The 72089-nt window shown below is 42.0% G+C and overlaps 1 protein-coding gene, 1 long non-coding RNA gene and 1 pseudogene across 2 annotated transcripts; all 3 read left to right on the top strand.

Moving 5' to 3' along the window:
• The window catches only part of LOC101438669 (high affinity immunoglobulin alpha and immunoglobulin mu Fc receptor-like), a 5775-nt pseudogene extending 3616 nt beyond the window's left edge, over window positions 1–2159 (top strand).
• A 27364-nt stretch (window positions 2160–29523) lies between these two features.
• Window positions 29524–38113, top strand: LOC139436241 (uncharacterized). Its single transcript, XR_011645331.1, has 4 exons — window positions 29524–29641; window positions 30543–30640; window positions 33011–33232; window positions 37585–38113. It is a non-coding gene; the product is annotated as an uncharacterized lncRNA (long non-coding RNA).
• A 3670-nt stretch (window positions 38114–41783) lies between these two features.
• On the top strand, window positions 41784–48663 carry LOC101425457 (apolipoprotein R-like). The gene is made up of 4 exons (XM_004470068.5): window positions 41784–42030; window positions 46056–46226; window positions 47011–47186; window positions 47825–48663. The coding sequence occupies exons 1-4, from the start codon at window positions 41946–41948 to the stop codon at window positions 48023–48025; spliced, it is 633 nt and encodes a 210-aa protein (XP_004470125.1). The 5' UTR covers window positions 41784–41945; the 3' UTR covers window positions 48026–48663.
• The last annotated feature ends 23426 nt before the right edge of the window (window positions 48664–72089 follow it).

A 72089-nucleotide genomic window follows, 5' to 3' on the forward strand; every position in this document is an offset into this window, starting at 1 on the left:
CCAGGCATGTGGACCTTGGGAATCACCAGCACAGAGACAGCATCCACCGAGGGAAGCCCTGATGGAGACCAGGCAGGAGCTGCTGGAGACGGTGGTCCCCAAGCAACGTCAAGCCAGGCCTTGGCAGCAGGACCCCAGAGGCCCCTTGCCAAGGGCTCCTCCAAGGAGAGGTCAGCGCCCAGCTCCCGGCCCTTGGTTGGGCCATGTCTGTCTCATTCCCTGGCACGCCATCCAATAGGCTGATCTCCACGCCCCTTCCCTCTGCTTCCTCCTTTCCCTTTGTGCCCACAAGACAGTAAAGGACCAAGGATGTAAAATTCAGGGTCCTTGCCGTGAGAATGCTACCTCGGTATTTCCACACAGTTTTCAAGCAAAATTGAAATGAAAGGCAGATATTTGGGCAGAACCTTCAGGACTTACTTGTGAAAGATGAGGAGCAGAGGGTCCGGAAAGGGCAAGTGACTTGCTAAAGCCACAAGGAAGGATTGTGGCAGGGCCAAGCTCCACCCTGAGTTTCCTGAGGCCCCTTGGTCCTCTTTCCTGCTCTGGTATAGAGTAGGCTCCACACACAGGGGGTGTGGGGAAAGGACCCAGCTCTTGGGAACTGGAGACGGGGAAACAGGAGCCCGATTCCCAGCTCCACTATGACCAGCCATGGGGGCGAGGGCAGCTCCTGCTAATTCTCACCACTTGTGGTAATTGCACTCTATAAAGTCACCTCGAACACTGAACTGGTGGATACCGAGGCATTGCTCCTGAGGAAAATAGTGTTAGGTTCCTGAGAGCCTCCAGTCAGTTTTCATCAACTGGTTAATACATAGCCTTGTTTAATGTTTCTTTCTGCTTAAAGACACCTTATTTAATATAAGGTTGATTCATCCACTTTGAACTCGCAGCCAACAGCACTACAACTCATGCCTGAATGAGGCGTATCTAACATGCACTTACATGAGTAAGACACATCATACTCAAGACCATTTAAACAGCAAAATCACCCAAAAACGGCACAAAAATGCAAAAAACATGGCACTAAATATACTGCAAAGAGGGTGCTTGTTTGCATTCTGAATACTGAGTAGGAAGGCAGGGCGTCGCCTCACCCGACCTCAGCCAGGAGCGTTCACTTCGGGCAACCCAAATTTTTTGCCATTCTGCACACACCTGTGAATGGCTAAAATGCAGCAAGTATTGATTGTAGCGTGATGGAAAGTTTTAGCAAGGACGCTGATTTGCAGTTTCAGAATTTGTAAGAAATGAGACAACTGCAATTCGTTTTGCCTGAGCTTCTCCCCTATAAAATGAGGGGCTCGGGCTGAATGGTCTTTAGTCCCCCATGCAGCTCCAATCTCCTTCTCCTGTGCTCTCCCCCTCCCGCCCACTCCAGTTCTTCTCCAGAAGAGTCAAGCCTTGCTGGGATCCTGACCCCAGTCTCTACAGTGCTGGTGTCTTTTGTGCTTGTGCCTCTTGTTCTCTTGCAAAGGAAGCTCCAGAGCAGGAGGACCTGTGAGTTGAATTTACGTAGCCCCAAGGCTGGGGAGCGAAGTGGTGGGTGGGGACAGAGTGGGTGCTAGGCCTTGGGGATATAGAAGGGCTAAGGTCTACTGAGCCATTCGCCTCTCAGGACCTTAGCTTTATCAGCAAAATGGGGGAAATCGTCTCTGTCCTTATTCTCAGTGGTATCCCAGAGCCTTAGGAGAGACTCTTCCGAGGATGGCAAGACAAGTGCCAACGCCATAGGGGTATGGAACACAGGAGCAACCCCAGCAGCACACAGTAGGTGTGCAGGGCCCTGACATGGGGCCTATCTCTGTCTTAGCACCCTTGGCATGGCCCAGCCAGAGCCAGCTTAGATCAATGTGTGCAGGTTTCAGCCTTCCTCAGGTCAGTGCTCCGTGGGGGTTAGACCTGGTGAGGAAAGGGAAGGGGGAGATCTGAGGGCCAGCAGAGGAGCCTAAGGTTCTCAGACCAGGGCCCTGAGGCCTGGGCTGTCCCCATTGATCTGAGGGCCCCACTGCTCATCTTCTGTGCTCGAAAGTTCCTGAAGGCATGTGGTGAGTGGAGGTGGCTCCCAGGACACAAAACCAGTGCTCTCTGCACCTGGTACCCTCCCTGTGTCTGTGCAGCTCAGGAGGAAACAAGGGCACCAGGGGTGGTCCTGACCCAGATGACACATCTCCTGGAGCTGAGCCTCCGACCAGACCAGCCATCCCACATGGAGAGGAAGATGGTCCGTGGTGACTCTCCTACCCATGCCAGCCTGGCTGTCCCGGCAAGGGACCCAGGACCCCGAGGAGTGGAAGGCTAAGCTGCTCAGTCACCGTGGAAGGCAGAAGCAGGACCGGACACCTCCATGAACCGCCCCCGCCCTGCCCTTGCTCTTCTCAGCTCCTTCCTCCACCTGGATGAAGGGAAGCTGGTGGAGCTGGGGCTCCGTCTGAGCAAGGGAAGGCTGCCAGGCTGACGGCAGGGGCGGGGGGCATATTAGGTAATCATCCTCGGGCCTAGAGACAGTGTGACAGTGTGACTCAAGGAAGTCCTCAAGAAAGGATGCACTAAGCACTGGAAAAGGTGAAAAGTAGGAAGTTACATTCATCTAACTAAATAGGATCGTAGCATTTTAGACTAGTTAATCCTTAAAGACTAGTCTAAAATGTACTCATCAAATGCAATCAAGTACCACACTAATGAAAGAAGTTGTCAATGTGTGAGGAGTGGGGGTAGGGGGAGTAGGGTATATGGGAACCTCTTATATAATTTTTTAAAAAGATTTATTTTTTAAATTTATTTCTCTCCCCTTCTCCCCCTCCCCCAGTTGTCTGCTCTCTGTGTCCATTCGCTGCATGATCTTCTGTGACCGCTTCTATCCTTATCAGCAGCACCAGGAATCTGTGTTTCTTTTTGTTGCGTCATCTTGCTGTGTCAGCTCTCCGTGTGGGCGGCGCCATTCCTGGGCAGGCTGCACTTTCTTTTGTGCTGGGTGGCTTTCCTTACGGGGTGCACTCCCTGCGCTAGGGGCTCCCCTACGCGGGGAACACCCCTGCGTGGCACGGCACTCCTTGCGCGCATCAGCACTGCGCATGGCCAGCTCCACACGGGTCAAGGAGGCCCGGGGTTTGAACCGCGGACCTCCCATATGGTAGACGGACGCCCTAACCACTGGGCCAAGTCCACTTCCTTTATATTTTTCAATGTAACATTTTGTGTGATCCTTCTACCTTTTGAAAAATAATAACAATAAAATAAAAATAAATAAAAGATTAGTCTAAAACCCTTGGTCTAGAGGCGAGGTCCCTGAGGCCCAGCTGAGGAGAAGCCCCTCAACCCAGTGAATAATGGTGCCCTTTCCACTGCCCCAGAAAAGCAGCAAATCCACACAGAGCTCTTTGTCAAAACTTAATGATTCTGCAGCGGATCCTATCTCCAAACAATTTGTATGCACCTATCTCAATGAATTGCCCAACAGTCTACGAGAGAGATAAGACAGGCATTGTTATCCCATTCAAGCAATGAGATCACAGGCCCCGAGTGGTGTGTCAGTCAGCCAAGGCCACGCAGGTAATTAGCGGCAGGGATGGGCTGAGAACCCAGCCTGGGTATGTTTGCTCCTCCTAACCAGGCTTCACCAGGGCTTCCGCGGAATGCCAGACTCTCAGGAGGTGTGCTCAGGAGGTGTGCTGAGGAAAAGACGGTTTGGCATATCAAAGAGGATTAGAAAGTACTGGGCGAAACCACAAAGAGGCTTCCACGCAGGATTCCTCATAGCCCCTGTCCACTAAGGCGCACTGCGAATAGCCAGGAGGTGGGGATGGTGCATGAGTTTCCCAAGCATGCAGCTCTGTGACGTCTGGGTGGCGCGATCTCACAGGACTGGAGGTCCCCGGGTCACTGCTTCTTTGAAAATGTTGATGCACTAAACCAGGGGTTAGCAAACGTTTTCTGTGATGGGCCAGATTGTAAGTATTGTAGACTTTGCAGGCCTCAGGGTCTCTGTCAGTACTCTGCTGTGGTAGCACAAAAGCAACCACAGACAACAAGTAAAGGCAAGAGTGTGGCTGGGCTCCAACCAGACTGTAGTTGGAGAAACAGGCGGCAGCCTGGATTTGACCCTGGAGCCGTATTTGCCAACCCCTGCACTAAACATAAAACGGTACAACACTCTCCTGCCCCTGCCCGCACCTGAAGGGACAGACGCCACTTCCACAAAAGCTTTCCCGACCATCCCAGCTCTCAGGGACCCCTTCTTCCTCGGAACGCCTCTAATGCTTGCTGCTTGGATTTAGCAGTTAGAACGTCCTGTCTGGCCACCTCGTGTCTGGGGAGAGAGGGAAGAGAGGGGGAGGATCACGCCAGCAAGGGAAGTGGCCGAACGGCTGGAATGAGGAGCAGCTTCCAGAAGTCAGGGTGTTTGGGAAAACTGAGGTCCACCAGCAGGAGGAGCCAGGACAATTTCAAAGAGCCAGAGCAGAGCCAAAATCCGAGTCTCAGGGCCAAGGGTTTGGAGCAGCGCAGATAAGCTCTGCGTTAAACCTCTGCCAGGAAGGAAGTGGGGCAGTGCTAAATGTTTGCAGCTCTCCTTTATGATCTAACTGATGCGTGGAAATGGGCAGGAGTGAGTTGACTTAAGGCACCAGAGGCCAAAGAAATAAAATAGGCAAACTCTACCACTTGGTATTGTCAGTGATTATTTTTTCATCTTATTTCCCCAGTGAGCCCAGTGCTCGCACCACTGGGATGAGGGGCAGGGAAACATTCATCGCTAGACCAGAACCAGGAGCATCCATGGGGACTTCTAACCCAGGATCCAAGGGAGCCACTGACTTTCACATGAGCTTTCTAATTGTCGGGAAACGGCACGGCCCTCCAGATCTCAGTTCCATGCCCCTTCTCCTTTTTAGTCTCCTGCTACTTAAGTATTTCTACACAGAGACACCATCCTAGGTGTTTTCCCGTTCAGTATCTCATTTGACACACCATTTCTATAGGTTATAGTCCCATTTTACCGATGAGAAAAACAAATTCCAGAGAAATTAACTAGTTATACTACTAGGGAAAGGGCAAGCTGGGAATTGAATGCAAAGCGGCCCGCCTCCAGGCTTCTGCCCTTGATCACAATGCCACGCTGCCTTCCTCCTTGTCTGAATTTATAAACTGGTTATTTCATCAGCCTCTTCTTGTTTAAGATTTTAAAGGCTGACTTCTTCTCCTCTTTCAGGCTTGTGCACGTATTTTATGACATCAGGATGCTCATGAGCAACTGGTGTGGAGTTTACACAGTTTCTTTCATTAATAAACATTAAAAGGATGAATCAGGATGGGGATGGGTACTGACAGGCGGAGGGTGAGTCACAAAGTTACAGCCATTATCAGAGGTCAAGGCATCTAAGAGAGAGGCATGCCAAAAATAAAGTTCAGCTACAAGGTTTTTCATCTGGATATCAAACAGGAAGGTGTTTGATATACATATAACATTTCAATAGAAATGTCCATATATACAAAGGCCAGATCAGTTTGGAGTAATCATTACAATGGCAAGTCCTTAGTCAGAATAACCAGATGTGGGATATTTCTGGCTTCTTCATGCTGGAAGGTGTCAAAATTATAGGGTAAAGGAATGAAGCTGGTTGTCACTCTTGTTTGGGTTCAAGAACTTATCTGGCATAGGAATAATTCAGAGATTTTCTGAAAAATAAACTTAGTAAGTAACTTGATAACCTGGCTGAACTCTGCATAAGAGTAACCTCCAAAATGACCTCCCAAGATTTCTACTGGAAATCTCTAAGCTGTTAAAACTTCATTCTGCTCTATTTCTTTCCCCCTTTTGGTCTAATCCCATGTTGCCAGGGAGGTTGATCCCTGGGAGCTGTCAAGTCCTGTGTTACTGTTGTGGGATTTTGTCTAGGTTCCTGGCTAAGCTACAAAAGAAGAATTTCAAGAGCAAGCCAGGTTAGTCAGGCCAGTAATTAATTATGGAATGGAGAGAAGAGAAATGGGAGAAAATAACAGATTAAGGGTCCCAAGGTAGAGGGGAAGGGCCTGAAAAGTGATAAAGAGGGTTGATTTACAGACTACAATTCCCCATGACAGATTACAAATGCCCAGGTTTACTTGTGTGCTGTTCTAGGCAGGGGGGATGAAGGCAAGAACAGGGGGTTGTTTAGCTTGGGAGCTAGCTTTTTTTTTAAAGATTTATTTTATTCTATTTATCACCTCCTTGCTGCCTACACTTGCTATCTGCTCTCTGTGTCCATTCGCTGCACATTCTTCTGTGTCTGCTTGTCTTCCCTTCTCATTTAGGATGTCCTGGGAACTGATCCTGGGACCTCCAATGTGGGAGAGAGGCACTCACTCGCTTGAGTCACCTCGCTCCCTGGTTTCCTTTGTCTCTCATTGTTTTTCCTCTGTCTTTTTTTTTTTTTGCATCATCTTGTTGCATCAGCTTGCCCCACGGGCCAGCAATCTGTGGTGCCGGCCAGCTCGCCTTCACCAGGAGGCCCTGCGTACCGAATTTGGGACCCCCGTGGTAGATTGGAGCTCAATCGCTTAAGCTGCACACACTTCCCTGGTCCTTGCCTTTTAACCATTAATTATTCTGCCGTTTTGCTAATGACGGGAAAGAGTCCCAGCTGTTTGCTGTTTTTATTGATTACCCTGTCCCTCAATCCCCCAGAAGGACCCAAATGTAAGGCCCCCTGGAGAACACCCAGGGCTTCTCCTTGATCCCAGAGGAAATCTTATCCTGAATGGGAGTAGCAGCCATCTTGGAGGTACCAATGGCCCTGTGTTTAATGGCAGCATTTTTTTTCTGCCAGATTCCAGATCCATCTATTGATTCCTAATCTAGCCTGCCTCATTACCAGGAAATTCCTAGAAGTCAAATCCTACATTGCCAGGGAAACTATCCCTGGAAGTCCTGTCCAGGGAAGAAGTTAGTGAGAGTTTGGCTTGGAGAGGCAGGCCAATTTGAGTAACAAAGAGGTTCTCTTGAGTGACTCTTAGGCATTAATTGCAGTTAGGTTTAGCTTCCTCATTACAGAAATAAGTTTCATGAGTGCAAGCCTGGAGAAGTCTCAACTTACTAGCGTGTTTCCTTTTCATGGAAACACTTTTACCTTTTACCTTGCAGAGTTCTACCATTTCAATAAACTGGGAACTCCTATTATTTGAGAGAATAGTAGGAATTTCCCAAGACAAGAAGTTTAATATTTCTACATTTTTTCCCTAGTCCCTAGGGACTTTGCAAATGCCTTTCTATCTTATTCCTAAAATACTTTGAAATGCATCAGGATATAATCACAATTCTATACAGAATAACATATCCTCATTCGTTATTTAGTTTCCATGTTAGCTATGATGTTTAAATAAACTAACTAGAAAGGTTAAATTAGATAGTGCTTCACAGAATACCTAAAGAACTTTCTTGACAAAATAAATTTTTCTTTCTGGTCCCTGTAGTACTTAAAATTTTGAATACTGATAATATTACCTTTTTCCTTGTATCCCAATTCTCCTTAGTCTTTAGATTAGTCTCATTTGTCTTTTAACTGAAATCTGGTTCTTTCCAGCTTCTTTAATAGGGGTGGTCTTTTAGAATTAATGATGCTTTTTCAGCACTTTAATTGCTGGTTAACTTTAGTTCTGAGTTCCAGGTGTCATATAAGACCTTAAAAATATTCTAGGGGGAAGCGGCTGTGGCTCAATTAGGTGGGCTCCTGTCTACCATATGAGAGGCCCTGGATTTGTGTCCCGGGGCCTCCTTGTGAAGGCAGGCTCACTCACACCCTGCAGAGCACCACCCGGCCCACAGGCACCATGGAGAGCTGACTCAGCAAGGTAACGCAACAACAGAAAAAAGGGAGACAAGCAGAAACACAGAAGAGCGTGCAGAAATGGACACAGAGAGCAGTGGGGAGGGGAAATAAATAAATACAGACACAGAAGAATGCACAGCAAATGGACACAGAGAGCAGACAGCATGCAAAAAGCCACAAGGGGGGATCAAAAAAAAATATATATATATATATATTCTAGGGTGCTATTAGGTTATACACAAAGAATAAAGCACCTTGGGACTTAGAAATGACAATTGGAGAACAGAGCTGCAAGAGCTAACAATCTAGGCCTTAATTTCCCTATTTGATAGCTGGAAAATATGCTTATTAAAATTTCTTCACTTAAGCTGTTTGAAAATTCTAAAACTAATTGAGCTGGTTTTCTATTAATCTAATTTTAGAGGTTTACTCTTTGCATTTAGTTCCCTGAAGGACATTATCCAGACCTTCTCAGTTTTGCTTATAGGAATAAGATAATACCTAAAAGCAAAACAGAAAGAATGATATAAACATACATAAACAATAAATGTATAGTAATAAGTGTGAACTTACAAAACAAACATATATAACATCATACAGGACTCTCATAACTCACCCTACCACCAATACCTTACACTATTGTAAAACTTTCTAAATTAATGATTAAAGATCATTGTCAAAATATTACTACTAAACAAAGTAGTTTCCACCAACCCTCCCTATTATTATTATCTTTATGTCATTTATATATGGACATACATAAACAATTAAGTGTATAATAAAAGTTGTGAACTTACAAAGCAAACATGCATAGCATCATACAGGGGTCCCATAATCAACCCTCCACCAACACCTTGCATTGTCATGAGACATTTGTTGCAAATTATGAAAGAATATTGTCAAAATCTTACTACTAATTATAGTCCTTATCTTACATTTGGTGTGTTTTTCCCCCAACGCACCTTGTTATTATTTTTTAAATATATTTTTTATGATAGAAGTTGTAAACTTATAAAACAATCATGTATATATGCAGAATTCCCAAGTAACACCCTTCTAGCAACACACCACTGATAAGATATCATCTGATTATTACCATGTCCATAGTATACTTTTGGCTCACATTTTCCATAATGCCTCATTAGCAACACAGTATATCTTTGGCATAGATGCAAGACTATTATATTATTACTGCTAACCACAGTTCACATGTCATTCCAGTTGAATTTTTCCCATGCGTTCCCAATAACCTTCAGTAGTGATATACATTTGCTCTAGCTCACAAAGGACACTCTTGCATCTGTACCATCAACCATGATTCTCATCCACCTCTTGGTTTACTGTGCTATTCAGTTCATAGATTATTCTTTAACATTCTGTCAATTGGCATTTACAATCCTAGACTACCATTTTCAGCCACATCCCTATTTATAAGCTAGCTATTGTGATTTTAACCATCCATTCTATACACTTCCACACTTTTAAAGTAAAGCTAATTAAAATTTCTACATACATTAAACATCATCTCAGTCCTTCTCTTATCTCCATTAAGAATCCATCACCTACCACCAGGTTTTAAATACATTTTCCTACAATTTCTTCTAGAAGTTTTGTGGTTATTGCTTTTAGTTTTGGGTTTTTGATCCATTTAGAGTTAATTTTTGGATAAGGTGTGAGATAGAGGTCCTCTTTCCTTCTTTTGGCTATAGATATCCAATTCTTTCAGCACCATTTTACTGAATGGACTGTTCTGCCCAAGCTGTGTGAGTTTGGCAGGCTAGTCAAAAACCACTTGACCATACATGTGAGGGTCTGTTTCTGAGTCATCGATTTGGTTCCAGTGATCTATGTATCTGTCTTTATGCCAGTACCATGCTGTTTTTACCATTATAGCTTGGTACTATGATTTAAAGTCCAGAGATGGAGGGTCTGCTTTTCCTTTTATGATGTTTCTGGCTATTCAGGACCACTTACTCTTCCAAATAAATTTGATAATTGTGTTTTCAAATTTTTTTAAAATGCTGGTGGAATTTTTATCAGGGTTGCATTGAATCTATATATCGATTTGAGTAGAATTGACATCTTAATGAAATTTAGTCTTCTAATCCATGAGCATGGAATATTTTTCCAGTTACTTTGGACTTCTTTAATTTCTTTTAATTTTGGGTTGCAGTTTTCTGAATATAAGTGCTTTACATCATTGGTTAAGTTTATTCCTGACTACTTGAGTTTTATGTGTTATATTTTATTTTCACCACTCTTTTGACAGAAATGAAGATATAATCTTCCAGGCCTCTCTCTCCTGTCTTTTCTTTTCAGGCTCTAGCACACCCTTTACTATTTCCTGAATATCTGGTCTCTTGCTTAGAAATTTTCTCAGTTTCTGTTTATCTGTGAATATTCTAATTTTGCCCTCATTTTTAAAAGACAGTCTTTCTGGATATAAAATACTTGGCTGGAAGTTTTTCTCTTGTCGTATCTTAACTATATCAGACCACTGTCTTCTTACCATGGTTTCTGGTGAGAAATCAGCACTTAATCTTATTGGGTATCCCTTATATGTTATGCATTGCTTTACTCTTGCTGTTCTCAGAATTCTCTCTTTGTCTTTGGCATTTGATGTTCTGATTTGTATATGTCTTGGAGTTGGTATATTCAGATTTTTTTGGATGGGAGTGCATAGTGCTTCTTGGACATGGATATCTATGTCCTTCAATAGGGTTGGGAAATTTTCTAACATTATTTCTTTGAATATTTCTTCTGCATCTTTTCCCTTCTCTTCTCCTTCTGGGATACCCATGGCACATATGTTTGCATAACTCTGGCCATTGTTTGGTTCCCTGACACCTTGTTCAATTTTTTCCATTCTTTTCTTCATCTGTTCTTTTGTATGTTCACTTTCAGAGGCCATTTCTTCAAGCTTACCAGTCTTTTCTTCTGCCACCCCAAATCTGCTATTATATGATTCCAATGTTTTTTTAAATTTTGTTTATTGTGCCTTTCATTCCCATAAGATGTGCTATTTTTCTATGCATGCTTTCAAATTCTTCTTTGTGTTCATCCAGTGTCTTCTTAATATCCTTAATCTCTTTATCCATCTTATTGAATTTATTAAGGAGATCATTTGAACATCTATGATTAGTTGTCTCAACTCCTTTATGTCATCTGGAGACTTATCTTGTTCCTTTAACTGGGCCATAGCTTCCTGTTTCTTGGTGTGGATTGTAATTTTTGGTTGGTGTCTTGGCATCTGGCTTTCTAGAGTATTTATTCTGGGTGCAGTTTTTCTCTTCAGTTTAGGGCTTCCTGCCCTTTCTCCCTTGCTGGTTGTGCAGTAGGAGCCAAGGATGTAATTGGTGCTATAACTGTGGATGCTCAAATTGCCTTCATTGCCCCAGGGATGGATGAAACTTCTCCCAACTTTCTCCTTTTCGAGAGGTAGGGACAGAGTCACAGTTGTGTGGAACAAATTGTGCAGGCCTAGACTATAGTTGCCCAGGGAGACTGATGAAACTTCATGCCCCTTTTCCCCCTGCCTGGGGCAAGGATGGAGCTGCAGGTGTGGGCAGCTATCTATGCAGTGCAGGTTCAAGATGACCTCAGTTGCCCCAGCAGACTCTTATTCAGTTTGTGTCAGCCAAAGATACCCTCAGTTACCTGGATAGACTGGTGCTGCCTCCTCCCTGCCAGAGGTGGGACTGAAGCCTAGACTAGGATTGCAGGCTGATCCAGGTGAAAGAAACCATCACTTTGATATTTGGTCAGCCTGGTTTCCCCTAAGGCTGGGGGTGGAGTCAAAATGGCGGCCACCAGCCTCTTTCCGACTTGGACAAATTCACATCCCAGCTGTTCCTAGGGTTATTCCTAGCCATCCAAGTCTACAAATCAGTAGCTGAAATCGGCAGCCAATCATCTCTTCATCCCCTGTTTTTGGGAAATGGAGCTTCCCATTCTGGTCACAGAACAGCTCCTGGAGTGGCTTGTACCACCAGAGTAGGGCATTCACCAGCCTCTGCAGCTTGGCTGGCAATTTCCCAGAGAGATTGGCGCAGGACCCTGCAGCTTCCTCCCTGTCTGAGGTGGCAGTGGGTCTTAGGCTAGACCTGCAATCTGACCTGGATGGAAAGAAGCCAGTCCCCACCAGCACTGGGATTTTCCATCCGCTCTGCTTCCCCTTGTGCCAGGTTCAGAGTTAAGATGGCGACTCCCAGCCTCTTTCTGACTTGGACAAGCTCAAACTTAAGCTGTTCTCAGGATTTTACTTTAGCCCGTTGAATTTTACTCATCAGTAGCTGAAGTTGGTGCCCAACCGTCTCTTCCTCCCCCATTTTTGGGAAGTGGAGCTTTCAATTCCAGCCATGGAACAGCTCCTGAGGGGGCTTCTGCCTCCGGTGGAGGATGGGCACCGGCCTCGGGGCATGGAGCCTCTACTTATAAGTCTTCTCTGCAGATGGGCAGCCTCCTTCTTCCACTCCTTCAAGGATGTTGCAGGATGCCCTTCTGGCCCACTGAAGCCCCCAAACAGGTGCTTCAGCCAGTTCCAGAGAGCTCTGGGTGTTTACCAACTGCCCTGTAACAGGAGCTGACTCCACGAGCTCCTTATTCTGCCACCATCTTGCTGTCTATCTAGTGCCTCACTTTTTACAAGGTGAAAAAACAATTCTTCTGTAACAGTTTGAAATTAAAGATATCCTCAAGGGTTTTATTAGAATATTAAAAGCTGTCAGGTCTAAACATTAAACAGGCCTCTATTTAAGAAGATGTCTTATTCCCATAAGTGGAACTGAGAAGTTCTGGTTAATGTCAAGTGCAAGATGCTAACAAGCTACTGAGGGAAGATTAATGGGCAGCCAGCTCCACTACTTCTAGGAAGGGGTATTAGAGATTTGATACCCACTTATATGGGAAAATTCTTACTACACAATTTTCCAACTATCATTAAATTACAGCCATCAACAGGTGAAATTTACTCTCACAAGCCCTCTGAAACCTTTTGTATCCATTCAGATCTTCTCCTGCATATTTCTGCCCTGATGAAAACCAGTCATTTTAATTTAGAACAAAAACATGTACTCCTACTCCAGCTTATTAAATTTTAGTCACCATTTACTATGAATTCACCTCCGCAAACCTTTTACTTCTTTCCATATCCGATTTAAGTCTCATCTTACATCCCTCAGTCTGTTCTGTGAAAACTAGTCATTTCACTTTAGGACAAATTTATGTTCTTTTTTTAACTTGATTTCTTGAAACACAAACTTACCATTTTCATCATCTTAAAGATCTAATAAATATCATGCTAATTTATTTTATTAGTATCTGTATAAACCTATGGAAATTACACCCAAGTTGAATAAAATTGAAACAATTATAGTTTATGGAAGAAATATCTTTTCTCTTCTTCCACAGGAGGCTAAAACCTCTTTTTCATACTATTCTAAAATTGTGAACAACTTCAAAAGCATACTGACCACAGGCTCTGGACTATATTATAATTGTTTAATTTGTTTCAATCATAATTTAGGAAAATCTTCCCATGGCTTTCAAGGACTTTACTTACTGAAATTTGACAATTGGATTATTAATTACTCTCATCCCAAGTCTGTTAAAGTTTTAATTTGGGAATTACAGGACAAACTATGCAACCCAAGGTTTATTCTGTAACATTTCCACTGTCCCTTTCATTCTTAATTTCCAGGCCTAGCAGGCAGAGTTCTGAACTAAACTCACATCGCCCCATCTTGTAACACATACGCCTTCCGCCAACAGCTCTCTCAAGGAGACACTCTGGGGACAGGGGTCAAGGAGCCTAGGAAAAAAAACTTTTTTACCCCTCCTTCCAGTTGTTTCTATATTCATATTTCTCTATGACCTTTTTCATCCTGTTTGGCTTTTCTGATTTGGGCTCCAGGAGTATTCATTTACGTATATAAGCACTTATTTATTTTTTAGCAATTTGAATAGAGCTCTTTTAAGAATTTTTCATTTGCTAATTTGATATTGCAATCTGTAGGTCTGTCAATTTGGTATTGAACAAACAGACACAAATAGACAGAAACACAAACAGAGACACAGCTCACGAATTTGCCTCATGAATCTCACTCTTTTGGTATGGCTAACTTCTTTTTCCATCATTCCATGACTTTGGTTTCTTTTATAGCTTACAAGATCTCCTCTGGGACCAGTGTTGCCTGTAATATGAAAGCTTGTACTTGGGAACACTTTTATATATATAAAAATTGGAGAAAAAGTTATCTGAGTATTGTTTGGTTAAAAGGTTGTTTAGCAAGGAAGATGTATTTAGGAAGCTATGCTTTAAATATTTGATTTTAATTCAGTAGTAAGTCTCCTCTCCTCACCGCAGGCCCTTTCATTTCAGGTTTCTGTCTATTAACTGCCCAGCCCTCCTTGGGGCTTTCTAATGTCTTAAGAATGTCTCCAACCCTTCAGGAGTGGACAACCTTTCTCACTAGAGTTTCAAGTAGCACCTGGCTTCTCTCAAATTGGCCTTTAAGGAAAGCTGAGGGACTTTTCCTTAGTTTCTGCACTACTTTACTTAGATTTCAACTGCACCTTGGAACAATTAAGCTTTTTATCCTGGAGGTGTTCCCTCAGGAACAGAGTTTTTGTGGGCTCAGCCGCTGATTTTAGAGAGCCGTCCTGGCCAAATTGAGGTACAGAATTCTTCCTACAGAACCAAACCCGGGGAGGAGATGTGGCCCAGTGGTTAGGGCGTCCGTCTACCACATGGGAGGTCCACGGTTCAAACCCCGGGCCTCCTTGACCCATGTGGAGCTGGCCCATGCGCAGTGCTGATGCGCGCAAGGAGTGCCCTGCCACGCAGGGGTGTCCCCCGTGTAGGGAAGCCCCACGCACAAGGAGTGCGCCCGTAAGGAGAGCTGCCCAGTGCGAAAGAAAGTGCAGCCTGCCCAAGAATGGCGCCACACACACAGAGCTGGCATAGCAAGATGACGCAACAAAAAGAAACACAGATTCCCGGTGCCGCTGATAAGGATAGAAGCAGTCACAGAAGAAAATGCAGCGAATGGACACAGAGAGCAGACAACTGGGGGAGAAGGGGAGAGGAATAAATAAAAAATAAATCTTTTAAAAAAAGAACAAACCCCAGCCATTCTCTTCCTGATTCTAAGTTATATTGAGGCCAAACTTTGCTGCAGGAAAAAACATATTTCCTGCTTTTCATAGGCCTGAGGCTAAAGTTTTCCAGGTTTTCAAAATTCAGCTTAAGGGGCTACATTTAGGAGTGCTAGCAAAATTAGAATTTCACATTTTAAAGAATTTCAGTAACCAGTTTACCAATTAGAAATACCAGAGCAATATAAATGCAGTTAAACTCCAAATTAACAGGTTAGACAAGAACTGAATATTCATTATACCTAGGTAACACAACTATATTCTGACACTTAACACTTCCTATATTCTGTATTACTTTGCAGAAGTATACTTAACCAACGGATTTAAGCTTCAGGAGTATAGTTAACCTACAAACCTATGGTGGGGATTTGCACCCCAAACAGAATGGCGACCCCAAAAAACAGGAAAAGGTGGAGACGCCAGAACAAGGGAAATCTTTTTGGAAGAAGTTTAAGGGGACTCAGACTGTTGAACTAGTCTCCCGATTCAATTCTACCTTGGTGACCCACTCACCCAGGCATGGGGTGGGAACTGTTTCTCTCTTTGAACTTTTAAAGCACCTTTAAGGCCTGGAGTGCCCCTGAGGCAGGAGAAACCCAATTGTCAAGTTTTTACACCAAAAGCATCTCTCAGTCACAGAGAGCTCTGTCACTGTGCTTACCTCTCTCACTGGGGCTCCAGAACCTTGGGCAGTCAGACTCCTTCAAGGACCTCTTTGTCCTTAGTCCTTAGTTCCTGCTGGGTTGCCAAATTGCCAAAGTGGTTCTTTTTTTTTTTTAAAGATTTATTTATTTATTTAATCTCCACCCCCCCCACCCCCCCCCACCCCCCCGTTGTCTGTTCTCTGTGTCTGTTTGCTAAGTCTTGTTTCTTTGTCTGCTTCTGTTGTCCTCAGCTGCACGGGAAGTGTGGGCGGCACCATTCCTGGGCAGGCTGCACTTTCTTTTGTGCTGGGCGGCTCTCCTTAGGGGCGCACTACTTGTGCGTGGGGCTCCCCTACGCGGGGGACACCCCTGCGTGGCGCGGCACTCCTTGCGCGCATCAGCACTGCGCATGGGCCAGCTCCACACGGGTCAAGGAGGCCCGGGGCTTGAACCGTGGACCTCCCATGTGGTAGACGGACGCCCTAACCACTGGGCCAAGTCCATTTCCCCAAAGTGGGTTCTTTTCTCCCAATGCATCTTTAAAGCCAATTCCTGAGACACCAGGCTTTCAAAGAGAGAAAGAGTTTATTTGGTTGCGTAAGCAAGGAGCACAGTAGGCCTCATGGCCCAAAACTGCCTCTCCAATTTGCAGAATTTCTAATGTTTTATGACATCAGGATGCTAATGAGGAATTGGGGTGGAGTTTGCACAGGTTCTTTCGTTAATAACATTAAGGGGATGAACCAGGATGGGTGTGGGTACCAACTAGAGGTGAGTTACAAAGTTATAACCATTTCCAGAGATCAAGGCATTCAGGAGAGGGGGAGACCAAAAACAAAGTTCAGCAGCAAGGTTTTCCATATAGATACCAAACAGGGAGGTGGAGTGGTCACCCTTTCAACAGAAATGTCCATGTACAAAGGTCAGATCAGTTTGGAGTAATCATTACAATGGCAAGTTCTTAGTGGGAAATGGCCACATACAAAGGGTGAAGTCAGTCTACCAGTTTCAGTAACTTCAGATATTAACCCTCTGGGCTAATTTAAAAAACATCTATATAATATCTCAATAATCATAATTATTTGTTATTTCTTAAATTTCAGTTATTCTACCAAAGTCTCCATTGTACATTAAGTGATGGGGCTTGGCTTACAGGCACTGTCCTCTGAGGCCAGGCTGCTTCCTACACTGTCAACAGGAAGATGAACTCTCCCCCACTGCCTGCTCTTCAAGAGGTCGCTGAATCCAGGTGGGCAGCAGAGAGGTGGCAACCACAGAAAAGGAGCCTGTGCCTCACTTAAGAAGGTGTGTGGAAATCATCGCAAGTACCAAGGTACTGAGCTAGCAGGCCACTGTTTGCCTCCTGGGCCCATTCAGTACAGGCACACACTCACTAGTCAGCACCTGGACTCCAGGGTTCTGCTTGTTCCAGCCTCTGGCCATGTCCTCACTCATCCCTGACTTGCTGCTCCCAGCTAGATCTACCCTCTGAGTGTGGCAGGTCAACCAAAGGCCACTTCTGCCCCTGATATTACAACATCCTGGCTCCCCAGACCTGGGTAGGAGAGGAGGAAGAGAGCCAGGACTACCATGGCCAAAAGCCTCTTCCCACTGCCCTCCAGTCTTTCTGAAGATGTTGCATCTTATTTCAGACAAGGAATTAGAAGGGGCATCAAGCTTCTTTAGGGCCTGGGATGGGAAAGGCAGGCTGGTTAGTAAATGTAAGTGGTTTAAACTATATTTTTTAGCTCTCTTCTCCAAACCTCATGCACATACTAGGGGACAGACAACTAAAAAGTACAGTATGCATCACCAGAAGGATGCAGGCATCCATTCTACAGTTGGGAATGCTGAGGTGCAGATGGGTACAGGCTGCAGGGATCACAGGGGGTGCTCTTCCAATGGCCGCCTACAGGCAAGCCTTGGGCTGAGGGCCAGGCTCAGACCAGGAACAAGGAAGCAGCAAGTCTTCAGGGGACCCCAAAGGCTTATGAGAGGGCTGGGCCCTGTCACCTGACCCTCCACCTGTTGACTTTGGATGTTTACTCCAAAAATCTTCCTCCTTCTTTTCTAGGAAGTGACCAAGGTGTAGAGGTAGGAGGGGACAGGAGGGTTATTTGGTAGCCTTAGAAAACGTTTGCTCACTCGTTCCTGCCTCTCAGAACCTGAGAATAAAAGCTCTTTGGGCCTGAGGACTAAACCCAAAGGCAAATAGAAAGAGAGGCTCTTTCACACTCAGCTTCACCATTCCCTGCTCCCTGCAACTACCTCTGCAGGGCAAGATGCGGCCAGCCTCAGGGGGCTCCCACCAGTCCCTGCCTTCTCTCCTGCACCAGCCAAAAATGATAAAGGGAACAGATGCCTCCCTCTCTCCCAGATGTCCCTGAGGAAATCTTGTTTCCACTCTGGTTAGGTGTTAACTGAGCTAGGTAACCAGGTGAGGGTTTGGGACATTCAGGCAGGAAGGTGGTGGTAAGGGAATAGGATGTGACAGTGAGTTCATGGAGAAAAAGAAAGGTCTGAGGCATACATTTGGCTGGTAATTCCCATTCTCCATCACTATGAAAGGACTAGAACCACTAATCTGGCAACAGCCCTCTCCTTGTTCAAACCTCGCGCGCGCGCGCACACACACACACACACACACCACCCAGCTTGTCATCACTTCACTTTTCCCCCAGTAAGACTGCTCTTGGCATGGATGTGACACTGCCAAATGATTCCATGACCCAAGCTCCTTAGGAAGGACGCTGGGGAGTCCCTATAGAGATACCCAATAGCTAGGCAAATCTGGAGTCTTTATAATTAACCCACTTTCCAACCCCCTTTCCCTGCCTCCCAAGAGGGAGACTCATCTGGGGAAAGACTTAGGCCTCTGAATATAAGTCCAGGCTCAGAAACTCCTCAAAAGCTTGCCTGAGGCCAGCCAATGAAATGTTCTGGTCCCAACTCTCTTAGTGGGATTCCAAGCAGAGACCACACGGGGGACCCCATTGCCCACCCACCAGCACTTAGCTGGACATCAAAGGCAGTAGTCTCCATCCCATGCCCTTCTCCCCTAGCCCAAAAGGCAGAACCAAAACAGACCAGAAAGAGCAAGTTCTGTGCTCCTGCCGTGGGTGACAATGAAGGTCAGGAAATACTATACCATTATCTACTGATGGTTGTGGTGGGATATTTGTGGCATGGATAATCCCAAACAGCCAATATACTTAAAAAGGTTAGAGGCCAACATGGCATTGGAGTAGGCAAGCAGGGCTCAGCTCTCTCACAAAAACAATGGAGAAAGGGCCAAAATATGTCTGAGGGTCTTACTTTGGGGGTCAACTCCTAGAAGGGAGAGGAACAGAGAGAAAAAGAACCCAAAATGACAACTGTGAGTTACTAAACCCTTGCACTGACTGAGAAGTGCACCCATCCCCCACCTTCAGCCTGGATAAAACCTGTGGCACACTGCATCTGATCAGAGGTTGACAAACACCTTTCCCCCTGGGAAGAGGGAGGGTGCATCAGAGAGCAGAGAGTGGATTTGGCCAGCAGAACCCCCTTTGAATCTCAGCTGTGACCAGAGCAGAAGCACAGCAAGTAGAAGTTGAAAACTTCTGTGAAAAAGTTTGCTGATGAGAGCCATGTGCTGGCTGGCTGGGAAACTGCCAAGAGAAAAATTGTTTTTAGGTCTCTTAAGCTGAAACTTTGGGAAAAAGTCATTGGCCCAATTTTGATAACTTAAATCTAGGCAATTTTAAAGACCCAGGTTAAGTTGAACCAAAAATCAAAGAAGAGCTGTGAAAAAACCCACTAGTCAAGAGAGAGAAATTGACTGTTAGAGTAAATTCACCAATGTATTCAAATGCCTAGATACCAGTAAAAAATTCTAAACCATACTAGGAGAAAAGAAGAGATGGCCCAGCCAAATGAACAACCATGTATCCTGACAAGATACAGGATTTAAGATGACCAATCAATGATAATCAAATGATTATCCTAAATCAATTCAAAGAGTTAAAGGAAAATATGACTAAAGAGATAAAGGATATAAAGAAGACACTGAGCATAAGTAATAATTTGAAAACCTGCAAAGAAAAGTAACAGAGCTTATGGGAATGAAAGACACAATGGATGAGATTAAAAATATATTAAAGGCATATAGTAGCAGATTTGAATTGCTCAAAGACAGAATAAGTGGTGTCAAAAAAAAAAAGAGCATCTGAACTTGAAAAGATGGGAGAACAGAAAGACAAAGAATGGAAAAATGGGACAGGGTCTCAGAGAATTGAATGACAATGCAAAATACCCAAACATAAATGCTATTGGTTTCTGAGAAGGGGAAGAGATTTGAAAAGGGGCAGAAAAAAAAATTGGAGGAAATAATGACTAAAAGCTTCACAGTGCTTTTTTTTTAAAGATTTATTTTATTTATTCTCCCCCCGCCCCCAATTCCCCGTGTTGTCTGCTTTCTGTGTCCATTCACTGTGTATTCTTCTGTGTCTGCTTGTATTCTCATTAGGTGGCTCTAGGAACCAATCCTGGTAACTTCTGGAGTGGGAGAGAGGTGATTACTCTTTTGTGCCACCTCAACTCCTTGCTCTGCTATGTCTTATTTTTCTCTCTTCTATGTCTCTTGTTGTGTCATCTTGCTGAGCCAGCTCTCCACATTGGCCAATACTCCTGCATGAGTGGCTTTCCCGCACTGGGTGGCATTCTCATGCAGGGTAGCAACCCTGCACAGCATGACATTTCCACATGGGCTGGCACTCTGCGTTGGCCAGCTGACCACATGGGCCAGCTCGCCCTCACCAGGAGGCCCTGGGCATCAAACCCTGGACCTCCTATATAGTAGATGGGAACCCAATTGGTTGAGCCACATCCATTTTCCCCCAATACTTTTGAAAGATATAATTACCAATATATAAGGACAACACACCCCAAACAGAGTAAGTATGAATAGACCTAGTCTGAGACACATACTATTCAGAATGACAAATACCAGAGATAAAGAGTAGATTCTGAAAACAGCAAGAGAAAAGCAAAACATTACAAACAAGGGAAACTCAATAAGATTAAGTGCCGCCCTCTCATCAGAAACTGGTAAGAAGAAAATGGTATGATGTATTTAAGGTACTGTAAGGGAAAAAGTGCCAACCAAGAATTCTGTATCCAGCAGACCTGTCCTTCAAAAATTTGGGTGAGTTTCTGTGAGTTTCACAGACAAACAAAACCTGAAAGAATATATTACCAAAAGACCAGAATTACAGGAGATATTAAAGGGAATGCTACATCCTGAAAGGAAAAAATAAGGATGAAAGACTTAGAGAAGAGTGTAGAAATGAAGATTATTTGGAAGAATAAATTAAAGGGTAAAAAGATAGGCAAAAGTAAGTTTGACAACAGAAAGGCAATGAATAAAATGGATGAACTAAGCAATAGCTTCACAGTAATAACTTTGAATGTTCAGGTTTGAACTCTCCAAACAAAATACAGAGACTGATAGAGTGGTTAAAAAAATATGAGCCATCTATATGTTGCCTATAAGAGACTCACCACAGACATAAGAAAACAACCAGGTTGAAAGTGAAAGTTCGGGAAAAGGTATTCCATGCAAATAGAAACAAGAAAAGATCTGAGGTAGTGATATTAATACCAGAAACAAATCAAGTTTGAATGCAAAATTGTTACAAGGGATGAAAAAAAGTAATTACATATTAGTAAAAGAGACAATTTACCAAGAAGAAATATCTATAATAAATATTTGTACACCTAATCTGGGTGCCTCAAGATAGATGAGGCACAAAGTGGCAAAACTGAAGGGAGGAATAGACATCTCTATAATAATAGTTGGAGACATCAATTCACCTTTCTTAATACTGGATAGAACATACAAACTGCAAATAAATAAATAAACAGGGAGCTTGAATAATATGATAAATGAACTAGACTTAACAGACATTTATACAGCATTATATACCCCATAGCTGCAGACTATACATTCTTTTCAAGTGCTCATGGCTCCTTCTCCAGGATAGACTATAAGTTGGTCATAAGACAGGTCTCAATAAATGTAAATAGATTGAAATTATATGAAATACTTTCTCTGATCATTACAGAATGAAGCTAAAAATCAATAAAGGATGGAAAAAGGGAAAATTCATAAGTATATGGAGATTAAATAACACACTCTTGATCAGTGATTCAGAGAAGAAATTGCAAGGGAATCCAGTAAATATCTGAAGATTAATGAAAATGAGGACACAACATATCAAAACCAGTGGTACACCACAAAGGTAGTGGTTCAGTGGAAAATTTATAGCCCTTAATACTTACATTAAAAAAGAAAAAAGAGCTAAAAATGAATACATATATGCACACCTAGAGGAACTATAAAAAGAACAGCAAACTAATCCCAAGCCAAGCCAAAGGAAAGAAATAGTAAAGATCAGAGCAGAGATAAATGAACTTGAGAACAAAAAGAGAAAGAGAGAGAATCAACAAAACCAAAAGTTGGTTCTTTCAGAAGATCAGTAAAATTGATAAACCCTTAGTTAGACTGACAAACTAAAAAAGAGAAAAGATGCAAATAAATAAAATCAGAAGTGAGATGAGTGACATTACTACACACCCCTCAGAAATAAGAGAAATCAAAAGAGGATAATATGAACAACTCTATGCCAAAAAACCTAGACAACTTAGACAAAATGGACAAGTTCCTAGAAACAAATGAACTACCCATACTAACCCTAGAAGAAATAGAAGACATCAACAAATCAATCACAAGTAGAGACTGAATGAGTCATCAAAAGCCTCCCACAGGTGAAAAGCCCAGGACCAAATGACTTCATAGGTGAATTCTATCAATCATTCAAAGAATTAATACCAATCCTAATTAAGCTCTTCCAAAATATTAAACAGGAAAGAATTCTGCCAAACTCATTCTATGAAGCTAATATTACCCTAATACCAAAACCAGATAATCATGAAAAATGATAATTATAGGCCAATATCTCTCATGAATATAGATGTAGAAATCCTCAACAAAATACTTGCAAACCAGAACCAAAAGCACGTTAAAATAATATACACTATGATCAAGTGGGTTTTATCCCAAGTATGGAAGTGTTTTTCAACACAAGAAAAGCAATTCGTGTAATAAACCACATTGTGAAATTGAAGAATAAAAATTGCATGGTCTTCTTGATTGATGCAGAAAAGGCACTTGACAAAATACAGCAGGCTTTCTTGATAAAAACACTCCAAATATAGGAATAGAAAGAAGCTTTCTCAATGTGGTAAAGAGCATATATGAAAACACTACAGCTAGCTTTGTACTCAATGGTGAAAGACTGAAAGCTTTCCCACTGAGATCAGGAACAAGACAAGGCTGCCCTCTGTTACCACTGTTATTCCATATTGTGCTAGAAGTTCTAGCTAGAGCAATTAGACTAGATAAAGAAATAAAAGATACCCAAATAGAAAAGGAGAAAGTAAAACTTTTATTGTTCACTGAAATGATATGATCCTATATCTAGAAAATCCTGAAAAACCGACAACAAAACTACTAGAACTAATAGACAAGTTCAGCAAAGTGACAAGTTACACAATTAATAAGCAAAAATCAATAGCATTTTCATAGATTATTGATGAGCAATCTGAGGAGGAAATCAGAAAAAAATTCCATTTATAATATCAACTAAAAGAACCAAATTTAGGAATAAACTTAACCAAGGACTTAAAGGACATGTATTCAGAAAACTACAGAACATTGCTCAAAGAAACCAAAGAAGACTTAAATAAATGGATGTTAAGAGGTCAATTCTACCAAAACTCATTTACAGATTCAACAAAAACCCAATAAAAATTCCTATCAGCCTTTTTTACAGAAATGGAAAGGCCAATCATCAAATTTATTTGGAAGTGTAAGGGCCCCAAAGTGCCAAAAGTGTTTAAAAAATAGAATTAAGTTGGAAGACTCTAACTTCCTGAATTTAAAGCATATTACTTAGCTGTAGTGGTAAAAACAGCATGGTACAGGTATAAAGTTATACAAATTGACCAATGGAACTGAGTCAAGAACTCAGAAATGGACTCTCAGCATCTATAGTGAACTGGTTTTTGACAAGGCTATCAAAACCACCCAGCTGGGCCAAAACAGTCTATTCAACAAATGGTAATGGAAAAACTGGATTTCTATATCCAAAAGAAAGAAAAAGGATCCCTATCTCAAACCTTATACAAAAATCAACTCCAAATGGATTAAGGAACTAAATGAAAAAGCTGGAATCATAAAACTCCTAGAAGAAAATGTAGGAAACCTCTTCAAGTTCTTGTGGTAGGCAATAGTTTCTTAAACCTTGTACCCAACCATAAGCAGCAAAAGAAAAAAAAAATAGATAAATGAGACTTCTTCAGAAATTAAACTTTTTTCCTTCAAAAAACTTTGTCAAGAAAGTAAAAAGGCAGCCTACTCAATGGGAGAAAATATTTGGAAACCACTTACCTGATAAGGGTTTGATATCCATGTTATGTAAAGAGAGCATACAACTCAATAATAAAAGAAAGTTTAAAAATGGCAAAAGATTTGAATAGACATTCCTCCAAAGAAGAAATACAAATGGCCAAAAAGCACATGAAAAAATGCTCAACTGCAGTAGCTATTAGGGAAATGTACATCAAAACTACAATGAGATACCATTTCACACCTGACAGTATCGCCATTATTAAAAAAACAGAAAACTATGAGTGCTGTAAAGGATGTGGAGAAACAGGAACACTCCTTCACTGTTGAGGGGAATGTAGAATGTGCAGCCTCTGTTGAAAACAGTTTGGTAGTACCTTAAGAAGCTGAATATAGGGTGGCAGACTTGGCCCAGTGGTTAGGGCGTCCGCCTACCACATGGGAGGTCCACAGTTCAAACCCCGGGCCTCCATGACCCGTGTGGAGTTGGCCCATGCGCAGTGCTGATGCGCGGAAGGAGTGCCCTGCCACGCAGGGGTGTGCCCTGCCACGCAGGGGTGTTCCCTGCGTAGGGGAGCCCCACACACAAGGAGTGTGCCCCGTAAGGAGAGCCGCCCAGCGTGAAAGAAAGTGCAGCCTGCCCAAGAATGGTGCTGCACACACAGAGAGCTGACACAACAAGATGACGCAACAAAAAGAAACACAGATTCCCGTGCTGCTGACAACAACAGAAGCGGACAAAGAAGATGCAGCAAATAGACACAGAGAACAGACAACTGGGGTGGGGGGAAGGGGAGAGAAATAACTTAAAAAAAAAAAGAGAAAAAAAAGCTGAATATAGAACTGCCATATGATCCAACAATCCCGTTACTAGCAATATATTTAGATGAACTGAAAGCAATGGTGCAAAATGACATTTTCACACTAATGTTCATAACACCCCAAGTGTCCATCAACCAATGAATGGATAAACAAAATGTGGTATATACACACAATGGAATACTATTCAGCAGTAGGAAGAAATGAAATTGGGAAGCATATGACAACATGGATTAGCCTAGACGATATTATGTTGAGGGAAATAAGCCAGACACAAAAGGACAAATATTGCATGTTCTTACTAATATGAACTAAAAATGAGTAAACTCACAGACTTAGACTTCAGGGTATAAGTTACTATGAAATAAAAGTTGAGTTGAGAATGGAAACTGATGCTTAATGTATTTAGCATTATTATAAGGTTAATTGTAAACATGTGGAAATGAATAGAGTGGATGGTAACACATTATGATGAGTATAACACTGCTGAGTTATAAATGGGATTGTTGCTGAAAGGGGTAGTCTGTGGATGTAAATTTGAAAGGAAACCAGGGAGTAATTTAGGGAATGTACGACGTAGTGATATTGGTGGTAGATAAAGATTGTGGTTAATAGTAAAAAACATAAGAATGATCTTCTTTTACAAAGTGCTACAAATATAATGATACATGCAAAAATTACAACTAATGTAAATTATGGGTGATAGTTAAGAGTAATATCGGAATATTTTGTAGTAATGGCAAAAAGATATTTTTTCCAATACTAAGGGACAATAACCAGGGAGTAGAAGGAGTTGTGGAATTTTTCCTTTTGGAGTAATGAAATGTTCTAAAATTGACTGAAGTGATGACAGCACTACTCTGTGATGAATTTGAGAGCCACTGAGTATACACATTGAATAGACTGTACAAAGCATGGGACTGTACAACAAAGGGTATCCTGTGGTGGATAATGGACTGTGGTTAACAGGACAAATATGAGAACATTTTTTCTCCTGAAAAATAACAAATATATAATATTAATATGTATTAATAATTGGGTAGGTTGGGGGAAAAATACAACAAACGTAAGTTACGGACTATACTTAGTAGTAATATTTTGAGGATGCTCTTTCATAGTTTGTAGCAAATGTTTCACAAAAATGCAAGATGTTGGCAGTGGGGAGATGTACGGGAGCCTTGAATGATGACATGCATGTTTTGTTTGTGAATTCACAAATTTTAGTATACATTTATTGTTAACATTTGTTCATGTATGAATGACATACTTCAATAAAATCTTATATAAAAAATGAACAAACAAAAGGGCGGAGGGGGTCTTACTAGTTAGTTTTGGCACATTGACAATTCTATTTTCCAGTGATTAGTACTAAAATATCTCCATAACTAGGCTTTTCCAGGTGGGCCCTAAATGTGTCCTTAAGAGAGAGGCAGAGGGTGATTTGAGACACACAGAAAAGTAGGCAACGCGACCTCACAGGCAGACACTGAAGAGATGTGGCCTCAAGCCGGGGACTCAAAGAATGCCGGACGCCAGTGCCTGAAGAGGCGGGAATGGGATCTGCCCCAGTGCCCTGGGAGAGCGCGGCCCTGCCGGCACCCTGGTTTCAGGCTTTTGGCCTCTAGAACTGTGGAGGCTTTTAAGTCTCCAAGGTTGTGGTCATTGTTTACAGCAGCCTCGGGAAACTGACGCAGCATCAATCCAAGCCCAGTCCCTAGAACCGGAAGACCTTTGGAAACCTGTGGCCCAGCACTCTCACTTAACAGAGGAAAACACATGCAGCCCTGAAGTGGGAAGGGATTCGGCCAAGGTCACTCAGCAGTTAGAGGCGGGGGCAGAACCAGGACACAGGTTTTCTGTCCCCCAGGCCGGTGTTCTTTCCACGTCCCCACCTGACTCATGCCAAGTCCCAGTGTCAGGAAGGGGTGCTGCTGAGCACGTGGCGTGAGGCGAGCTGTGGGAGGTGTAATGACTGCTGTCCTCGTCATTATCACCGAGTTGGGCAATCGGCCGTCCTGGCCGATCCTGCCTTGCCCAGGGCTGGGATGCAGGGTCTATGTTGTAGGGCCCCTGGGCTCCGGATGGGAAAATCACAGAGAGGGGAAGCTGGCTGGCTCCAATCATACCATCAGGGTGTGATTTAGCCCAAAATAGGATGTGAGGTTTTGACTGCCTGGCTATTTTCCGGGTTCTACTTCTTCATTTTTCCCCTTTCCTAAGCTGCATCTGTCCTGCATGGGTGGGACAGGGTGGATTCCGGGAACGTGCGCAGCTAAGTGTAGGCGTGTGTGCGCGTGCATGTGGGCCTGACACATTCTGCTAAGATCATTTGGGGGACTGCTGGGCATGTGCACCAGGCCATGCTCTGAGAAAACACTCACCTCCACTGAATGGGTGAAGGAGGATGGAGATCTGGGGTCCAGAAGGCAGGCTGAGAAGCAGCAGTTTAAGGCTGTGCTTCCCTCCCTGCTCCAGCGTGCACTCATCAAGGTTCTTTCTAGCATCCTGTCGGCCTCCCCTGCTCCAGCCCAGAAGACTAGACACTAGTCATCCCCTGCTTTGGGGAAGTGGGTTACTGAGAAAGAAGAAAACAAAACCTAAACATACCTTAATTATGGAGTTCAAAAGGAGAGAGGTGTAAGACATAAAATAATCGGAAGGAAATGAAACCTTTTAGAACTAGGCATGTCCCATCATTCCCTGCACACCACCTCCCTCTCCCCTCACCTCCATCCCTGGACTGGGGAGGAGAGAAAGAACTAAGGGGAAGAAAGAGGAGAGCTTAGCCGTTGGTCTATGTGCCCCCATCCCCGACTACCACCATGGGGCTGCTTCAGGGTGTGGGTGCATTGGAGTGGGGAAGTGTGGATCCACAGTGACAGATGTCCAGAGAGGCTTGGAGAGGCCAGAGAGGGGCCTGCACAGGACTCATGCTCAGCAGCCCCGCCAATGTCCATTGCACCTTCAGTTATATGGAACAATGGAGCACCGAGGCTGCAAGAGGTAATAGAGGATTTCCCAAAGGCCTCAGAAAGAGGCAGAAGGGCCAAACTTTTCCTGTGCCACAAGAAGGGCAAGGAAGTGCTGCTGGGTCCTGAAGTTCTCCTGTAGGAGCCCAGCAATAGGGACAAGGAGGGACAAGAGCGACCTCTGCAGCCCTGGTGACAGGGGGCATGGGGAGACCACGGCCCCTCAGAGGAGCAGGGACAGGGACCGCAGACCAGACATAGGGTGCATCACGACTAGTATGGGGCTCATTTGAAGGTGTGTAAAGGTTGGACTCAGTCCAGGCTAAGTATCCTGAGAGTCTGGGGGGCTCCTGAGGGACAGGGGAATGGGACTCTATGGCAGTTTGAAATTATTTTATGAATCCTTACCCCACAAAAGATTGTTTTGAACTAACACATTCCTGTGGGGCATGCTGGTTGGACCACATCAATGAGGCGTGACCCAGCTTGGGTCTCCACCCTCTTGCTGGGTCTGATATAACTGGAGACACAGAGAAAGAGGGAGCGCCACCTTTTTTGATCCTGCCATGTGAGAGAAAGGAGAGGCTCAAAGAACTGAGGTCCTAGGGAGAGATGAGCTGTATGTCTGATAGCTTGCAGCTGAACTCAGGAGGAAAGCAGAGTCCCCAAGTCTGAGAGAGGAGGCCCAGTAAGAGACAAGCCCTATGCCTGATTGCCTACAGCTGAGCTCCAAGACAACAGCACAGTTCAGAGGGGAAGGCAGAGGCCTGGCCAGAGGTCTCTTGCCATCTTGTTTCAACATGTGGCAGCTGACGTTGGTGAGAAGGCATCTCTGCTGATGCTTTCATTTGGACATTTTATGGCCTTAGAACTGTAAGCTTTTATCCCAAAGGACTGAGGCCCTGGGGAAGGATGAGCTGTATGTCTGATAGCTTGCAGCTGAACTCGAGAAGAAAGCTGAGTTCCCAAGCCTGAGGAGGCATAGTAAGAGACAAGTCCTATGTCTGGTTGTCCACAGCTGAGCTCCAAGATACAGCACAGCCCGGAAGAGCAGGCAGAGGCCACAGCAGAGATCTCCCGCCATCTCGCTTCAATGCATGGCAGCTGATGTTGGTGAGAAAGCGTCTCTGCTGATGCTTTCATGTGGACATTTCATGACTTTGCGCCTGTAAGCTTTTGTTTCCCAAACAAATCCCCTTTATAAAAGCCAACATATTCCTGGCACTTTGCATCGGCAACCCTTTGGCAAACTAAACCAGACCAAGGACTAAGACAGCCATTGCTGCCTTCCATGCCCAATGAAATGAACAGCAATACCACACCTTGCACTGGGCAGGATATTTTAGATCTGATAACTGGTTATATCCTGAACCTGTGCTTTTGGTATTATTATCCTTATTTTCCATATGAAGAAAAGTATGAAGGTGACTTGCCTAAGGTCTTGCAACTAGAAAGAGGTAGAACAGGATTTTCACACTTGGCACTCTGCCCTGCGTCCTGCAGCTGTCATGATGGAGGATACGCAAGCAGAGTTTTCCTAAGCCATCCAGGGAAACTGGAAGTAAAGGAAAGCAGGGGATTGGTAAGGGTCAGGTGCCCCTGGCTGGCCACTGTGCCTGCAGGACAGTGTCCCTTTAAGAGCTCAATACAGGTGTGGGTCCAGAACAACATACGTTTCCGTTTTGGCAGCAGCATCCAGTGCCCTGCTGGCAACTTCTAGAGAGGTGGAGGCCACCGACTGGCCAGCAGGCAGTGCCTCTGAAACCCGGTCAGCAGGAGAGAAGGAAATAGCTAAAAGTAAGCGTGTCTTCTTTGGGATCTCTGGGATCTCTAAATGGGATGCCATCAGAAAAGAGCTCAGGACAGTGGCTCAGGCAATTCCCAGCTTTCACAACTCCCAGCCTCACAGACAGGGGAGTGAAGAGGACAAAGAGGACAGCCTAGGGGACTCTGGGGTGGAGAGTGGGTAGTAGACATACATATGGGAGTGGGATGAGTAAGGAAGCACACATCTGTGGAAGTCCCCAGCCCTTCTCTGGAAAATACCAGCAGATGAGAAAAAGAAATGTCTCTGGTCAGCATAGGTCCTTCTCTTTAAGGTTGGCTCCTGAATTCTGTACTAACTCCTCTACCACCTAACTATGTAACTTTATTAGCAAGTCACCCAATTGCTCTTTCAGCCTCAGTTTCTGAACCTATAAAATGGGATTTAAATAGTACTACCTCTCAGGGTTGATGTGAGGTTCAAATGAAGAAATATGCATATACAAATTGCTATGTATCCTTTAGAGAAAAATATGCTCATATAGTTTGCCATCCCTTCTACCTCCCTGGGACATATGGATGGCAGTTGAAATGGAAAGATGGGGCCACATGTTCATAATATCTAGTTGGCCAGTGAGCAAGTGAGCAGTATCTAAGAACCTGGGTGTGCCCAGGACCATGCCTCCTGGGTGAGAAGAGACAGTGCCTGTGTCTCTATACCAAAGGAACCTACAGTTTAGGTAAGAAGAAAGGAATCTGCTTATAACTACTGAGGAGCAATAAACACTGTGATATGGGTCTTTGAGTTGTAATGGAAAAGTGGAGCCATCCACTGATTCAAAAGTTTTTATGTCACTTGTTGGAGACACAAACTCTAATGTCACCTGGTCTTGGAAGACAGGGGCCTCATCTCCTTGTCATTATTGTCTTTCAGCATCTCATACAAGAAATTGGCCTGGGCGCACAGCCCCTCTCAGAAGCCATCAGCCAAGACTCTCTTCCCCCTCTCCTGCCTGCGGGCTGTCTTCTCAGGTGTGTCTGCCAAGTCCCAACTTTCCATGGCTCCACCCCTTTCCCCCATCCCCCTTCCAGGATCCACCTTCCTGGGGACCTTGAAATCAAACCCATCCCCAGGGAGGTCCCTTTCAAAACACGTATTCCCTTGAGGTGGGGTCACATAGAGACAATGCAGAAAGGCATCTCTGGACAAGGATTGGTGAGAGATGGGGATCAGGGACAGGAATGGCAATTCCAAATTCCAAGGCCGGGGATTTGGTGAAAGGTCTTCACTGAGGAAAAAGACCTTGTTCACTGGACCAAGCATTTCTAAGACTTGTTATGGGATTTGGAGAAAATCATTTATCCTTCCTGGCTTTCATTATTTTTATCCAAAAAACATCTACAAAGTGTACTTATAAATAAAAGGAAATAGCAAACATGAAAGCATAATGCTCTACAAAGGTGGTATTTATTTTTAGAAACAAGGAATATCATTAAATAAATTTTCCATACCCTTGTGTTTGAATGATCATAATTAATTTATTACAATTAGAACTTAATGATCAATCAATCGTTTTTCCCCATACTAGCAAATGTCTAGCTGTCTTACATGGTAAATATTCCACAGAAGGCACATGTGGTAAATGGAAAATTTCATCTCTTCCATGTGGACAGTCTCAATCCCTTCAGCAAACTTTACCTCCCAAGGGCCTCAGAAAGCTTCTGTCTTATCTCTCCACAACAGTTTCCATAAAGAGTCCCATACTCCATCCCATGGAATTGATTATTGTAGAAGACAACTCAGTGTCCATCAAGTGCTACTACCCAGTCACCTCTGTCAACCAGCATTCCCAGAAGTACTGGTACAGACAGACAGATGGGCACCCCTGCAAAACCCTCATCCCCTTGGAGGGCTATGTCTCTAAGGACTATGCGGACAGAGCCAACCTCACTAATTTCAGGGAGAACGAGGCATTTGTTATGCACATTGCCCATCTCACCCCGAATGACTCCAGGCATGGTCTGGGCACAAGTAGTCAAGGCTTGTCCTTTGATGTAAGCCTGGAGGTCGGCCAGGGTAAGGGCCAAGCTCCCTGAGCTTCTGTGGAAACGTGGGCGGGAACTACCTCAGGTGCAGTGGCGAGGGCTTGAAGAACTGCCTGAGGGGAAGGGCTTGTGGTCCTAGCAGGAGGGGAGGAAGGCTGTGGGCCCTCCCCCTCCGGAGGCAGGACTTTTCATAGCAGGAGATGGGAAAGAGACAGATGGCGCCTGAGGGGAAGGGTGGCAGCCAGGCCCTTCTAGGTCTCCAGGGCCTATACCATTTTAGGGCTTTACTGAGGCCCGAGCTTAGACGGGCACCAGGAGGACAACTTCTCTCTTGTATTTGTTGCAGATGAGACAAAAGCTCTGTGAGTCACTGAACCCCTAAATCCCTGCCATGAGGCAGCCTTTAGAGCAAGGCCTTGGGTCACCAGAAGGTTCCTTTTCCAATGCGTATTTGTTACCTGGGATCCACTAGCCCATCAGCACTGTCAGCATCAATGAGGTGATCAGTTCTCTCCAAGAACAAGGCCCTGAGGGCACAGGTCGCTGCTCAGGGTTTGTTTAAATTAGGGAAGAAAAAAAATTGGAAGGATCCTTCTGACCAGGATTTAACAGTGAGTGAAAGGACATCTTAAGAGAAGAGGACCTAAGGGAGGAAATTTGGGAAAGATGAGGTGCTCCCAAAGATGTTTTACTTCTTTGTGATGTGTCTACCATTGTCTGCTTTGTGGGCTAAATAGAGAATTAATTCAGATGATGAGGGAGATTCATAGAGTTTCGGAATCTTAAGAGCAGAGGAGAGCTCTGTTGCTGCTTCTGACTAAGCACTTTAAGTGATTGAAGCTCACTTCTTCCAAAGCAGCCCATTCCATGTTTTGACTGTTGTAATGTTTTAGAAACTTCCATTGCCATACGCTGAAATCCACCTCCCTGTTGCTTACACTCCTTGCCCTCATTTCGGCGTGTATTAATTTAGGCACCTGCGCTGTACAGACGCTGTGCTAGGCACTGCAGGGGAGCCAGGCATGACAAATGCATCTCTACCCTGAAGGAGCTTCCAGTTTGTGGGCAAGACAGAGGGGAACATAATTAACTATACACAAGATTGGCTGTAGTAAGTGATACAGATATAAGTGCCAAGAGAGTCCAAAGGAGGGAGAGATTAATGCCAGCTTGGGGAAGGCGTCAGGGAGGAGGCAGCAGTAGAGCTGGGCCTTGGGAGACACATATGGGTGTGCTCCTCTGGGGAGGGGGGCATTCTGAGGGATGAGTACTCCCAGGCTCTGAATGGGAACAACGAGCAGTCCTGTGCTGCAAGAGAGGAATCACAGCTCATCCTTCTCCCTCTCCGTCCTGCAGGTCCTGAACTTCCAGATGGTGCTCAGGTCTACACAGCAGACCTGGGCAAAAATGTGGCCATCCGTTTTCGGGACGTGGAGTTGTCCTGGATAGTGCTTCACGGACAATTACGGGACACTGTAGATCCCCCCAGGGCCCACTGGATGGAACGTGAGAGAGTCTGGGCTATGATGTGGACCATTGACTATGGGGTGCAGTGATGCTCAGAGATGAACTTACCAGGTACAATGGATGTATCACGATGATGGGAGAGAGTGTTGCTGTGGGGGGAGTGGGGGGCGGGGGCGGTGGGGTTGAATGGGACCTCATATTTTTTTTAATGTAATTAAAAAATAATAATAATAAATAAATATTTTAAAAAAAACAAACAAACAAAAAAAAAATGTGGCCATCAAATGCCCTTTCAAGGCTGAGAACACTTAAAAGATGAAGTCTTCATGCACAAAGTCATGACAGAGCTGCCCTGTAGTCACTGATTCCTTTGAGCATGTGAATTTGAGCTATAGTAAAAGGGCACACTTCGATGTACAAGATAATGATCAATTAGTCTTCATCAACCCACTCAGTCTCAGTGATGCTGGCATGTTCCTCTGCAAGGCTGCAGCCCATGAGACCAGTGCTGAGCACAGTGTTTTTACCTCTGACTGCTGAAGCACCAGCCTCAGCTGATTTATGCACACCCAGTATGCTGGGCAAACTTTGACTATGCGCTGGGTCATGAGGTGACAGATGTGCCCAAATTCCTGTGCTGGACAAGCAACAGGGAAGCCTGTGATGGAATCATCAACACTCTGGGGACGAAAGCTCCAGCCTTTGAGGGTAGGATTCTGCTCATCAGCGAAGACAAGCCAGGCTTCTTCATAGAGACGATCACAGGCCTGAAGAAGGAGGCTGGCTCATCCAGGAGTCGCAGCTCTTCATCAATGAGGGTGAGCCCCTGGAGTGGGGGAGGGAAAGGGGGAAGCAATGCTGTCAGGGAGAGCCTAGCGTGGCCTCCTTTCCCAGAGCATGAGCTGTGAGTCGATTCGTCAATATTCATCATTCTGTCAACAATGTCCACTCACTGACGAGCCCTGAAAGGGGTGCTGTGTGGACAGCAGTTCATACAGGAGTATCTTAGTTTCCTAGGGCTGCTGGAACAAAGACTAACTGGATGGCTTAAAACAAGAGAAATGTCTTCTCTCACAGTTCTAAGATTTTAGAACTCCAAAATCAAGGTGCCAGCAGGGCCATGCTCCTTCTGAAATCTGTAGGGGAGAATCCTTCCCTGCTTCTACTAGTCTCTGGTGTTTGCCAGCCCTGCTTGGGTGTCCTTGACTTGGACATGCTGCCCTGCACTGACCGCTCCAGTTTCACGTGGCCATCTTCCCTGTGTCTGTCTGTGTCTGGGTCCAAGTGTCCCTTCCTACAGGGACCCAGTCCTATCGGATTAGGCCTACCCTGATCTAGTTTGACCTTGCCCTACCTAATCACATCTTCAAGGTCTCTATTTCCAAATAGGCCACATACAAGGGATTGTGGGTTAGGACTTGAATATGCCTTTTGGGGGAACACAGTCCAATCCATGACAAGAAGACCTAGAAAGCATGGCTTCTGCCTGTGTTAGTGCCTAATTATTCTGTTATCAAAGGCCTTTTGACTGCTGTCCCCACTGAATAGGAATGTAGAGAGTGAAGGTCCTGCTTGAGGCAAGACTTGAACGTTGTGTTTCAGAGAGCCACAGTGTGCCACCCCATGAGGACCTACCATGGAATCCTAGAGCCATGGCAGGGCCTACGGGGCCATGCATCCCCTCCCACTAGCCCATGAGCAGGACAGCACCCCTTCCTTCACATTCAGATGGCAGAAGGATTGCTCAGCTTTCCTGGGAGGGCAGTGCCATAACCTCTACATTTTCTGTTCCTCTCTCTCTTAGGGTTATTTGTTATTCAACAGGTTCTGGCCTACTCAGCTCTGCTTTGTAAAACCATAAATGTGATGAAATAAATTCCTGCTCCTTTGTACCTTGGAATACTCTACATTGAGTTGCCTTCATGAGAAGCAGCAAGTCAGTACTTGCAATTTAGAATATCTGACCTTGTGACTTTTCTTTAAGGGGCTCATATGCCCTGTGCATCATTTCTATATATACACAGCTTGGGTTCTCTACATCTGTGGTCCCCCAGGCTTCTCTCTGGACCTGGGTTTTAGCTTCTTGGAGAAGAGCTGTCCATTTCTTTTAGCCATAACTCACCTGCCCTACCCTGTTCTGCTCCAGGGACCCACTATATCAGCCAAGCAAATGCCGCTCCCAATGAGAGGGTGGCGGAGCCCAATGTCACTACAATTGAAAACAAAATCAATCTGGATCCTGGCTTTGTTTTTGAGGGCAGAGGGGATCCTGGATATCTAGCTGGTGGGAATAGAGCTGTCACAGTTGCCAGTAGGTAAGGAAAGATTCAGGCTACATATGGGGTACATCCCAGAGGCCATGAACCACAGTCTGGGTCCCCCGGTCCAAGGAAGAGGGCTTGTCTATCTCATAAACAGTGGGGACAGCTCTTACTGCTTCTTCCTGTGCTTGGAAGGGTCCAGTGCTGCCCTCTGACCTTCTCCCCATGGTTGGGGGCTGGTATTTACAATTCAGTTCAGTCTCCCAGGGCTGGGATGCAATGAAGCTCCTGTCCTTGCCTTTGCCATGCCTGTGAAGCCCTGCTGGGAGAGCGGAGGTAATAAACTGTCAAGAGGAGGAAAGCAGATTAACCAGATCCACTGCCAACCTTCCAGCTCATCCTGGGACCTCCAGGTTTCTCTTTTGTTGACTAACTTAATCCTCTTTCCAGGGAAGCAGACTTGGCCCAGTGGTTAGGGCATGCGTCTACCACATGTGAGGTCCACAGTTCAAACCCCGGGCCTCCTTGACCCGTGTGGAGCTGGCCCATGCTCAGTGCTGATGCACACAAGGAGTGCCATGCCATGCAGGGGTGTCCCCGCATAGGAGAGCCCCACGTGCAATGATTGTGCCCTGTAAGGAGAGCCACCCAGCGTGAAAGAAAGTGCAGCCTGCCCAAGAATGGTGCCACACACACGGAGAGCTGACACAGCAAGATGATGCAACAAAAAGAGACACAGATTCCCATGCCACTGACAATAATAGAAGCGGACAAAAGAAGAACATGCAGCAAAATGGACACAGAGAGCAGACAACTGGGGTGGGGGAAATGGGAGAGAAATTTTTTAAAAAAAATCCTTTTTCCAGTTCTGAAGGACAAGGCAGGAGCTCCATAGTGCTGGTCTCTGCCCTGGAGCCCCTGGCCCTGGTGTTCGTGCTGGGGGCCATGGCTCTGTGGGTGGTCAGAGCTCAGCACAGGAAAGTATTTGATGAGTTTCCAGCAAGCTCTCTGCTCCTACCTCCCACTCTGAGCCCCTTGTTCTGGCTCAGCTGCCCAAAGAGAAGGCTGCCGTTGTCTCCTCTTTCATGGGCGATAAGAAAGGTTTCTGGGAAAGGGTGCTGGGGTAAGATAAACCCACACATATCAAATCTTAAATTGTGTGCTGTCTAAATGTCATCACTTGAAAAGCATCTTCATTTGCTCAGGATTGAAGTTCAGAGACAGGACAGCCTGTCAGGGCACCTGGGCTTTCATCCTAGTTGGGTAACTAATTGACTGTGTGACTTTAGTAAGTCCTCATTTCATGCCTCAGTTTCTTCATGGCTCAATAATAACTCAGCCCACAAAGGGCTGGTACAAGAATGAAATGAGGTGCCTTGAAAGGTCAGAGAGCCACAAGCACAGGTCAGGAACTGAGTCTCAATTATCCATGAAAAGGGAGTAGGGAGGAGATTCAGATAATCCAAGCTCTTCCTGAGCTTTGGGACGCATGGACCTCAGGTCACCTGCCTTCCTTGATGTATTGCTTAGGACCAGCCTTTAGCCTGAAAGACATTTGTTTGCAGTGGGCAGTTTGATCATCAGGAGACGCCACCACCTTCCCCAACCAAGAGCTGTAGTCGTTGACTACCAGAGACAACCCCTGCCTTTGGGCTACATATACCTTCCTCTCCTGCTTCAAAAGGATAATTCTCTGTGCCTCTCATCCTGGGTGTTTTTATCATGTCCACTTTCCCTCCCAACAGTAGAGACCCCAGCATTTGGAACAATTCAGGGGATGAATTAACTCTGGAGACAGCCCTCACATCTAGCTGTAGTGCTAAGAGGCTACCTCTCCAGCTGCTGGAGAAAGAAACGTGTACCCTGCTGTGACTGACACCAGCCTTGGCCACCTTGACCTGTGGACTGTGTGGGCAGAGCTTCTGGGGACAGGCCCAGGCAGCAGAGGTGGTTCCACTTCATGAGTTGGAAGGAGGTAGTGAGACAAAGGGAGATATTTTTAGAGGTTTTAACTTTCTGTTTCTCAAAATAAGTCCCTGTTGGTGAGCCTGGGGGCCAGAATAAGAACAGCAGGTCAGCACAGGCTTTTGCTGCTGGGGCTCTAGATTATGAATTTAGGATACTTATTGCATGTCCTCTCTGCTGACCCCCCCCCACCACTGAGCAAAGCCCAAAATACTGACCCCTCTCTTGCTCCCTTAGTCCTCCAAGGAAGAAGCCGACATGGCCTACACTGCCTTCCTGCTCCAGTCCAACAACATGGCGGCCAATGCCCAGGATGGCCCCAAAGAAGCGTAGGCAGAACGCCGGGGGCTGCCCCCTCTGCCCTCCACAATCACCTTCACAGTCACGTTGATCGCAGGGCCCTCAGCTCCAGGGCCTCCCACTGCCTGCATTCGCAACCCACCGAAGCTTTTCCTGTGTGTGCTGGTCCCCTCCCCAGTGGCATGGAGCCTGGTGTCGTTCGGGTTGGGGGTTGGGCATGGGGGCTGGGGTTCCACCCACCTGCAACTTACTTGTAAGGTGAGAGGCTGAGACATGGAAGGGGAATTGCAGTCTTAGAGCCGACTCAGAAAGAAGAGAGAAAAGGGTGGGTGGGTAGCTAGTTTCAGAAAGGAGAGCACTTGAGGGCCTCTGTGCAGCCTTATTCTGGGATGTCAATGGGATTTCCCCTTCTTTCTTTTCTCTCTTCTTCTTTCCTTCATGTAAAATACACATTTGAATACTTGCTAGATTCAAGGAATTTTGTTAGATACCAGGACTGACCTGCTGCAAACCAAGCTACCAGATTTTCTGTAAACATCATGAACTCTTGCAAGCCACTTTTCTTGGTACATTGGTGCTCACTAAGATCTTTTTTTCTTTTTTTTAAGATGTATTTATTTATTTCTCTCCCCTTCCCCCCACCCCTGTTGTCTGTTCTCTGTGTCTATTTGCTGCGTGTTCTTCTTTATCCGCTTCTGTTGTTGTCAGTGGCATGGGAATCTGTGATTCTTCTTGTTGCATCATCTTGTTGTGTCAGCTCTCCATGTGCGTGGCGCCATTCCTGGGCAGGCTGAACTTTGTTTCGCTTTGGGCAGCTCTCCTTATAGGGTGTACTCCTTGCACGTGGGGCTCCCCTATACGGGGACACCCCTGCATGGCATGGCACTCCTTGGGTGCATCAGCACTGCACATGCCCAGCTCCACATGGGTCAAGGTGGTCCGGGGTTTGAACTGTGGACCTCGCATGTGGTAGACGCACGCCCTAACCACTGGACCAAGTCCGCTTCCCTCACTAAGATCTTAAATCCTTGCCAGGTCTCCTCCTCTGTCCTTTTAAAGTGAAATAGGGACTCAGGAATTGTGTAACACAGATAACACAAATACTCAAAAACAAACACTCTTACAAAGTTATAGGTGAGAAAATTGTGGTCCTGAGAGGTGAAAAGGTTTTCCCAAGAGCACCAAGTATGATAAACCAGTGTCAAACCTAGATCTGGCATATCCTGTCCTCTTGGCTGGGGCTCTTTCTTCAAGTGCCACTGCTCCCTTCTTGGAGGAGAATAGGATAAAAATAAGGAGGTGGAGAAAGATGTAAAGGGTAAAGGAAGACACTATTCTCACAGACCCCATGCCAGGGAAGATGGCACTTTCCTTTTCTGTCACACACTTGGACATAAGAATATGAAAGAACAAACACTCAAAATCCCTTATAATTGAGGCATTCCAAGGAGAAGGGAAGGCAAGAGGGTATGTGATGGTCCCAGGGAGAGGCTGATTTCAAAGAACTAACTAAGGTTTAAGGTTTTTTTCCCTCTGAACTCTGTACTTGAACTTGCATCTACAAGCTCACACTTGCTAACAAATAAAAAATGTGTCTTAATTCAGTAATAATTAAAGACTGTGATTGCCACCAAAGAGGCTAAGATTGCTTTTCCCCAATACTTCTGTTTCTCAGTCAACCTGTGCTTTGATCCCACTCTTAGGCAGTAGAGGACATGTGTCTAAACCAAAGGCTGCCCCACCTCCAATGCTGGGCTGAGGGGTGATTGTGAGTGTCCGAAAGTGGGATCAAGATTATCTTCAAAAAAAGAATAGTTTTAAGTATACTCCAGTGGTCAAGACCCAAAGCCTATATTAAAGAACACAATTAAGCTTTATATTGGAATAAATTGAAAGCAGGTATAGCCAGCGTTCCTCTTGAGAATGAAAAAAAAAGTTCTTGGTACAGTCTCCATAGGACATTTAACCTTAAATCTCAGACCTTCCTGGGTACCCTCTAAGATCAAGAAGCTGCTAATTAAAACTGGAAACAAATGAGTTAACTTACTCTCTTGGATTATCAACTAGAAATGAGTTAAATAATAACTTAGATTTTAGAATAATTGACCCAAAGTCTCTTTTGGAGGACAGTGATTAGATGGTGATTAGTAGGAACTACTAAGGCTGTTGCAAATTTCTGGCACTAAACCATGTTAGCTTATATGGAAGGTTCAAACTGTCTATGGGCAGCTCTACCCCACACCACCCTGACCTTAGACTCCTCAGGACCCCGTGTCTGGGAGTTTTCTCTGGAAAACCATTCCCCCCAGTCTTCCATCCTTCCTAATGAGGGGCAGAGCCATTGCTTCCACCCAGGCCTGGAACATAATGCTTCAGAAGCTGTGTGCCCCCCCAGCCTGGCCTTGCCTGGGACTCAGCCTTTAGCTCTCCTTGAGTCTCCACTCCAGCCCCTCTGACTAGGGTGTCCAGCACAGATTCCCAGGGCCCCAACCTAGGCAGAGGCAGGAGAGATGGTTCTCAGGAATGTTTATTTCTCTGTTCTCTATCATGGGTGTGCAAATCAAGCTTTTCCTGGAATAAGAGCAAATCATTCTGAGTTCAAAACCACAAGGTATGCCAGAACCTAACATTGTTGACCCCCTGGAATTAAATCTCTTTCTAAAGTTAAGCAAATGAGGGAAGCGAATGTGGCTCAACTGATAGAGGTCCTCTTACCACATGGGGGGTCCAGGGTTCAAACCCAGGGCCTCCTGACCTGTGTGGAGCTGGCCCACACTCAGTGTTGATGCGTGCAAGGAGTGCTGTGCCACACAGGGGTGTCCCCCCTGTAGGGGAGCCCCACCCACAAGGAGTGCGCCCCTCAAGGAGAGCTGCCCCATGTAAAGAAAGTGCAGCCCACCCAAGAGAGTGGCACCACACACACAGAGTGCTAACACAGCAAGATGACAAAACAAAAAGAGACACAGATTCCCAGTGCTGCCTGAAAAGATTATAAGCAGACACAGAATAAAAATAAATCTTTAAAAAATAAATAAAGTTAAGCAAATGAATGGTGGATTTATTTGCTCTCTTTTCTCATCAGGATGGTTGAAATTTAACCAACACATAATCCATATTACATCATAATCTACCCAAGCATTTCTGGTAAATGAGAGTTAAGCTCTTAGATTTTTGAACTCTTGTAACAGTCTTTGTAGCTGAATTGGGTATGAAGGTTATTTTCAGGTATTTCCCCAAATTAATTGTCTTCTTTTAGGAAACATCAGCATATCTTCAAGTGTTACTTCCCATGAAAGATAACAATCATGCATGTCCACAATTTGATTTTTCTGCTTTTGTCAGAGACACGACCCTGGGCTGGATGTACCCTTTTGGCTGAGAGAGCACCATCCAAATCTCAAGGTCTGTGGAACTTTATCTCTTCTTAGTTCACCTTGCCCAACTACTTAAATGTCTGATGAATGCTTTAAAAGTGCTTCAGGTGCCACCGCTCCCTGTTTTAACCATCTAGAAGGCACTGAAGTGTGAGTCATTAGGTTTCTTAGGTAAATCATGGATAACGAAAAAGGAATGCCCACTCCAAGAGTAATTTTGGTCAGGCCTGTATTCTTGAGGTTTTTCAGAGTTTCCTCTCTCTAAAAGGCTTTAGAATTTCCAGAAGAAAATTTAACTTCCTCAGCCACTTGTTTTGCTTAAATCCATCCTCCTGCTGGCAGTCCAAACCCATGGCTGAAATCCACCTTTTCTTGAGTCAATAGTGCTCCTCAGTAAGGGCTTTCTCTCAGTAATTTCCAAATTCTGCTGGACCTAATACTCAGCTTGACAGTTCTCAAGTTTTGCTTTAAGTGTTGCCAAGAGCCTCTGAGCCAAATCCCTTTTTTTTCATTGCTTGTCTCATTACTCAGAAATAAATTATTTACATTTCTAGATAGCTATTTCTTTTAAGTTCCACTCCTATGGTGAGAAGAAAAAAATCTAAGTACATTTCTAAATACTCTCTGAGTTCCACAAGGTTTCTTCCACTTAGCACCAGAAACTTGAGGCAGAAATTGAACTTTCCACTGCCCTTTGACTCCCCTGATTCCAGGAATCCTAACTCTGTCCTCTTCCCCTGTTGTGCTTCCTCTTCCTAATTCTGTCCTGACTTGGCTTTCTCCCAGGGTTTAGCTGCTGCCAACTATTGTGCAGCTGAACTTCAGTTTGGTAGGTGCTGCTGAGAGTTAAGTCCTCTCCTCCAGCTGTTTCCCGGTGGAATCTGAGGCTGTTGATCGTCTGTCGGCCCTGGGCAAGCACATGCCATGAAGCCTTCTTCAGGGAGCAGCGAGCCAGCTCTGTGCCTCCTCGGGGTTCTGGCCTTGCTACTGTGCCCGCCCAGGGTACATGGTGAGTACAGCAATTGCTGGTGCAGGGCCCCAGGAAAGCATGTGCGAAGTGCACAATAACTAAGTGAAGGCAGTTTGGCCAATCAATTGCAAATACATTTATTTCACAACAGGAATTTTTAAAGTGTAGTCAAATTGCAGTAATTTATACCAATTTGTAGGAGGTATAACAGATTATTTTATTCGTGGAAAGGTTGAATTACAAAATATTTTTAAACAGTTTCAATACTTAATAGAAATAGGCTGTTACTATTCCTAGAGAAACAAACTGTTGATAATGTAAATTCCTGTGGATCTGCTCTAGTAATCAGGTAAGAATCAATTGAAAGTAACTTCACTTTCTTATACATAAAATATTATTCACAAATGCTTAAAATTCCTCTTTTTTCCCAGTATCCCCAGCTATATTTTTGTTTACTAACTGGTTGTGATGTTTTTACCACCTGTAAAGCAAAAATAAGTGAAATTTTAATTGTAATCACAAATCCTGGGGTTGAAATTCATGAAGTAGGTTATAAAAGATCTCTGTAGACCATAAAGTATTATATAAATATGAGATTTGTTTTTGCAGTTTGGTGAATAATTTTCATAAACTAACAATGAGAAGATTTGAGAGTACTCGTAGGACTCCACAGCATTACTGGTTACATCTGTAACTTTGGGGAAATATGGGGACTGGAGCATTTTATTGTGTTTTATGTAAGGATACATTTATCTATGCATAAAGGGTGATTCATTTTTAATTGGGCGACATGCTTTCTTTTCTTCCCCCTTTGGATAATTTAAAACGTATGCCAAACTCCATGTACCTATCACCCAGCTTTGACAATTATCAGCTCATGACCAATCTGTGTGGTGTTTCATCCATTCTCACATGCAATTCCCCCACCTTCAGTTATTTTGAAGGAAATTTTAGATATATTATTTCATTATTTCATTTCTACATATTTCAACATGTACCTCTAAAAAATAAATAATCTTTCTTAAAACATAATCACAGTACCATTATTATACCTAAAACTGAGTAATAATTCTACAATATCAGTTACCAGTTAGTATTCAACTTTCCTTGATTATCCATAAATGGTTTTGTAACAGTTTATTTGTTCAAATTAGCATCTAAATAAGGTCCACAGATTGCAATAGATTGATGCCTCTGTTAAGGACCTTTTAACTTTTTCTTAAAATAGGACTTCTTGTCTGAGTTTACTTCTAACCTCAATTTAAAAATACATATTCAGGTATTACCATCTCAGCTCTTATGGCATTAAAATACAAGAGTTTGAATGTTGAGGGAAGAGGTGGTAACTGATTTCTATGTCTCTGAAGAAGTTTAAGTCCAACTGTACTTTTCTAGACTTATTGAAATGCCTTTATACTGTGTCATGACATTGGGGCAGTTTTTTTCTTAGGCAGATATAAGGACATCTTCCTTTTGAAAGGTTTCCTACTGCAAAAGAATGAAAATAATTGAAAGGAGAATGAAAGCTAGAAAAAAGAATCAATGTAAGATTACAAAATTTATTCTTTGAAAGTGTGGCTAAGAATTTGACCTGATAATTTTGGTTATTTAGAAACAGTGACATTATTTTTTTCTCATTTTGCATGTGAGTGTGTGTGTGTGTTTGTGAGTGCGTGTGGTGTATCTATTCTACCCATCCTCCACGTTCATCTTTGAATTTCTTCTTCCTTGTGAACTTCAGCAAATAAGGAAGGCTAAATCAAATTGATTAAGATGTTTTGTCAATTACTTCTTTGTATTTTGGATAAGTCCCTTCTTTTTAATTCCCTTAAAAATTTAAAAAATGCCGTCCATAATTCTTAGTCTGCTGTTTAATACTTGTGATACTCTGATCCTAAGTTATTTTTATAGTTTTATCACTCAATTCTTCCCAACAGGATCCTCTAGCCAAGTTAGTCTACTAACTACCCATGACTATCTCTATGAAAATGCTCTCCTCCCTCAAATTTCCTCATATAATTCTTCACAAATGTAAAATGCCCTTGACCACTGTCGCTATCTTTCTAATTCCAATCCAAGGCTCTAGGATGCATTTCCTGACATAGCTAACCCGTGATGCTCTGTTTCTCTCCTCTTAGAGTACATATTTCCTGTTCTCCTTTGACATTTACTGCATTCTGGCTGGTATTGTGACATAACGATGTTTTATGCCTTTGCATCCTAACAAAATGTGAATATGCACCTTAAAATTCTCCATGGAGTTAGGACAACACTCTGAGGATAGTATATACCAATCAATGTCCCCTGGGTTATTAAAAATGCATTTAACATGAAGTTGAGAAAAGACCATATTTGAGCTCTACACTTCAAGTATATTACCTACACCAAAAATATATATTTGGAACCACACTTTTCAGAGGAACATGCTAACTGCTTTTGCTATGGAGAGGTATGAAATATGTCCTGGCACTAAGAATGCAAAAGTTAGAATAAAGATCTGTCCGTCCATCTCTTTCTCTGCTGACATAGACCTGCCATAATACAATATCAAATGAGTAGGACAGAGAATAGAAGGTAGCAAAGAGCACGTATTGAAGGCAAGCAGACCTAGATTAAGCTTCTAGTGCCTCCATTCATGTCAATGGCCTTGTATGATTTAGTCTGTTTTTATTTATTGTTGTGTTTTTTTTCTCCTGGTCTGTTTCCTCATCTGTAAATGTGATGATAATAAATACTAAGGCTATTCTGAGAATTAAATGGGATACTGCAAGTGAAGTAGTTAACACGACGATTGGTACATAGTTAGATACTCTTGCTCTTACTAACAAGTGCTATGGAATTTAAAAGAAAGTGAAGATCTTCGTGTATGGGGACAGTCAGGGAAGTTCACAGGGAAGGGGAACTTGAACTAGATCGGTGGAAGGAGGTTCAAGCAACTGTTAAGGAGACGGGATTGCATAAGCAAAGGTACAGACGTGGGAACACAGGGTAGGAGGACTGCTCTCTGACAGTGAGTTTGCAGGGAGAAAAGCCAGGAAAAGCTTTTCTAAACACCCATAGGTCATTATTTATAGAAAACACAAAATTACAAAAGAATGTCAACCTTAATAAGAAATCTTTCCTAAAATAGCCTTTAATATTATCTCCATTTACCATAGCATTAATTTTTTAAATTAAATTTTCAAACAAGAATTTATAAAACCTGATATAATATCTTTTCATATAGGTGCTTTCTTTATTCCTTCATGTGGGTTATAATTTTTAATTCCTAGGATTTCTTTCTTTAAATGATTTTTAAAAAACAGTAAGGGGATTTTTGGTGTGAAGTGTAAGAAAGTCCTTGGATTTGCATAAAGCACTTATGAGTTTTCACAAAGCATTGTCCCTTTATTTATAACAAATGTTTCTTCAGTAAACCAGTAAAAAACAAAGCAAAACAAAACAATAAAAAAGTTCTTCCATTACTGACTGTAAACTTTATCCAAAAGGTCCTGCAGTGCCTACAAAGTAGCACGTACTTTAGCTAAGGCAGCATGTTAGTAACATAATGGGCTGTGTGGAACAAAACCGTGTGGGTTCAAGTCCTGGCTCTGTTCCTCGCTAGCTGTGTGATCTTGGGCAAGCTACTTAAGCTCTCTGTGCTTCCATTTCTTCATTTGTAAAATGGGGGTAATAATAATATCTACCTCACAGAGTTGTTTGGGGGAGGGGAGTTAAATGAGTTAATATTTGTGAACTGTTTAAAATATCGCTTGACACACTGGAGTTAGCACTCCATACAAATATATTTGTTAAATCTATAAATTAATGAAGCAAAATAGTCCTATACAAAGTGAGGAGTCGATTCCTCCTCACCCAAATAAGCATATATGTACACTTACCCTTTCCTTAGTTCTCAATCACAGGGTAATGTGTGGGACAGCCCCATTTTGTGAATTATGCAAGTTATCTTACAGGCAGTGGAACTGATAAGGAGGGAAAGAGTCTTCCAAGAAATTCTCTTAATTCTATGCTATTTTCTTTGAGTCAGAAAAAAGTCTCTCTCTTCTCTCTCACCTTCCAAGGTTGCAGTTCGTATCCCAGAGTTAAACATGGACACGTTAGAGAGATTACTAAAAGAGCATCACGCATGTCGTGGGTGACCTATGAATGCGATGAAGGATACAAACTGGTTGGAGTGGCTAAAATCCCCTGCCCTGTTTCAAAATGGTCACCTGCAGTTCCTCAGTGTAAAGGTAATTCAAGCTCCCAGGCAGAATATTTCCAAGCAGGTAGAACCACAGCAGGGTGGTTTCAGGAGTGCCTCAGAGAGCAAGCTCCTCCAGGGAAGGGCCGAGTTGCCATGGGCACGTGCTTGAGCCTGAGCGGGATTGGTCAGGGTTTAATTCCAAATATCCAAGCACTGCCACCCTCAGGTTCTTATGCAGGCTAGAGCCTTTCAGGAGAGAGTTGGCTGAAGTTGACGTCGCCATTGGTAGCACTGCTGTCATGGCAAAATAAGTAAAATGTTCTTCGGGTTATTGATATCATTTCACTCATAACAATTCCAGGGGCTGGGTTGTCTTCTCTGTTTTCTTTTACACAGGAGTAAACTGAGGCAAAGAGAGAGGTCCTATACTGCAGAAGTGAATGGCTCAGAAACTGGAATTAGAAAGCCCTAGGTTCACACTCAGCTCTATCACTTAAAAGTGGTATAATTTGGGGCAAGGCATTTAGCTTCTTTGTGCCCCAGTTTCCTCATTTCTACAACGGGGATAACCATACACCTCTCTCACAGACTTACATGAAGCCATGCACACAATGCTGTGCTGAGCACAAAGCCTGCTGTCTAGCAAGGGCTCGGAACTTACTAGCCAGGGGCAGTGTTGATGGTTTAGTTGAGGTGGTGGTAGTGGCACCAGCAATGTGGAAAGAAAAGGTCAGACCCAATAGAATATTTTAACCCTTTTACCACTTGTTACTGTTCAAATGTTTTCTCTGAAATACACAAGATTCGAAGAAAATGTGTTTTAATTCCAGCTCTGTGCCTAAAACCAAGAATACCAAATGGACGGCTGTCTGTGGAGAAGGAGCAGTATGTCAATCCTGAAACTATCACTGTCCAGTGTGACCCTGGCTATAGGATGGTTGGCTCCCAGAATATCTCTTGCTCAGAGAACAAAATTTGGAGCCCAGAGGTGCCCAAGTGTGAGAAGGTGAGTAACACTCATTTGATGAGGTTTATGTCATATGATGCCCTAAAATTAATTACAGGAAAATGGGCTGGTTCATGAAACAGGAAAAGAAATAATAGGTCCTTCCTCCAAATTTCTGTTTCAGTTGATGGAGTTATTTGATGAGCGGTTGACAGGTACTTTCCATCTTGAAGCATGGTGTTGAGTCTGTGGTCGTGGCAAAGGTTTTTGCACCTATTTTTTTAGCAAGTCATCCTGGGTCTGTGGACAGGAAAGTCTCATTCAGCAGATGTCCTGGCCCTACCCCTCAGTATTTTCTCCAATATGTGGTGCGGTTTTGCTCCATTTCTGGTTGGTAAGCAGAACTGACATGTCAGCTGTTCACTCAGAAGTTGTTGTTTTTTTTATTCCTTTGCAACTTTACTCCTTCTCTGGCATCTGCTGGTACAGGTTTATCCCCTAAATACAGATTCTGTTTTCAGAGAAATATTTTACTCTGATCTAAAGTGTTTTTCAGGAGTTTTCTGCCCACCCATCAGTCCTAGAGTCACCCCTCATTTTCCAACCTTTCTTTTATCACGAGGCTTCCTGAAAAACGCGCAACCTTTCACATTGAAAGAGAAACTTTTAGAACTCACCCTTCTGATTTTCTCTTTCAGGAAGTCCTGGAAGGTCATGAGATGATCCTGGCAGGTCGTGAGATGATCCTGGCAGGTCATGAGATGATCTTGGCAGGTAAAAACCTCTTAAACTGTCTACCAAATCCTCAGGATACAAAAATGGCCCTGGAGTTATACAAACTATCTCAGGAAATTAAAAATCTGGAGAAAAAGAGAGACGAGGAGAAAGAACCCATTTAAATATACTACACCCTTTTCCTAAGAAGATGGAGAAAAGATGTGCTTTTCTGTTCAGCTCTATGTCATCTCCTGCAATAAACACATTTTGCAGCCTTCCTAATATTCATAGGGACCCTGGGAATGCAGAACTAATGATGATTTGTATTGTTACCACTCAGCTTCAGTTTTTACCTTTCTTGACTTACACAACTAGCTAAAATAAATAATTGCCTATTAAAAGTCAGATTGTCCTAATTTTAATTTGGCTATCTATGTCATATAATATGAGCACCTGCATAAGTCCACTTCCTAAAGTTAGTTAAGTTTCTTTTGCATTTTATTATTTTTTGATGGTTGTGTAGAACAATGAGTTACATAACAACTATAGTTAATATATAATTATAATAATTTTGTTTCATCAGTTATAACAAAGGTACACATCAATGCAAAATGTTAATAATAATGAAAACTATGGGGAGGGGTCTATGGGAACTCTATGCTTTCTGCATGATTTTTCTGTAAACCTACAATTGCTCTAATGAAAAGTTAAGCCATCAAAATTAAATGAAGCCATTACAAAGAATGGGGTATATTTAGATGCATTGACATGGAAATATCTAAAATGTATTAAATGAAAAAAAAAAACCAAAAACATGGAATATGAGCCTCTGTTTTTTTCTTTCATTTTATCTTTAAACAGTTTTATTGAGATGTAATTCACATATCATACAATTCATTCATTAAAATGTATTAAATGAAAAAAAAAACCAAAAACATGGAATATGAGCCTCTGTTTTTTTCTTTCATTTTATCTTTAAACAGTTTTATTGAGATGTAATTCACATATCATACAATTCATTCATTAAAAATGTACAAGTCAATAGATTTTAGTATATTCACAGATGTGTATAAACATAACCACAAGCTATCACCTCCCTATACTCCCATTCCCCACAGCCCTTATCAGCCACTAATCTACTTTCTGTCCTCTTAGGTTTGCCTATAGTAGAAAATTCATATAAGCACAATCATATAATATGTGGTCTTTTGTGACTGGCTTCTTTCACTAAGCATAATGTTTTCAAAGTTTATCCATGTATCAGTAGTTTATTCCTTTTGTTAGCCAAATAATATTCCACTGTATGAATATACCACATTTTGTTTACCATTCATCAGTTGATGGACATTTGGGTTGTTTCCACCTTTTGGCTATTCTGAATAGTGCTGCTATGAACATGTGTGCATAAATTTTTGTTCAAATACCTGTTTTCCATTCTTTGGGGGTATTATACCTAGGAGTGGGGTTGATGGATAGATGGTAACTCTATGTTTAATTTATTAAGGAAAATAAGCCACACTATTAAGTGGCTGCAACATTTTACATTCCAACCAAAAATGTATGAGGATTCCAATTTCCCCATATCCTAACCAACTCTCATTATTTTCCTTTCTTAAAAATTCTACACTAGATGAAGTGGTATCAGATTGTGGTTTTGATTTGCATTTCCCTGATAATTAATGGTATCAAGCATTTTTTTTTGCATGTATTTATTGGCCATTTTTATATCTTCCTTGGAGAAATATCTATTCATATCTTTTGCCCATTTTTATTGGGTTATTTATCTTCTATTATTGAGTTATAAGAGTCCTTTATATATTCTAGATGCAAGTCCCTTATTAGATATATGATTTGCAAATTCTTTGGGTTTTCTTTTCACATTCTTGATAGTGTCCTTTGAAGCACAAAGTTTTTAATTTTAATGAAGTCCAATTTATCTATTTTTTCTTTCCTTGCTCATGAGCTTGATGTAAACTCTAAGAATCCATTGCTAAATATGAGGTCTTGTTTACTTCCAAGAGTTTTATAATTTTAACTTGTGCAGTTAGGGTTTCCATCAATTTTGAGTTAATTTGTATCTGGTATGAGGTGAGGTTTCTACTTCAGTCTTTTGCATATGGCTCTCCCTTTGTGTCAGCACCACTTGTTTTAAGATTATTCCTTCCCCATTGACACCCTTGTCAAATCAGTTGAACGGGTTGTGGATGTAGCTCAGTGGCTGAGTGCCTGCTTCCCATGTACAAGGTCCAGAGTTCAATCTCTAGTACTTCCTTAAAAAAAAAACCCAGTTGAGCATAGATACTTGGTTTATTTCCAAACTCTCAATTCTATTCCATTGATCAATATTTCTTCCCTAATGCCAGTATCACACTGTTTTAATTACTGTTGCTTTATAATAAGTTTTGGAGCGAGGAAGTGTAAGTCCTCCAAATTCGTTCTTTTTCAAAATCGTTTTGAATTATGTGTGCCTTACAATTCCATATCAGTTTTAGGCTCAGCTTGGCAGTTTATAAGAAGAAGTCACCTGGGATTCTGAAAGGGATTAGGTTGCATCTGTAGACCAGTTTGGGGAGAATTGTCATCTTTACAATGTGAAGTCTGACCTATGAACATGAGATATTTTTACATTTGTTTAAATCTTCTTTCATTTCTTTCAGAGTGTAAGTTTTGTGGTTTTGAGATTGTTTGCACTTTTTTGTTAAATTTATTCTTAAGTATTTTATTTTTCATGCCATTGTAAATGGAATTATTTTCTTAATTTCATTTTTGGATTCTTCATTGAAAATATATAGAAATACAACTGATTTCCTATATTGATCTTGAATCTTGCAATCTTGCTGAATTCATTTTTTAGTTCTAAAATAGTTTTAGTGGATTTCTTAGGATTTTTTTATGTATAAAATAAAATGTTTACCTTATTGATGGGTTGCTCTTTCTATCATTTAAAACGTCTCCTTTTATCTCTAGTAACATTTTTTTGTTTTAAACTCTATTTTGTCTGACATTAGTATAGGCATTCCAGCTTTCCTGTGGTTGCTGGTTACATCATATATTTTCCCCATTCTTTTACAGTCGATCTATTTCTATCTTTGAATCTAAAGTGTGTCTCCTTTAGACACATAAATTTGGATCTTGTTTTTTATTCAGTCTGATTATCTCTACCTTATGATTGGATTGCTTAACCCATGAATGGGTTATTTCAGATTAATTTTATGAAGTTAGAGTCACATCTGCCATTTTATTTTTTGTGTCCTATGTGTCTTGTCTTTTCTCATATTCCTCACTTACTGCTTTTTTTTGTTTGTTTGTTTTGCATTAAGTGAATATTTTCTAATGTTGAATTTTAATTTTTTAAATCTATTTTCCACCACATATTTTTGGCTTTTTTTAGTGGCTGCTCTTACCTTAGCATCTTTTTTTTTTTTTTAAGATTTTTTATTTATTTCTCTCCTCTCCCCCCCTACTCTGGTTGTCTGTTCTCTGTGTCTGTTTGCTGCATCTTCTTTGTCCGCTTCTGTTGTTGTCAGCGGCATGGGAATCTGTGTTTCTTTTTGTTGAGTCATCTTGTTTTGTCAGCTCTCCATGTGTGCGGCACCGTTCCTGGGCAGGCTGAACTTTCTTTCGTGCTGGGCAGCTCTCCTTATGGGGCACACGTGGGGCTCCCCTATGCGGGGGACACCCCCGCGTGGCAGGGCACTCCTTGCGCCCATCAGCACTGAGCATGGGCCAGCTCCACACCAGTCAAGGAGGCCCAGGGTTTGAATCACAGACCTCCCATGTGATAGATGGATGCCCTAACCACTGGGCCAAGTCTACTGCCTACCCTAGCATCTTAACTTAGTATAATCAGCTTTAGATTTATACTAACTTAATTTCTGTAAGATATAGAAATGTAGGGAAATGGACTTGGCCCAGTGGTTAGGGCGTCTGTCTACCACACAGGAGGTCCGTGGTTCAAACCCCGGACCTCCTTGACCCGTGTGGAGCTGGCCCACGCGCGGTCCTGATGCGCGCAAGGAGTGCCGTGCCACGCAGAGGTGTCCCCCATGTAGGGAAGCCCCAAGCGCAAGCAGTGCGCCCGTGAAGAGAGCCGCCCAACGCGAAGGAAAGTACAGGCTGCCCAGGAATGGCGCCGCCCACACTTCCCGTGCCGCTGACGACAACAGAAGCGGACAAAGAAACAAGACGCAGCAAATAGACACAGAGAACAGACAACTGGGGGGGGGGGGGGGATTAAAAATAAAAATAAATAAATCTTTAAAAAAAAAAAAAGAAATGTATTCCTATGTAGCTCTATTACTTTTCCCCATTTTATAGTATTATGGTTATACATATTGCATTTATTAATGTTAAAAGCCAACAAAGCATTGTTATAATCATTACTTCATAAAATTTTATGTATTTTAAAGAAGCTGATAGAAGAAAGGAGAGCAAGTATATATTTCTGGATGTTGTTATATTAACCTTCTTATTTATCATTTCTAGTTATCTCCATTCTTTTCTTACAGATTCAAGTTATTATCTGGAGTCATTTCCTTATCCCAAAACAGCTTTCCTCTCACTCTCCTTTGTTGTGTTACTTTTTGCAAATATATTATTTTTCCAAATGTTATACCCCCAACAATATATTGTACATATATTATTTTATATAATTTCTTTATAGATCAGTTAAGAGGAGGAAAGATAAAAAATGTACAAGTATACTGCCTGTTAAATTACTTACATATTACCATTACTTGTGCTTGTTTTTTCATGTAGATTCAAATTACCTAGAGATCTCTTGCTTTCATCCTGAAGAACTTTCTTTATTATCTCTTATAAGGTAGGTTTTCTAGCAGCAAATTTTCTCCATTTGGGGAGATGCTTTATTCACTTTATTTCACCTACACTTTTGCTGGATATAGGATTTTTGGCTAACAGCTTTTTTTTTGAGCATTTTGCATATGTGATCTCACTGACTTTTGGGCTCCATTGTTTCTGCTAAGAAGTCAGCTGATACTATTATTGGGGTTCCCTAGTAAGTAATGAGTATTTTTCCCTTGCTGTTTTCAAGATTTTCTATTTGTATTTTGCTTTCAGCATTTTTCTATGATGTGCCTGTTTGTGGACCTCTTTGCATTTATCCTACATGGAATTCATTGAGCTGTCTGAATATGTAGATTATTATTTTTCAAAGTAATTGGGAAGTTTTAAGCCATTATTGCTTTGAATTTTTTTTTTCTTTCTGTCTCTCCTCTCATTCTATTACTCCTATTACACATATATTGGTGTTCTTAGTAGATTCTTACATTTCTGAGACTTCATTCATTTTTTTCATTCTTTTCTTTCTCTGTTCTTTGGTTTGCAAACTCTGTATTGACTGATCTTCATATTCACTAATTCTTTCTTCTGACAGTTCAAATCTGTTGCTGAACCCCTGTAGTGAAAATTTCATTTCAGTTACAATGTCCTTCAACTCCAGAATTTCTGTGTGGGGTGATATCAGCAAGATGATGGAGTAAGAAGCATCAGTGGACATCCACCCTTAAAAACAGAGAAAATAGACAGAATCAACTTTCTCAAAACTCTTGAAAATGATCGAGACTGGAGAACAATTCACCAAATGCCAAACCAGAAAAGAAAAAAACAAAACAAAACCAAAAAAAAACCACTTAAAAGTGGTTGGAGAACTATGGGACAAGTCTACTGCTCTGGGTTTCTCCCCCATGTTCAGATCTTCACAAATATTTGTGCTACCCATGTTGGCAGCTTGGTTGCCCATATGCATTCAAGGGCAGATCCCTGGGGTCTGATCAAATTACAGTTGTAGCTTGATGACTGGTGTGAATTGCAGTGTGGGCTCCTGGGGCTTGATTATTGGGGAACCTAAACAAAAATATTGGGTGTCTTAGTATCATCCCAATAGATCCTTTGGAAGACTGCCTCAGAGCACAGGTCTGTGTCCCCCAACCCAGAAGTTACTAGGAAATAAAAACAGCACAAAAAGGGGGAACTAAGCCATTGAACTGTGGAGCTAATCCAATGCTGAAAACTAGAGTGAAATGGTAGATTAGAGTGCGGGAGTAAAGCTGAGATTACTATACCTACCAGGTAGGAAAAACTATAATTAAGAAAAAGAGCATGGCCCAGGGACCTTAGAAGAGAAGTTGGAGAGAAAAATTCCTTTTTTGGAAATAAAACAGTCATGCTTACTGAGGAATTTTTGAAAGCTACCATGCATGCCCCAGTGCCAGACACCAGCTCAGAGAGACATGAGAAAAACCTAACTGTTCTGCTTCCATATAAACCGGGCTACACATTGAAGAACTTCAACACAGAACCAATCTACACTGAAACCCTAGGTGAAAGGGAGAATATGGCTTCCAGAATTAGCACATCAAAATAACCCAATGCCCAAACTTCAGCAAAAATTCACAAGACATACAAAGAAACAGAAAGAGATGGCCTATTCAAAGGAAAAACATAAAACAACAGCAGAAGCACAGACATAAGAAAAACTAATCAAAGATTTAGTCAACTCTCATAAATAAATTCAATTAGCTAAAGAAAAATATGGACATAAAGTCGAAGAAAATCAAGAAGATAATGTATGAACAAAAGGAGAAATTAGAAATTGTTAAAAGGAACCAAACAGAACTTTTGGGAAATGAAAAACACAGCAACAGAGATTAAAAATACATGAGGAGACTTCTGGAAAGATGGCTTTGGAGTTGGCAGGTAGGACTCAACTCTCTCACAAAAACAATGGAGAAAGGGCAAGGCAAAGAGCTGTCCATAGGATCTGCTTTGGAGGTGAGCAGACAAAGAAATGCTGTGCAAACCCTAGGAGGGTGAGAGACAGAGAGACAAAGAACTTGAAATGACAAACTTCACAGCAGCTGGGAAAGGCAGCTATCACCCACAATGTGTGCAGCCTGGATAAAACCTCAGGACCACTATAGCCAACTGAGAGGTGAACAGACATTTTCTTCTCTGGAATGGGGGTGAGGGGATACAGTGAAGGGAAGAGAATGGTTTCTCTTCAGTGAATTTGGCCAGCAAAGTCCCTTTGAATCTTGGTTCTGGCCAGACCAGAAGCACAGGCAAGTGAAGGTTGAAAGAAACACCTCCATATAAAGGCTCACCTACAAGCACCATCTGCTGGCATGCTGGGAAACTGCAAGGAGAAAAATTGCTTTTATGTCTCTCTTAGCCCAAACCTCTGGAAGAAAAACTGAGTCCCATTACTGAGTTTCTCTCCTGATTTTGATAACTTAAGCTGGGCAATTTTAAAGATTCAGAATAAGTTGAACCAAAAATCAAAGAAGAGATATGAAAAAAAAACCCACTAGATTATAGAGATATATTGACAAACAGAGTAAATTCACCAATATATTCAGATGTCTAGATATCAGCAAAAAATTATGAGTCATACTAGGAAACAGGAATAAATAGTTCAGCCAAAGGAATGAATCAAATATCTTGATGAGATATAGGATTTAAAACAATTAATCAATAATAGTCACATAAATCTTCTAAATCAATTCAAAAAATTAAAGGAAAATAAGACTAAAGAGATAAAGGATATTAAGAAGACACTGGGTGAGCATAAAGCACTATTTGAAAGCCTGCACAGAAAGTAGCAGAGTTTATGGGAATCAAAGACACAATAGATGAGATTAAAAATACATTAGAGGCACATAACAGCAGATTGAATTGATCTAAGACAGAATTAGTGATATCAAGGACAGAGCATCTGAACTTGAAAAGACAGGTGAACAGAGAGAGAAAAGAATGAAAAAAAAATGGAACAGGGTCTCAGGGAATTGAATGACAATATGAAACACATAAAGATATGCATCATACATACAAACTAATGCCTTTACAGTAATAACATTGAATATTAATGGATTGAATTCCCCAATCAAAAGACATAGACTGATAGACAGGGCTAAAAAAATATGAGCCATCTATACACTGACTACAAGAGACTCACCTCAGTCATAAGGACATAACCAGTTTGAAAGTGAAAGGTTGGAAAAAGGTATTTCATGAAAATAGTAACCAAAAAGAGCTGGAGTAGCAATACTAATATCAGAAAAAAATTGATGTTAAATGCAAAACTGTTTTGAAGGATGAAGAAGATCATTATATTTTAATAAAAATGAACAACTCACCAAAGGAAATAACTACAATAAATATTTATGTACCTAACCTGGATGCCCCAAGATACATGAAGCATGCACTGGCAAAACTGAAGGGAGAAAAAGACATCTCTACAATAATAGTTGGAGCCTGCAATAAGCCATTCTCAGTATTGGATAGAACATCTTGACAGAAAATAAAGAAAGAAACAGAGAGTTTGTATAATATGATAAATGAACTAGACCTAACAGACATTTATAAAGCATTAAACCCCATAACAGCAGGATATACATTCTTTTCAAGTGCTCATAGATCCTTCTCCAGGAAAGACCATATGTTGTGTCACAAAACAGATCTCAGTAATTTTAAAAAGGTTGAAATTATGCAAAACACTTTCTCTGACCATAAGAGAATAAAGCTGGAAAACAATAATGGGGAAAAAAAGGGAAAACTCATAAATATATGGAAATTAACGCATTCTTAAATAACCAGTAGGTCAAAGAAGAAATTGCAAGAGAATTCAGTAAATATCTTGAGATGAATGGAAATGAGAACACAAACGATCAAAACCTGTGGGACACCACAAAGGCAATGCAGAGAGAGAAATTTATAGCCCCCAATGCTTACATGAAAAATGAAGAAAGAGGTTAAATCAAAGACCTAACTGTACACCCAGAGGAACTAGAAAAAGAACAGAAATCTTAACCCAAACCAAGCAGAAATAAATAACTGAGAGAGAGAAAAAGCAGTAAGCAGAATCAATAAATCCAAAAGTTGGTTCTTCAAGAAGACCAAAAATATTGACAAACCCTTAGTTAGACTGACAAAGAAAAAAGGGAAAAGATGCAAATAAATAAAATCAGAAATGAGAACGGAGATATTACCTCTGATCCCACAGAAATAAGAGATCATAAGAGGATACTATGAACAACTGTACACACAAAAATCAATAGTGTTTCTATACACTATTGATAAGCAATCTAAGGAGGAAATTAGAAAAAAATTCTATTTATAATAGACTAAAAAATCAAATGTTTAGGAATTAACCAAGGACATAAAGGTCCTATATTCAGTAATCTACAAAACATTGCTAAGACTTAAAGACTTAAAGAAGACTTAAAGAAAAGGAAGGACATTCCATGTTCATGGATTAGAAGACTATATACTATTAAGATGTCAATTCTACCCAAACTGATTTACAGATCTAACACAGTACCAATCAAAATCCCAATAGTCTTTTTTGCAGGAATGGAAAAGCCAATTATCAAATTTATTTGGAAGGGTAAGGGGACTCAAACAGGAAAAAATGTCTTCAAAAAAAAAGAATGTAGGTGGAGAACTCTCACTTCTAGAGTTCTTAAAAAAATAACAAATAAAACCCAACATGGTACCAGCATAACGATAGATTGAACAATGGAACCAAATCAAGAACTCAGAAATAGACCCTCAGCGTCTATGGTCCATCGATTTTTGACAAGGATTTCAAGCCCACCCAGCTGGGCTAGAACAGTCTATTCAACCAATGGTGCTGGGAGAATTGGATATCCATATCCAAAAGGAAGAAAGAAGACCCCTATTTCACACCTTATACAAAAATCAATTCCAAATGGATTAAGAACCTATATATATAAAAGCTATAACCATAAAACTCCTAGAAGAAAATGTAGGACAATATCTTCAAGATCTTGTGGTATGCAGTAGATTCTTAAACCTTATACCAAAGTATAAGCAATTGAAGGAAAAATTAGATAAGTGAGTGCTTCTCAAAATTAAAAATTTCTGTTCTTCAAAAGACTTTGTCAAGAAAGTAAAAAGGCAGTCTACTCAATGGGAGAAAATATTTGGAAATCACATGTCCAATAAGGGTCTAATATCCATATTATATAAAGATGTCATACAACTCAACAATAAAAAGACAAGCAACCCAATTTAAAAATGGGCAAAACACTTGAATAGACATTTCTCCAAAGAGAATACAAATGACCAAAAAGCACATGAAAAAAATGCTCAGTTGCACTGGCTATTAGGGAAATGTAAATCAAAATTACAGTGTGATACAATTTCATACCTGACAGTATGGCCATTACAAAAAAAAAAACAAAACTGAAAACTACAAGTGCTGGGAAGGATGTGGAGAAATAGGAGTACTCCTTCACTGTTTGGGGGAATTTAGAATGGTGCGGCCTCTGTAGAAGACAGTTTGGCAGTACCTCAAGAACTACATAAAGAACTTCCATATGATTCAGCAGTCCTGTTACTAGGAATACAATCAGAAGAACTGAAAGCAAGGACTCAGACTGACATTTGTACAGAAATATTCATAACAGCTTTATTCACAATAGCTAAAATATGGAACCACTCCAAGTGTCCATTTACCAATGAATGGATAAACATAATGTTGCAAATACACACGATGTAATACTATTCAGCAGTAAGAAGAAATGAAATTGAGATGCATGTGACAACATGGATGAACCTAGAGGATATTATGTTGAGTGAAATAAGCCAGACACAAAAGGGCAAATATTGTACGGTCTCATTGATATGAGCTAAATATAGTGAGTAAAACTCAGAGAGGAAAACTATAGAATATAGATTACTCGGAAATAGAAGGTGGGTTGAGAATGGGAGCTGACATTTAATGTATATGTAGCATTATTAATAAGGTTACTTGTAAAAGCGTGAAAATGAAGAGTTGACAGTAACAAATTCTAGTTACAGATTGTGGCTGAAAGGGGTAGTCTGTGGACATAAATGTCAATTGAAAGGGACCTAGAGGGAAGAGGATGTGGCTCAAGCAACTGGTCTCCTGTCTACCATATGGGAGGCCCTGGGTTCAATTTCCAGGTCTTTTTGGTTAAGGCAAGCTGGTCCACACCACAGAGAGCTGGCACAGCAAGGTAACACAACAAAAGGGAGACACAGAGGAAAGATAGTGAGAGATGCAGCAGACCAGGGAGATGAAGTGGCTCCAGCAATTGAGTGACTCTCTCCCACACCAAGGTCCCAGGATCGGTTCCCGGTGCCTCTTAAAGAAAAAGACAAGAAGGAAAAGACAAGCAGACACAGAAAAAACACACAGCGAATGGACACAGAGAGCAGATAGCAAGTGCAAATAACAAGCTGGGGGTGGAGAATGGGAACTAGAGAATAATCTAGGGAATGTATAACATAGTGATTCAGTAGTAGATGAAGATTGTGGTTAATAATATACATATATTATTAACATATGCTCAAATAGTTGAGCTCCCACCTTCCACATGGGAGGTCCCAGGTTTGGTTCCCAGTGCTTCCTAAGGAAAAAAAAACAAGCAGAACAAATGAGAAGACCAACTCAAGGGAGCCTACATGGCTCAATGGTTGAGTGCTGGCTTCCCACATTCAAAGGTCCCAGGTTCAATCCCTGGCCCTAGGTACCTCAAAAAAAAAAAAAGAATACTCATCTTTTACAAAGTGCTAGGAATATGGTGATACATGGGAAAATTACAACTAACATACCTTATGGGTAATAGCTAAGAGTAATATTGTAATATTTTGCAGCAATGGCAAGAATCTATAGGATAACTTGAGTGTATCAAATTATGCATTGTGGAAGTCTCAGAAGGAGGAAAGAAATAGAAAAGGACAAAAAGAATATTTGAAGAAATGATGACTGAAAATTTCCCAAAATTGATGAAAGACATGAATATGCATGTATTAGTCAGGATTCTCTAGGGAAACAGAACAGACAGGAGATATCTGTAAATAATATGAGATTTTATAAAGTTGCCTCACATGACCATGGGCATGTACAAGTCCAAACTCCATAGGGTAGTCCTCAAGCTGGGGCTCCAATAAAGTTCCTCCAGGAGTTCCCCAGGAGACACTGGCTGTTTGAAGTAGAGAAGGGGGAATTTTCTTTCTCTGAATGCTGAAATCAGCCACGTATAGAACCAACTCATTGATTATTAAAGTTCATAAAATACCCAGAACAACTAACAAGGGGATGATTGACAACCACCATACCAAGGAAATGAGAGAGCCTATACCTGCAAGCAAGAGAGTCCCATCCATTGGCTATATGGGATCAAAGCCCACTCTCAATTAGAGGTGGACATGGACATCACCATGCCAGAATCCTCAGGACTGGGGAATGAACTATGGACTAGACTGGACTTACTGGTATTCTACTATAGACTTATTGTGATTCTAGCAATGGAAGAAATTACAACATTGATGTGGTGGCAGTAGCCACCTGAGGCTCTGGGGGCAGGGAGAGGGAAAAATGGGTGTAATACAGGGGTTATTTTGGGACTTAGGAATCATCCTGAATAACATTGCAATGACAGATATGGGCCGTTTTATATCATCCCGTAATATGCAGAATTGTGTGGAAGAGAGTATAAACTACAATGTGAACTACAGTCCATGCTCAGTGGCAATTCCCCAGGATGTGTTTATCAATTGCAATATGCCACACTAATGAAGGATGTTTATGTGAGAGGTGGAAGGTGTGGGGATTGGGGCATACGGGAATTCCTGTATTTTTTGTGTAACATTTATGTAATCTAAGTATCTTTTTTTAAAAAATTATTAAGAAAAAAGCAAAAACAAACAAAAACAAAAATAAAGTTCATGAAATGCCCTTGTATTATAATTAGCCCAGTGCTTACTTGACCAAACAACTGGGCACCATTAGCTTAACCATCACAATGCCCATCCACGAAGGCCAATTAACTCCAATCAGAATAAACCTAATGTGGCAGTTTGATATTACTGATGAATTCTAAAGAGAGATACTAATTGTTTATGAACTGGTATGTTCCTCTGGTCTAGTGATATATTAGATTGTATTGGATTCAGAGGTTTCACTCTTACTGATTAAATTATGATTAAGGTTTTGATTGGGCCACTTCAGTAGGATATTGAGTCCCCACCTACCAAGGGGAGCAGGGACTCACAGAGAAAATGACAAAGCAGAGGATTTAGTTAGAGTTTTTGAATGCTGGAGCCCCAGGAAGAAAATACACAGAGAAACAGATATGTGAGGAAAGAGAGAAGGCTCCATTAGACACAGCAGAGGCCCGCGAAGACAGACAAGCTGTTAGGCTGAGTCTATAGCTGGCCTTGTGGAGCAAGCACAGTAACTGAGCCTGGAGAGAATGGGCTCCAGGAAAAAGACAACACTTGTTCCAGTCTGTGGCTGAGATTGGAAGAAGCTGGCTCCACAAGCCTTGGGAGGAGGAGGAAGACTGAACCCTCACAGACATCACCCGCCATCTTGCATCAACACATGGCAACGGACTCTGGGTGAGAAAGTACCTCTTATGGTACTTTGAGTCAGACCTTCTAGGGCTTTGTGACTGTAAGCTTTCACCCCAAATAACTACCCTTTATAAAAACCAACAGATTTCTGTTACTTTGCATCAGCACCCCTTTGGCTAATATACCCAAATTGACCAACTGTAAGACATGCCATAATCAAGATGTTGGATATCAAAGATAAAGAGATTTCTGAAGTCAGCAAGAGAGAAACAACTTGCCATATACAAGGTATCCTCAATCAGACTAAATGCTGATTTTTCATCAGAAACCATGGAGGCAAGAAAGCAGTGGGATGACATATTTAAAAGTTCTGAAACAGAATTTCTATTTAGTTCTTTTTAATTATTTCTATCTCGTTACTGGTATTCAGTGTGATACTTTCCTTTCTTATTTTAATCATGACTTCCTTTAGTTTTTTAAACATATTTTCAAAAGGCCAGTTAGGGGCAAGATGAGAAATGCTGATGTCCTACCTTCTGTGGAAATACATCAGTGTACTCGGAGTGGAAACTGTGGGGAGAGGAACCCTGTGCTCCTGCAGGAAGTCTGAAGAGGATTTTCCATCACAGTGAGTTGGGAGGAGGTGAAGAGGGAGAGGTTCAGTTTCAAACACAATAGATTTCCATCATTCATACCAAGCTCTAATAGATTTTCTTGAATAAATGTTTATTTGCTGTATGCCCCTAGAAACATTTCCTGAGACTTTAAATGTCCTTTTATAATTTTCACCACTTAGGCTGGAGAGTGGGTTAATAGAACTTCTCTTGCTGTCATACCTAAAGTGGGTCGGAATCTGGATATGATAAAAGGATAAAGGAGCAAGGCAATTTAGGATATTGATAAAGAGGCCAAAATGATGAAACACTGCATAATAGTTGCAGAGGGAAGGAAAGAGGTAAAAAGAAGTGGGGTTTATGGATGATGATGTTGAAGAAAAAAATGTGCGGTGGCAAGGAACTATAGGGAATTTAAAAACTGGAAAGACAGGAGGTTGTGGTCAGTGTCTCAATTTTCCACCTGCTAGAAGCAAGTGCCATGAAATGGGTTGGCTTAAACAATGGGGATTTACTGGCTCTTGGCTTTAAAGGTAGAAGTCCAAAACTGAGACATCAGTAAGGCTGTTTTCTCCCCAAAATCTGTGGTGTTCTGACCTGGCTGCCAGCAACCCTCAGGGTTCCGTATCTTTTCTGTCACATGGTGACATCCTCTCCTTTCTCCTCTGGGTTCCCCTGATGTCCAGTTTCACCCCCTGGCTTTTCTCTCTGTATGTCTGCTCTACATGCAGGTTAAAAATGCCTCCAGTAATCCAGATTAAAACCCAACCTGAGTCAGTTGGCCACACCTTAACTAAAAATAACATCTTTGAAAGGTCCTCTTCATAACCATAGGAATGAATTGAGAACATGTTGTTGTTGTTTTCTGGGGTACATAATTCAGCCTACCACATAGAGTGGTGTTTCTGAAGTTTTTATTCTTTAGGAACAGTTCTGGGTAATGACAAAATCTAGGATAGCCTTAGGGGTGGGTACCAGGGGAAGAAGAGAATGTCCCTGGAGATGTGGAGCTCAAGGAATGGAGAGGCTCAACCCTTGTTTGGTCCATTTCTTGATCTAATGACTCCTAGGGAGGAAGACAGGTGAAGAGAGCAGAGATGGGGAAAGAACAATGGCAGGGAATACGAGGTATATTTAGCAGGCTGATTTCAAGTATTTCTGAGTCCCCTGACCTTAAGCTCTTTACTGGATTTGATGTCATCCAAATCCCTGTGTAGTGGCTAGTAACGAGATGCCTGGCCCTCTGGAGATCATGACTGCCTGCCTTAGTTCCTGCTTACTGGGACCTGAAATTCCATCACGGATCTGACTGATCGTCATTCCTGGACCCCCAAAGGGGAGCGTTCCTACGTGTTGCTGTAAATCTGTTCCTTTACCGTGCCATAGTTTATGACCGTAGTCTATCCACTCCACTGCTCCTGGAAAATATGGTACAAAGAAAACATCAAGCCTATCTCCTCCAGCAGGTGGCATAGTAGCCCTTGAGGGCTTGTTAGCAGAGGTGCTGCTACAGATGCTTCTCTTCCACCGTGCTACTTTTCACAGCTCTCCCAACTCTTCTTTTTTCTGTCTTCTCCCCAGGGCTGCCCTTATTCCAAACCATAAAATTTATGTGAGAGGGTAATCCACAGTAATTTCAAGGACTTATACAATTTCTCTATATTATGAGTGATACGGGTTCTTGTGACCATTGGAAGAGGTGGTATTCCGTGTCTGGCCTGACACTCAGGAGGTGGAAGAAATAAGTGGTCATCCCCGTGAAACCCAGCTTCCTGTTTCCCAAATTCACATAACGGCTCTGATCATTGCTGGGGACATATCTAACCCAGAGGTCTTGGATAATGCTATTATTTTTTTCTTGCTGTCAAAATGGAAAGCCTCGGTAATCTGTGGGATCTGACTCCACCCAGAATTTGCCTAGGAAGAATCCAGGCTATTAGGGAGCACTTCCAAGATGCTGAGCCTGGCTCAATGGGCCTCTGTTGATACGCCTACGACAGACAACCTACCACCACCTATGACACATGCCCCCAGGCCAGGAAGGCAGGTACCGACCCTGTCCAGGTAGCCCAGGAAATGCATCGTGCTGGCTTTCATAACGTAGCAACTCCCCTTACAGCCTGAGAAGACCATTTACTGTTACCATTACCAGAGGCACACCTAGTAGCCTCAGCATTCGACCACAATTTGCCGTTCCGCTTTGTCTTTGTCATGTGGAAGGAGAAATAGCTGAATGCTTCCCTCAGTGCGATCTCTTACACTCTTACATCCTGAATGTGACATATAATAACATCTAGCAACAGTACAAAGTTACATAGAAAATGAATGCCATTCAGATTTATAGTCCCTATTGAACATTGTTTTTTTTTAAGGTCCTGAGGATTGAACCTGGGACCTCATATGTGGGAAGCCGGAGCTCACCCACATCGGCTTCACTGAGTTGGTGTTTTCACGTGTTTCACTTGTTGTTCATTTTGGTTTTTTTCAGGAGGCACCAGGAACTGACCTGGGACCTCCCGTGTGGTAGGCGGGAGCTCAACCTCTTGAAGCACATCCACTCCCTCTCTTTTATTTATTTATAAGATTTATTTTTTTATTTCTTTCTTTCCCCTCCCCCCCATTGTCTGCTCTCTGTGTCCATTCACTGTGTGTTCTTCTCTGTCCACTTTTCATTCTTGTCAGTAGCACCAGGAATCTGTGTCTGTTTTTGTTGCATCATTTTGCTGTGTCAGCTCTCCGTGCATGCGGCACCGTTCCTGGGCAGGCTGTGTTTTTTTTTTTTTTGCATGGGGTGGCTCTCCTTGTGGGGTGAACTCCTTGCACGTGGGGCTCCCCTACACAAGGGACACCCCTGTGTGGCAGGCACTCCTTACATGCATCAGCACTGCACGTGGGCCAGCTCACCACATGGGTCAGGAGGCCCTGGGTTTGAACCCTGGACCTCCCATGTGGTAGGTGGACGCTCTATCAGTTAAGCCAAATCTGCTTCCCTCCCTCTCTTTTAAATATACTATATGTGTAATCTTACAAATACACCCTGTTTGTATTACTGTGATTAATGATAATTACTAAAGCTATTTATTGCTTGTACCAAAAAAACCTTATAGGTATTTAGATAAGTAGTGAACCAGATTAACAGGATAAATATTTAGAGAGAGTAATTGTTTATATAACTTTAGGAAAAATACTATATGATTTTTTTAGTCGAAAGACATCTAATAAAATTAATTAATGATGCAATAAAGAATGATAGATTAGATTAGATCAAAGTCACAATTTTTATAGAATTGAAATAGCCATACTGAGCTATTTTATTTTACTCCAGCCATGATGCTTTTTAAGAGCAAGTCCTATTAAGGACTTCCAAAGCAAAATGAAAACCAGAATGTCAATTCTGCCACCTCAAAGTCTCACAAAGAAGAAAAATTTTAAAGTCATATACAACATTCATGATAAAACATCATCAATCCAGATATAATAAATAAAAGCAGAAATTGTTGAGGAAAATGAGGTAACCCGAAAATATCTTGCTCTTCCTTCCTCTGCTCACACATGGAAGTGAGGGTGTCCACGGTGTCACAGTCAGCAGCATAGCAGCAAAGGGAGCAATCAAGCAGGAGACAGTGCTGATAAATTCTTGCTCCTATCAGGGAATATCAATCTTTTAAAATTCAGCTATTAAATGCTTAAAATATATTTGTAATACTTATCAAACTGTATTGGATATAATTTCTAATTTTTTTCCTTTTTCCTCCAAATGCATCCTATGATACTGAAGCTTTAGCTTCTGCTCTGATCAAATGTTTCATTTTAATACTTGGCCATTTGGCAGTAGGTCAAAAATATATATCTGGTGCACATCTAGAGATCTCCATTCCAAAATGACACATTTCCCCCTTAAAATTAAACTTCAACAACCAGCAAGATGACAGCAGAGTAAGGAGCTCCAAGAGTCAACTGCTGCTACAGGGTAGTTAGTAATCATCCAGAGCTATCTAAAGCACCTGTTTGGGGGCTACAAGAGTCCAGAAGAGCATCCTGCAACAATCTTAAAAGAATGGAAGGAGGAGATGCCCATCTGCAGAGAAGATTCATGAGTAGAGTGCTCCACACCGTGGAGGCCAGTGCCCATTCTCCACTGAAGGCACAAGCCTCCTCAGGAGCTATTCTGTGGCTGGAATCGGAAGCTCCATTTCCCAGAAATGGGGGCAGAAGAAATGGTTGGGCACCAACTTCAGCTACTGATTAGTAAATTCAGCTGGCTGAAGTATAATCCTTTATGCAGAACAGCTGAAGTTTGAAATGGTCCCAGTCTGAAAGAGGTTGTTAGCTGCTGCTGTTTTAACTCTGCTCCTGGCATGAGGCGAAAGCAGGCTGACTGAAAATCACAGTGATAGTAAGGACCAACTTCTTTCCACCCAGATTGGCCTGCAGCCCTAGCCTAGGCTTCAGACCCACCTCTGGAAGGGAGGAAGCTGGCGGGAGCTGCACCAGCCTGTCTGGATAATTGCAGGTACATTCCGCCAGCACAGACTGAATAGTTCTAAGTCTATCTGGGCAATTGTGGCCATTTTGGATCCACACAGTATAGCTTGCTGCCCGCATTTGCAGCTCCATCCCCACCCTAGGCAGGAGAGAAAGCGGCGTGAAGCTTCATCAGTCTCTCTGGGCAACTACAGATGATCTTAGCCTGCATGACTTGGATTATGACACATCGTTGTAGCTCTGTCCCTACTCCTGGCAAAGGTGAAAAGTGGGAGAAGCTTCATCAGTCCCCAGGGCAATGCAGGCAGCTTAAGCCTCCACAGCTTATAGCACCAACGACATCATCAGCTCTTACTGCACAACCAGCAGAGGAGAAAGGGCAAGAAAAATTAAACTAAAGAGAGAAACTGCACCAAGAATAAATACATCTAATAAGCCAGATGCCAAGACACCTATAAAATACTACAATCCATACCAAGGAACAGGAAGATACAGCCCAGTTAAAGGAACAGGATAAGCATCCAGATGGCATAAAGGAATTGAAACAACTAAATCATAGATGTTCAAATAAATCTCCTTAATAAATTCAATGAGATGGCTAAAGAAATTAAGGACATTAAGAAGACACTGGGGAGGCGGGGCAAGATGGCATCTGAGTGAGTGCCCCTCACAGTCTCTCCTGCAAAGAAGCAGCCAAGTGGAGTTGGAGTCTTTCAGATGGGCTCTTTCCAGGGCTTGCAAGGCAGGAGGTGTATGGACATTGATTTGGAGAGACTGTGACAGAAGTAGTTCTTGCTAAAGGTAGAAGTGCAAGTTACAAACACAGAAGTCAGAAGCTGTGGGGAGGTGGAACCCTTCCCCATAGGGCTGGTGGCTACAGGTTCCCTGAGAACTGGTGGTTGTGCGGCAGCATTCCTGGGTCCCATAATCCCCAGGTCCATGTCCCGTAAGCCCCCATAGCCCGTGTTCCACAGACCTACATACCCTGAGCCTGCAGTGTCCCAGATTTCCCTTTCCTGAGTCCAGTGCTCCTGGAGGTCCACAATTGCCCTAGGTCTCCGGTTTTGGACCGACTCCATGAGTGGGAGGGATTCGGTGGGAAGTACAGCAGAGGGGCCCGGTGAGTGTGGGTTCAATTTTCTGGTCCCCCCTCCTTTTTTTTTTTGGCACTTGGACGAGCATACCAGCTGGCTTGGGGAGAGCCTGGGAAGAGAGGAGTGGTGAATCTGCTGAGAAAGCCCAATTCACCTAAATACCCTGGGATAGGAAATTTGGTCTGGGAGAAGGTGGAGTCAGAAAATCAACTAGCCCTCTGGTAGCACACCTAAAGGAAAGGGACTGTAGGAGGTGCTTTCCAAGCTTCCAGTAGCATAGTTGGGGTTCCTGGTGAGGTGTGGGTGCTCTCTCTCTGGAAATTAAGAGTCATTGTTTTCTGTGCAGAGCTGGTTCAACAAGTACCCACTTGAATCTCCTACTGGGTCTCTCAGGCAGCTTTCCTGCTGCCCTGGGAGAGAGGGAAGCGGGAAAGGGAGAAAGGGGGAACATCGGATCCCTAAGCATTTCATTTAACCACAAAGAGGATTCCTTGCTTGAAACTCTGTCTGGTATTTTGTTGGTTTGTCTTGTTTTTCTTTCCTCTTTATCCCCCCAAGGCCCTTTTTTCTTTCTTTTTTCTTTTTTTCTCTTATTCTTGCTTGCTTCCCCCCTCCCTTTTGTCCTTTTTTTCCTTTATTTCCTTCCCTTCTTTTTATTTTTTTTATATGAGGTGCTACGGGGAGCACTTCACATTTGCTGTATTTCCTCATTCCCCATTTCCTCTTTACTGTGTGTATTGATTTTGGCCACCAACACTATTCCCTTTCCTCTATATCTTTCTATCCTCCTTCATTTATTGTTTCTCTTACATTACATCTCTCTTTGTTTGCCCCCCTATTTTTCTGACTTTTTATTTCTAATACCTTTGTTCTGTCTTCTGTCTTATATTAACTCTTTATATTATTATCCTTTCTTTTCTCTTTCCCTCTCTCCTAAACTGGCCTTTTAATTCACAGTATATTCCTCCCCATATTCAGTTTACTGTCTCATTATATGTACTCTACTTTTCTTATTGTTTAACTGTACATACCTTACATGAGTCTAATATCCATTTTTCTAGATCTCACATGGGTCCTGTGTTAATATTTACTATCAATACTAGTATTATTTGTTTTATTTTCTTTCTCCTTTTGCTTTCTCTGGCCCTAATATTTTCCTTCAAGTGAACTTAGCCAACAACAAGGAAATAGAATAAGAAGAACAAAGTGACAAAGAGAAGATTTAACATGCACGCAAAAACAAAAACTAATTAATCCCCAAATTAGACAAAGAAGCAAAGCAACTGATTAAACCCATTAAGATAAAATGATGACCAGACAGCAAAAAAAAAACAAAACTACAAACCAAACCAATAATCAGGAAAACATGCCCCAATCCAAAGAACAAACTAAAAAACAGGAAGAGGAACACAACATTGGACAAGTAATTACAGCTGTCAAAACTTATATTAGGGGCCAATTTGATGAAGTGAAGGAAGAGATTAATAATATGAAGAAAACACATGGAAAGAATACAGAAGAAATTGCAGTCTTACACAAAAAGATAATGGAAATGATGGTGATGAATAGCACAATTCAAGAAATCAAAAAATACACTCTCAGCAAATAATAGCAGACTCAAAGAGGCAGAGGAAAGAATTAGTGATGTGGTAGACAGTACATATGAAATCAAACAGGTAGTAGAACTGATCAATAAAAAGATAGAAAAAGTCCAGCAGGGATTTTTAGGGACCTGAATGACAATGCAAAATGCACAAACATATGCACTATAGGCATCCCAGAAGGAGAAGAAAAGGGAAAGGGGACAGAAGGAGTGTTGGAGGAAATAATGGTTGAAAACTTCCCAAACCTACTGTGGGTGATGAATGTACGTGTCCAGGAAGCACAATGCACACCAAACAGCATAAATCCCAACAGGCCTATGCCAAGACATATACTTGTCAAATTATCCAATGCTCAAGACAAAGAGAAAATACTAAAAGCAGCAAGAGAAAGAGAACCATCACATACAAAGGAAGCTCCATAAGATTAAGTACTGATTTCTCATCTGAAACCATGGAGGCAAGAAGGCAGTGGTATGATATAGGCAAGGTACTAAAAGAAAAGAATTTCCAACCAGGAATACTCTATCCAGCAAAGTTAGCATTCAAAAATGATGGAGAGTTCAAAATAGTCACAGATAAACAGAAACTAAGAGAGTATGCCAACAAGAAACCTGCCCTTCAAGAAATACTAAAGGGAGTTCTGAGGAAGAAGGAAAAAAACAGGAGAGACTGAGTTGGAGGAGAGTGTAAAAGCAACTAAAAAGACAAAAACAGGAAAAGAAAATCAAACAAAATATGACAAACACAAATCCAAAGAAAATATGGCTAATATAAGTAATTCCTTGAAAGTAATAACACTGAATGTCAATGGATTCAACTCACCTGTCAAGAGACTCAGACTGGAATATCGGATAAGGAAAAATGACCCATCCATATGCTGTTTACAAGAAACACATCTTAGACCCAGGGATTCAAGGAGGTTGAAAGTGAATGGCTGGAAAACAATCTTACAAGCAAACAATAACCAAAAAAGGGCAGGAGTAGCTATATTAATATCCGACAAAATAGACTTTTAAATGCAAAACTATTGTGAGAGACAAAGATGGGCACTACATATTAGTAAAAGGGATAACCTTTCAAGAAGAAAGAACAATCATAAACATTTATGCTCCTAACAAGGGTGACTCCAAATATGCGAGGCAAACACTGGAAAGACTGTGTGAAGGAATAGATGCCTCTACAATTATACTGGAGGACTTTAATACACCACTATCAACTTTGGACAGAACATCTCAAAAGAGAATCAATAAAGAAACAAAGACTTTGAACAATACATTAGAGGAGCTGGGCCTAATAGACATATATAGAACATTACACCCAAATACAGCAGGATATACCTTCTTCTCAAGTGCACATGGACCATTCTCCAAGATAGACCACATGCTATTCACATAAGAAGTGTCAATGAATTCAGCAAGACTGAACTCATACAAAATAATTTCTCTGACCATAGTGGAATGAAGCTGAAAATCTGCAAGGGCCAGAGACCAAGATTTGGCACCAAGATTTGGAAGTTAAACAACACACACTTAGAAAAACAGTGGGTCAAGGAGGAAATAGCAAAAGAAATTAAACTACCTTGAAACTAATGAAAATGATAACACAACATATCAAAACTTATGGGATACAGCAAAAGCATTACTGAGAGGAGAATTTATAACTGTCCACTTGGAAGAATCAGAAAAAAAAAACAACAAACTAAACCCAAAGGAAGAAGAAAGAAAGAAAGAATAAAGATCAGAGCAGAACTAAATGAAATAGAAAATAAGAAAGCACTTGAAAAAATAAACAATACCAAGAGCTGGTTTTTTGAGAAGATCAATAAAATTGACAAACCCTTAGCTAGACTAACAAAGAAAAAAAGAAAGAAGATACAAATACACAAAATAAGAAATGAGAAAGGAGCTATCACCACTGACCCCACAGAAATAAAAACTATCATAGGAGGATACTTTGAAAAACTGTATTCCAACAAGAAGGACAATTTAGAGGGAAGGGACAAATTCCTAGAAACACATAAGCAGCCTACATTGATGAAAGAAGAAATTGACAATCTCAACAAACCAATCAAAAGTAAAGAGATAGAATCAGTCATTAAAAACCTCCCAAATAAGAAGAGCCCTAGGCCAGACAGCTTCACAGGTGAATTCTACAAAACATTCTGGAAAGAACTAACACCAATCTTGCTTAAACTCTTCCAAAAAATCAAAACAGAAGGAACATTGCCTAACTCATTCTATGATGCCAACATTACTCTAGTACCAAAGCCAAACAAAGACACCACAAGAAAGGAAAATTGCAGACCATTCTCTCTAATGAACCTAGACACAAAAATCCTCAACAAAATACTTGCTAATCATATTCAACAACACATTAAACAAATTATACACCATGTCCAAGTGGGATTCATTCCTGGTATGCAAGGATGACTCAACATAAGAAAATATTTTAATGTAATATACCATAGAAACAGATTGAAGGAAAAAAATCACATGATCATATATATAGATGCAGAAAAAGCATTTGACAAAACACAGCACCCTTTCTTGATAAAAACACTGCAAAAGATCAGAATAGAAGGAAACTTTCTGAACATGATAAAGAGTATATATGGAAAACATACAGCTAACATCAATTACAATGGTGAAATCCTAAAATCTTTCCCTCTAAGATCAGGAACAAGACAAGGATACCCACTATCACCCTTTCTATTTAACATTGTGTTAGAAGTACTTGCTCAAGCACTGAAGCAAGAAGCAGACATAAAAAGCATCCAAAATGGAAAGGAAGAAGTCAAAATTTCACTATTTGCAGATGATATGATCCTATACATAGAAAACCCTGAGAAGTCTACAACAAAGCTTCTAGAATTTATGAGTTCAGTAAAATCGCAGGTTACAAGCTCAATGCACAAATATCAGTAGCGTTTCTGTACACCAATAATGAGCAATCTGAGGAGGAAATCAAGAAACAAATACCATTTACAATAGTAAATTAAAATATCAAATACCTAGGAATAAATTTAACCAAAGATGTAAAAGACTTATACATAGAAAATTACATAACACTGTTCAAGGAAAT

The sequence above is a fragment of the Dasypus novemcinctus genome, chromosome 13, assembly GCF_030445035.2.
Source record: "Dasypus novemcinctus isolate mDasNov1 chromosome 13, mDasNov1.1.hap2, whole genome shotgun sequence".
Taxonomy (NCBI): Eukaryota; Metazoa; Chordata; class Mammalia; order Cingulata; family Dasypodidae; genus Dasypus; species Dasypus novemcinctus.

What these genes read in the sequence shown, in the direction of transcription:
- LOC101425457 (XM_004470068.5), top strand. Translation starts at nt 41,946, where the DNA reads ATGAAGCCTTCTTCAGGGAGCAGCGAGCCAGCTCTGTGCCTCCTCGGG. An exon ending in TGCAGTTCCTCAGTGTAAAG is followed by an intron (nt 46,227 to 47,010) that starts GTAATTCAAGCT and finishes TTTTAATTCCAG; the next exon opens with CTCTGTGCCTAAAACCAAGA. An exon ending in AGGTGCCCAAGTGTGAGAAG is followed by an intron (nt 47,187 to 47,824) that starts GTGAGTAACACT and finishes TTTCTCTTTCAG; the next exon opens with GAAGTCCTGGAAGGTCATGA.